The following is a 62,489-nucleotide window of genomic DNA, read 5'->3' on the forward strand; positions in this document are numbered from 1 at the left end:
CTGCCCCCTGCTATATGAATAGTATGGTTTCTATACCTTAAAAACAAACCTGACTCCCTTGAACCTAATGTACAACCCACAACTCTACTAATTCCCCAAATGTCTTCACCGCTAAACTTTGTCAAGAAGCAAAAAAAAAAAAAACGCTCATGACCACCACGTTGAATTTGGTGCTAGAAGCGGCTGCAACAAAACATAAGTTCCTTTCTCAGCAACGCTCAGAAAATTTTAGCCAAGCAATCATGAAGCGACAACTTCACCGTGCGTAACGTACTTAATTAACTCAACCTCAGATGCACCGAGCAAGATGCTGCTGCGGATTCCACCCAAGGTCATTTATGTTATTGTACAATTTTTTTCAACTTTTTGGATTTTATGCGAAAGGAAAAAAAATGATCCAAAACGTATAAGTCTCGTGCTGAAAGTGCGCTTTTTCTCGAGCAGTTTTTTTTTTTTTTTTACGATGCTTCCCCCACTGTAATTGCAGCAGTGGATATAACTATCAGCAAGCAGATCTAAGATTTGGCTCTGTCACAATCCCTCACCTTGGGGCAAAGAAGCACTCCCTCCTCTTTTTTTGTGTGCTCTACCCTAGCCTGTCTGACAGGAGCCCTGCTGTAAAGCCACTCCTCTCCGTCCAGCACTCGTGAAGCTTCTACCTGTGCAGCTGCCGTGTGTGGGACACGGTCTTTCAAACTCGATTCTGCTCAGGATAGATATGGAGCAGAAGATTTTGCTGCGCCCCAGGGGAGTCGGGCACCCTCAGTCTGAGACCACAAAGATTTAATTGATCGTAAGAAAAACATCTCCCTTACAAAAAAGGTAAGTTTGTGCATGTGTTCTGCTGGAGATAAAAATCCACCTTGTGGAAGAAGCTGGGACCTTTAGCAGTACTAGGGGCAGAGGAAGGAGAAGGTACAGTTGAGACATGAGGCGAGGTATGGACAAAGAAACAGGAACATTTGGGTAAAAAAGTAAGAGATGAAAATGAGGGACAAAATTCTAATGAACAAAGAGATAAGGGAAGGGGGCGAAAACAAAACAATCATTGCCAGAAGCCATTAGCAGGGGGGAAGTAAGGAGGACAATACAATGCTTTGGTGGTTATCTGTGCTGGTGGGGGACCTGCAGTGGTGGAGGGTGCTTGTCCTTGAAATGCTAACATAGCTAAAAAAGAAACTTAGCTAACAAGTTTAACCCATTAACATTTGAGATCTTCGAGATTTTTTGGACCTTGGCCTTAATAAATAAGGCTTCAAAATAGGCAGACTGGACAAGCTTAGGTTTTTTTTTTTTTTCTTCAATCGTCGTTTGATGTTCTTTAACTTAGACTTATGTGTCCCTTATTTTGTTTCTCATGAAATACTATGAACTTTACAAATGAAGTGTGCATTTTGTAACTTCTAAGATCCCGTCGGAGAAGATGCTAAGAAGCACTGGTCTTCCAGGCAAAGTTGTACTTTTTTTTAAAGTCAAAATGCCAATCTAGATAAGACTCTGGAATATAAAATCTAATATTACATGGAGTCATGTAAATAGCAAAAACCCACAAAAAGTTTTTTAAAAAAAGAACAAAAAAAACCTAAAATAAAGCAGCCTTAGTTGTAGAGCAGGTGATAGATGTGTGGTTTCAGAAAAGGAACAAGAGGTGGTATCTGGTAAGGAGAGTACTTACAAATGATTTAGAATTAAGGGGCGAGAACCTGACAGCTGGAACAGAGGACCATCTGGATTCGAGATCCCAAGGACAATCACAGCTAATCTTTGCCTCTTATTTCCTCATTCAACTTCCTAAATCTCCTTTCCACGAAACATTGTAAATACTAATTAAAGAAAAAAATAAGACTGGCCATGGATGACACAAGCATACTGTATCGAGGTAGTCATCAGACGTGCGCTGCTGTGGAATTTGTCTAGCGGAATATCTATCGGAATTAATTACAGAGGATAAAAAAAAAATAAAAAATAGGAATGTCCGAGCGTGCCCTTGGAAATTTGGAGCCATCCACATGAGCAAGCATTTCATGTCACGCCGAGAAACGTGCCTGTCATTCTGAAATATAATCAAAACGTCTGCCTAGAGTTTGAACGCTGTTATTGATATCGGTGTCAAGTTGTTGGTCTTAGATTTATAGGGTAAGTCAAAGAAGGGGGGGAAAAAGGCTAATGCAAAGCAAAAAGTGCTGTTGGAGAGGAAGCTATCAGAGAGGAGTTCATACAATTAATTGTGTGTCATAGTAAATATTGTAAGCCGCACCAGGAATTAAAGAGTTAAAACGGGGAACGTGATTTGGGTTCCAGTAAGTAGGTGTCCAACCCGGAATAGAGATCGGTTTTAACTACTTGTGTCGTGGGTTGCATTGTCGGTGATAAGCTGTCTGGCCGCTGTAGACTACAACTCCTATGATGCTCAGCCTGTAATGGGACTAGCCCAGGGTGGAGACCCTCGGGAGACGACTGAGCAATGGTCTAAAAGGCTGGAAAGACATGTTTAGAAGTTAACAGATCTGTAGATGATAAGTGACGTTTACGTTAAACTTACCTAATATTGTTCAGTGGATGCATTTAGTATCAAGTTCAGTTGTTCTTTGATCTATTAATCCTGTAGTAATGCTTTTGTGCATGTAGGCTTGTGCTTTTTTTTCCTTTTTTGTGTTTTATATCTTTGGAAATGTTTACTTTACTGAGAGGTCAGTAGATAAGTGGAACAGCCTCCAAGCAGAAGTGGTAGAGGCTAATACAGTGAGCGAAGTTAAGCATGCAAATGATTTTTTTAAGGACTCTGTCTCTGTCTGTAGATCAGTAGATAAATGTAGTATTTATTCTCCTAATCTGTTGCTATTCTTGTCAAGCTTTGTTGTATTTTTGGAGGAAAATAGCTGTCGTTCAAAAGTTTGGGGTCACTTCATGGGAAACAAGGAGATTTCTAGCTGTAACATAACTGCACAAGGGTTTTCTAACGATCAGTTAGCCTTTTAAACTTTAACTTGGATTAGCGAACACAACGTGCCATTGGAACACAGGAGTGATGGGAGTGATAAAGGAGTGATGGGAGTGATAAAGGAACTCTGCACGCCTATGAAGAGATTCCATTAAAAATCATCATTTCTGATCATTTTCATGTCATTTTAATGGCCAAAATCAGTTTTTCTTTCGAACACAAGTACATTTCTAAGTGACCCCAAACTTTCAAACTGTATTCTATATATAATCCTATATGCCTTTATATATGTGCCTTTAAAAGGGGAGATATATAAATCCTCACAAGGATGTGCCGTAGCCCTTTAACTTGACGTGAGGGAATGGCAGAGAAAATACCAATCGCTTACCTTGTGCATTTTGCATTTTATTAGCAGCGGCTCGATTAAGAGTGAAACGCGTAGTGATCTATTGACGTTTCTCCCGTCATACTTGTACTTCTTCGTTTTATTGCTTTGTGAATACAGATTTCTTCGTCCAATGCTTGACCTTGCTACTCATTCTGCGCGGCTCAAAGATTTTGCTGTATTGTATATAGCGTGAGATTTAAACAAAAAAAAAAAAAACTAGTCAATTTATTTGATAGGCAAAAGCTTGAAGAATATCAGGAATATCAATACCAAGAGCGTAAAAATATGCTGAAGCAAGAGGTTCAGACAAGTGTGTAGCCGGTAAAATTAATTACGGATCAGAGAAAGGACGTGGAAGATGTGACGCGTACAGACAGAACGGAACAGCAGTCCATGCTCTAGAACAGCAGTCCAAGCCATAAAAAAGAGTAAAAAAACACATATAGCAAGTGCAACCCTTCACAAAATTGGGCAAAAAAGGATTACTGTGGGTTTATAATGAAGAATAGTCAAATTTTACTTTTTTATGTTTTAAATAAAAAAAAAGTGATTAGAAAATAAATTAATACATATTAAAATGCAACAATCCCATATATTTATATATTTTCCAAAATTGTTATAATTATTACCCTCTTAATATATAAAAATTAATATATAAAAATATATATATAATGTTACATATATATATATATATATATATATGTATGTATGTATGTATGTATATATATTATAAACTAGCTTAAGACCTCACTAATAGACATATGCTTCATTGCCGTTGATCGCACGACACTGGTATAGGGACTACTAATGAAAAGTAACGCAATGCCCCTTAGGCAAGGTGTTATCAGAGCGAAGGATATTCACTGGAAAGCCGCCATCATCCATGTGCATTTTAGGCATTTCAGACATGGTGGATTAAATCTGCTGTAATGATGGATGGGTGTGTGTCGTTATTAAACCCGAGGGAGGTGACTTCTTGGTTTGGGCAGCCATAGACTAATGGTTTGATAAATATCTCAGTATGCCTGCAGATTCATAGATGGAGCCATAGATGGAGCAGGTGTCGTGGGAAGCACACATTTTATGATTGCAGATCATGTGGCATTATACTGTTCAGCATGTTTGATTTTAGTTTTCGTATATATTATGGAATTTCTGATGCTTTATGGTATAGCAAGACTAGCCTTAGGAAACCTGCATTATGTGAGCATGGAAAACTAAGAAGTTAAAGACAAGGCCCTCAAAGAAACCTAGGGATCTAGCGTGAAAAGCATATTAGGATTATTCTTGGGTAACTTTAGGAATCAACTAAATTTCACTTGGGTCCATCTCTCTTAGCTTCTGGGATCACCCAGAGCTCAATAGGGTGGTATTGTAAACCTGTACCTAGGAGGAACCTATCATTTTTGGGTAAAATCCTTGTGGTTTGATATTTGAAGGACATACCACTGTAAATTCTGCAGATCTGTTAATAGTTCTTTGATGCTAGCTTCATACTTGATCTCTATATAGAAGATCACATGCGTTGCCCTAGTTTGCCCTTAATTCCTCTAGCCCAAACGGCATCACTTGTTTCATTAGAATTGTGAGAACGTCACGTTTTGGTCGTGTTATCACAAGGATATCACTTAATGGTTCCATTAACATGGGATTATTTAGCTCACAATGTGAATGGCCACCCCACCCCCCACCCCCCACCTAAACACACCGACAGGGTGCAGAACACAAAGTTGGAGAAAGGGGTGTGAATATAGTCAATAAAAAAAAAAACCTGTGTATATTCAAGGAGAAAAGACCTGGAGCTTGTGGGGGTTGGGTTTTTTTAGTATACTGGGAACCGCCGAGGCTACAGCTTTGCCATTCTGCATGTACTGGGATCAGTCTGAACTCCTACCCCAGCTAATGTCAATACCACTCCACAGATAATCCTTCTCATTATGAATTGTTTTGTCTCCTCAACCGAAGCCCTCAAGAGTCTTCTTATCTGATGGTAGCTCAACTCTGCGGGTGCCTGCTCTCCAAAGCAAGTGGCAGCTCTCCTTGTTGTCAATAAATAAACAATACAAATGATATGGTAATGAGGCCAGCGTGAGACCTTTCATTGTCAGGTCCCGGGTGCATTCAGCTCAGCGACTTTAAAAACTCTTTCATTTGACAAGTCAATGGAAAGCCATGCTTTTAGTATAAAGTCTGTAGCTCGTGTAAAATCTGGGATAATGGGCAAAAAGCCATTTTTTTTATAGAAGTGTAGGGCATGCACCTCAGACGTCCTGTTTCAGTGGCTATAAAAATGGAAATGAAAAAAAGTATATTAAAAGACCCTTAAATTCCATTAAATACTATAATAAGAAAGGATTATGGAAGGATAGCCCCCAGCTACTTAAACAGCCTACTGGGGATTATTGGAGTTGTAGGCTAAAATACTTGGAATACCATGGGTTGCATATATATATATATATCTCTGAATATATAGACATCAAGTCTGACTGTACAGCCGTTTCACGGCTAATGGACTAATAGCAGGATAAGGAAATAAATAGGCGGCTTGACACCTGTTATTAGGAAGTCCCCATATCTGATGCATTTTAGCAATGGGCGGTTTACATGCCCGGATAATAACCCCATAGAAAAGCAGCCAAATCTAAAACTATGTATTTTTTAATGATTCTTAAAAAGTTACGTAGAAATCGAAATTGTATCCTGTAATTGGACTTTGAAAAAAAATAATCTATCAATATTAAAGAAAGTTTAAATGAACAAAAATAAACCAGATATATATATATATATATATATATATATATATATATATAAATTATATTTAAAATATATATATATATATATATATATATTATATATAATATATAGTATATATACTGTATATAGTAAATAGTAAATATATATATATATTTATATATATATATATAGCATATATATATATATATATATATATATATATTTATACTTATATATATAGTATATATATTTATATATATAGTATATGTGTAAGCAACTTAAATATGCCATTCTTCTCACTTTTGATATAATTGCTATATTATTCAAGTGCAGTAATCAATAAAATAAATTATTTGGTTAGAAATGTTATAACAACATATAACTATAAAAATACATTTTATGCCATTTAAAAAAAAATATATATATATAAAATATATTTTAGATTTAGTCTTTAGAAGGTTTCTGGGAAAGGTTTATGATGATTGCAAAAACAAAAAAGGTTATAGTTATGCACACAAAAAAATTACAGTTTCGGTGTTTGCAGTGTAATTCTTGACCTTTCTTGTTGCGTTTCCATCCCCATATCAGCGCTGATGCGAAAACCCATGGATGCTTTGACTAGGAAACCATAAACTATATTACAATTGAGTCATGATCTAAGGGCTTTGAAGTCAACCCAGCTAGTTTGTTTTTCATGATTTTTATCTTTGTTATGCCTTTGTTCCGTTATGCTGAATTGTACACATGTTTCACCCAAGAATGATTTCCTTTTTTTTTTTTTGGGACAATAATGTGGTTTTGAAGTCGAATATTACCACCTATTGCATTACTTCAAACGCAAATTCAATTGAATCCTTGAGATATGCAGGGTTGAGTTGCAGACGATTTGAAGGGAATCAGACAATTTGGGAATATTTGTTTTCTCTATTTATAGACTTATTTAGCACGCAGTTGAAACACACATCAAAAAATGATAGAACTTGTGAAAAGAAAACACATCTTAGCCATAAATTATGCAACTTTAAGGGCATATAACCCTCTAAATTTACATGATGTCCCCCAAATAACTGCATGAGGGAGCAGAATCCCCCTTTATATGCATTTGCTTATTTGTCCATTTCCTATATCAATTCTTTATATTTCGGCTCAATAGACTGAGGCATTATTACTTATGGCTTGAGAGCTCTATACACTATGTAGGATCTAGAGAGAAAACTCAGATAAAATAGTAATTTTAAATTCACGGCGATCAACAAAATAAGAAAAACTGTCATTTTTCAGGAGCCATGGTCACTTGTCCCCCGGATTTCCACATTCTTGTCAAAAAACATTTATTTTGCTATTTTGTGATTAATCTGTCCGTAATCACAATCTATTTATAATACCGATAAGATATCATATGCTTTGCTTTAAAATTTAATTTACCCAAACCCGGTTATGTAACTTTTCCAAGCTACTTGGTTATACTTTTTTTGTAAATAATATAATATTTGGACATTTTACTACATTTTAATATAAAAGACCTGCATTATCTGGACCTGTATCTGTGGATACAAATTTGGTGTTTAAAGTCACTTAAAAGGTATGCAAAATAATGGGAAACAGGATGAATATAATGTAACTGATATGAGGTAATTTGACTCACCCCTTTCTTGAAATCCCTCTGTTGGATTTTTTTAAATGGGTTTCCACTTAAAATGTCAATTTTGTGAACCCTTAGGGGGTTGACTTTTTTTATGCGGCAGAGAAGGTAATTCTAAATCTTACAGAACATAATTATAGCACCCAAATTAGGAAGACATTATCAGAGAGTAGAGGATCAAAGTAAAACCAAATATACTAACAGATAAGGTAAGCTTGGGTAGGTCTGGTTTCCAAACACACACCTGTGTGATTATCTGCAGACCTTGGTTAGGAGGTTGTATTGAACGTCGTACTATAAAAGCTAGGACTCTGTACCATGGTAGTCTCACACACCTCTTGTCTCGAGGATAGGGTCACCAAATTGGACAGTTAAAACTGGACTATATATATAGAAACCCTAGAATTTGATGGCAGATAAGACCTTTTGACCATCTTCTCTGCCCGTTTTCCATGATGTAAACAATCAGTCCTTGGTCTTGTCTTAGATTCAAGATTGCCTATCCCATGCTTGCTTAAACTATTAGTCTTTACCAGTTTTTCTAGGAAGTTGTTCCACTTACTACCACCTTCTCGTTAAGGTAAAACTTCCCAACATTACACCTAAGCCCCTAGTTTTAGATTACGGCCTCCGGTTTCTCCTCATTTGAAATAAACTCCCCTCCTATACGTTGTTAAATGCCTTAATGTGTTTTCATCACATCTTGGGTTACCTCCAAGTCAAAACTTGTGTGTGACGAGTGCTGCCTGTCCCATGGTTTGTAACATCCTAATACTGGTATAATTGAGTACATTTTATTTTTTAAATCATTTTAAATTGCGATCTGTATGAGTTTTGCTTTTGAACTACTTGCGGTCGAAAGTTGACGTTGATACCTTTAATTGAGTTTTTCGGGACCCCGGAGATCTCTTCCGCATATGCAAATGACTGAAGAAGAAACATTTTCAGCTATATACATATTTCTATTCAATGACTTGCGATAGATTCATCTCCACCATTGCATCCAGCCTGTTGACTGCTTAAAACATGATTCAGTAGAACTGCTGACTGCGGTAGTCTTGCTCAATAGGGTGCAAGCCAGTCTAACGAGGAGACACCCAAATTTATAAGTGATCTGAAGCCTGGTTTGATACCTGTATATCTGGCTACAAAAGGTAGATTGTGCATTCAGCTTGGCACGTAGGTACACAATTAAACAATTAATTTCCCTTAAGCGTGAGGCTCCCCCATGTTTAACGTCCCTCATCTTATGCAACACCTATATGCCCCATACATTGGACAACTGGTCCTATTTTATTTCACCAAGTCAGCAATGCAATATGAGAGGACTACCCTGGTTAGCAAGGACTATGAGAAGAGTTGAGTTGGCCATGTATAGTACATTACTAAAATAATATTCACTCATTTAATGAAGCAATAATTATGCAATATGGAGGACTTAGACACAGCAGACCATGTGGTTCTAGATAAAAGTGTATAAATAAGTCACCTAATGTAACATACACAGCCCGTCAGCAGATGACGTCGCATCCTCACAAACATAGATTGCAGTTCGGGATCCTTGGCTTGGGCTTTCTCAGCGGGTCACCATCATTCTAATAAGGAGCATTGAAATACTGGAACTAGAACACAGTTACTTTCCAAGAAGAAAACAATTAGTTGTCCTAACAATGTTGGGTACTAGGAAAACCGCATTTGCTTGCTTGCTTTCTTGTAACAAACCAACAAGACATTATGTATTTACGTATATTTATATCACAAAGGCTCACACAATGATGAAAGTAACCGGCACTAGAAAATCAAAACATAAAGTGAATAAATATAGGCAAATTATCTGCCCATAAGCAGTGAGTCACAATTTACTGTGAAGAACGGAAGGTAAGGTGGATAAGCATTTTGGTTTCATTTGAGAACAAAGTCACTTTAATGGAACTGAAACAATGACCCACCTTAAATACATTGTGACTCACTGCTTTAGATCCAGGAGTGCTCCTAATTTTGGTGTCATACTTTCCTTTTTTAGAGAAAGTGGTATTTTACCCAAAAACACTACTTGTTTGCGTAGTACCAGCACATTCTTTCCTACTGGTGTAGGATTGAGCTCGGCTGGCACTCATTCATTCACATTTTCACAAATAAGCGGTGTTGGGTAATATATTTTTTGGTGAGGAATTCTGGTATAAAAGTGTGTGCATGTCTAGCAGCACTATATAGGCAGCTGCCTAGGGCCTTAAGCTGGCGGAGGCACTGCCAACATGTTGACAGAAGGAGATATAGGTTATATCTATATCTAGACAAATCCACTTCTAGATTTTCTGCCTCTAGACAGAATTTAGATAACTTAAAGCTTTTATCTTACAAATGCCTTTCCAAAAACTTTTAATTCCTGCATTTCAATGTCAAGAAACACAAAGCTTCGCCGACACAGACGTTAAACTTTTATATGATCCTTTAAATCCTTCTTGCAGAAATGAGCTAAATTCGCTGTCTTTCTTATATGATGTCAGACAGGATTGGAATGCGTTGCAGGTCCTATCAGGAACCTATAGGATTTGATAGCAGCCGTTTCCAGCTTGCTTAAACTTCCCTAAACCAGATTGTGATTTTTTACAGCAATGTAACTGTCTGGAATGTTCCGTCGCAAGTTCGTCAAAAGACTCGGATACATACATAATAGTAACAATAGCACAAGAGTTTTTGAGAAGTTCGGAATTAATCATCTTATTCCAGTTACTGTAAAATCTCGGTATAATGCGTTTTCCCCCTATTTCGGGCACTTACAGAAGGTGATGTATTATGCATGTATACAAAATATATAAAATTCCTGCAATTTTTGTTCTAAATTAAGCATTTGTGTTATACATAAGTGCATATTATGCTCAAAATTCTACATCGCTTATTCCCTTAATGTCGATATAATCATTTATTACCGCAGTTTCGTACCGTCTTGTTTGACATTAATATGAGAAGCCCTTCTTGAAGGGCTCGGAACCTTTTCACCTCTACAATGCATGTTCTACTCCAAGGAATGATTATTAAGGAGTATCTGAAGGCTACACGTGCCACTACTGAATGAGCTTAACGTGTCAGAATCATCAAAGTAACCTGTTTAACCAAAACAGTCACCACCCAGCCCCCCAGTGCTTCAGCTGCCCTATAATAATGGTTGGGCCCTACCTGAAAATTCTTTAGCGACCCTGGGCAGAGTAAGTGCGATAAGTAGGCTTTGTAATGTGAGCATGCGCTCCAAGCGCTGCTGTCAGAAGACTCGGAGGCATGTGCTTACAGGTCTTTGTGGGGGAGCCTCCGGGAACGTGAGGTCTGGGTTGACTGATACGGCCACAATGCTGAGAACATGTACAGCTAAACGGAGCAACAAGGTCAAGATAGTCTGTTTCTTAAATATCTGGAGTGATGTACAACACAAATGTTGTAATCATTCATTCTTTTGTGCGATACTAACTGGGCGTAAAGTGTTCCTTGGGAGACATCAGTCACTTTTCATACCTGTGTGGAAAGTATTTTTTTATTGTACTTTCCTAAGGCAAACGAAGATCAAGTCAGGGCACCGTTCCATGGTTTCTGATAAATGATTTCCCTTAAAAGTAGAACTGTCCCCGCCATATATTTTAGCATAACTATTTTTTTTTTAATTAAAATTACTTTAGCTAACCCATTTTCGTTTTGTTTTTTTAATCAGGGCCATAGTAATAAATATATTTAGTTTCCATGTTTAGCGTGGCTGAATGTGGCACGACAAGCATGAGCTAATCACGTTCTACAGAAACATAGAACCTAATGGCAGATAAGGGAGATGTGACCCATCTAGCTTGCAAGAAACCTCAATGGCTTTGGCCTTCTCTTATGTTCCGGGTTACTTCATGAAAGTCATATGGATGCTTTCATTCTCTTAAATTATTTATCATCTACAACGCCTGCTTGAAAACTATTCCATATAATACCACCCTCAAAGCAAGCTTGTATTGATATCCCTGACCATCTAATCCTGGATTATGGCATCCAATCCACTTCTATATCTATGTCCTCCTTTAGTGTCTAACAATCCTTACACCATCATTTGGTCCCTCGTTGTAAAGAAAGAATGTGTATTTTAGAGACCAATTATACAGAAACATTACCAGATTTTGTTTGCAGCGGAATACCTCCTATAAAATGCAATTTATTTATTATTAGCCAGAACAGCTGTTGTAGGTAACAATGTCGAGCTTAAAACCTGGATCTTCTACAGGCTAGGTCAGGGGTGGCTGACCTACGTCTCTATCCAGATGCTTCTGCTGTACTACAGTTCCCAGTATCTTTTCCCACACGCAAAAAGTTAGCAGATTAAATAAAGTAATGAAATGTTGACATTTTCAGTGGGAAATGTGTGAAAGCCATATGTTGGCATTGAGTAGGTAAAGCGGCGGCCATCTTAACTTACTAGTCAATTATTGCATTCATTGAAGTTATTGTACTCTGAATGAAAGCTGATGTTCAGGGAGACTTTGTAATGGCGGGAGAATGGAGAAGAGGACAGAATATTAATCAGCTACACCTTTTAACCAAAACAATTACACTTATTGTCAAGAACATGCAAGCTATAGGTCGTTTTAATAATGAATTTTGGTAAAGGCTCTCGATGTGACAGTTCCTCGTTAAAGGGAATCTTTAGAATTAGATTAAATCCAAGTCATTTTTTAGACCTAGTTTGTTTGCATTCAACTATGGCATCTTCTTAAAATAATCCGCTAACTATTGTTTTGAATTACCATTGGTATTCTGTTTTTATTGGTGGATATTGTTTTAGCACAGCCAACATATGACAAACATATTTCAAATGCGTGCTATCATACATCAGCTCCCTAAAGGTTAAACAAACAAGCTCTGACCTCTCGAGGTTTGGAATGTCAAAGTTTGGGGTGAACGATTTTATCAGGTGGCGCACGTGGCACTTCTTACGTGAGGGTACTAGCGTGCATTTGGGTTTCAAAACCTAATGCAGTAGAACAAAGGTAGGTACAGGAACCCAAGAACATCAGTATGAATATGACCAATCTCCTTAACATTAGGTTCCCAGAAAAAAATGGTAGTTTAACTCATATGATCATGCTTGACAGGGACAAAACTGTCATGGGTGGGTATTTAGAAATATCCTTTTGTAATACCTTCTTTTCATAGCGTTGACAATCACTCCCCAATTACCCATTGATGCAGAGGCAGAAAAATTAGACTATTAGACCAACTCACCTTAATCCATAAAGTGATGCAAAAATTACACTTCTTTTGAACTATGAATTCATGGATCCAGTCATATAATTGTGCTTGGACAGGTGTTGTTGGTTAAATAAAACTTTAGTAGCTATGGTATCTATATGGCTACTCAGAGCAAGGGTTACTAAATTCCTTTTATAAATATAGACACCAGACGGACAACACCTTGTTTGCTGAGGAGCCCGGGAATATGGACATCCATAGACATCTAAATAATTTGAAAAGTTGGGTCCTAGAAGTCTTTGGAGACTTTACTGTCTGGCTCTTGAGGTCCTTCAAACCCGGGGGGGCTTCTTCTTCATATTACATTGATGATTTTCAAGGCATCTCACCACATTATATAGGTCCAGCTCTGCGATTCTTGCACAACAACCTCACAGAGTGAAATCGGGAAACTGAAATGCGCACCTTTCCAGCAAAACTCCAAGGTTAGAGAATATACTCCTAGGAGTTCATCAGTTATCAGTAACAAAGCTCCTTAGCTGAGAGGAACAAAGGAAAGAAAGCTTATCCTGGGATATAGAATATTTTATTTTTATAAAAACTATTATTTATGGAATTTTTTTATGGATGAATAATATAGGCAGCTAAACAAATTAGAGAAGCAACATAGAATGAAATTTGTTTTTTCACATGTATAATCTAGGCCACTGCGCGTGAGGCAGCAAACTAGACTAACCAGTCATGTCTTTATCTTACCCAGTTAAGGAATGTAGAATGAGATAAAAATGCTTATTCTGCATATTATTTCCAACAAAGACAGTTGCTATGTTGACGTATGATAACATCACATAAGGAAGGAAGTTAAAATTATGATTATATCACGCCTCCTGAGGTATGTGAAATTATTATTCTCTTTTATTTATATAGCACCAGCACTTTATGCAGGGCTTCTTACAGTACATATATTCAAGGGGTATGACATATCTAGACTGCGTAAAACAAACCGATACATTAGGTGAAGAGGACCCTCTTGCAGTCCTTCAGAATTTTCAAGTGGCTACACTCTGTGTTCCACATTCAGTCATATGGCTAAGGAAATGAGACATATCTTTCCGAATGCTCCTTTGTGGCCCTTTTTTGATAAAGAATGCAGTGACCACATATAGGTTCATTTGTATGTGCAGTGTCCCTTGGAGGGACGCAACTTCTGTGGGGCAAGAGGCACCTCGAGATGACCACACTTGAGCCATGCAGCAGCGATGTCCCTGGAAATCCTTGTGTTTTCTTCTCCATTAGAAACGGTTTCATTTTCAGACTAAAAGCACTATATCGACATGGGGTACGGGCAAATCGAACACCTTTCCTCATGTATGATGATTGAAGTGTGAGATAAGCAGGTGATAAGCCTTTCCTAAGCTCTCAAATGCACATGATAATGGCACAAGGCCGTGCCCTGTTTTACAATGTGAAAGTAACAAGCATTCTATAAACTGGATAAAGAGATCAGCCTGATCATTGAGTCATTGAACAGGCTGAAACACGCAGGTCCCGTGTTCTGCAATGCCTCTTTTCTGACACTGTGACCTCTATAGTGCAGACAGAGCCGTCTCGCGTATAACATAGGGGTAAAGCCAGGGGTGAAGACAGCAAAGACTATGGAGTCTTCCTGAAATTCTTCCATCTTGATAAGTCAACGTTAGGACGTCTAATCACCATGATGAAAGAGAAACATAAAAAGATGGCCACATGGAACACGTTGTCACGTACACAAGACAGGCTGTTCAGAAGTTTTTTAGAATCACATAGGGGTCTATTCAATTGGAGTTTTAGTTAGCTAACCAATTATTTAAATTGAACAAAAACCCCCCACATAATTTACCATGATAAAAAAATGAAGGAATGGTTTTAATCTGTTTTAAGATGCGTAGAAGGCAGACAATTTAATTGGTAAAGGTGATCAGCTTCTTGAGAAAGAAATCTACAGTTTTGTCACATTACCAAATTATAGTGGGTGCCACCCTGTTAAAAATGAGTCAAGAGAAAAATGCACACTCAGGGAATCAGTACAAAGCATGAGTGAAGTATCTAGTCTTTTAAGTGTGATGCAGTGACAGATAGTGATACATAATTGCATGATACTGGACACTGGATTTTCAGTGATGTGACATCATCCACATCTCCTGTATATTCTGTGACATTTATGGGCATCCTAACATTCAAACTGACAATTACATGTTAATTAACATACAGTTACAATTTGATGTCCATATATATATATATATATATGTATATATACACACATACATTCATAGTGGTAGTAGGGACCAGATCGACAAGCAGGTAGTGGCCAATCAACCCAGCATCGTTGGTGGTAGACAAGGACCAGAAGACAGTGATGATAGATGTAGGTGCCAAGTGACAGCAACATTAGGAACAAAGAGTATGAGAAGCTGGATAAGTACCAGGCCCTGAAAGAAGAACTAGAGAAGATGTAGAGCGTGAAGGCCAAGTGGTCATAGGAGCACTCGGGTTGTGACTCCTAAGGTGGGAGAGAGGCTCCAACAGATTCCCGGAACAACATCAGAACATTCTGTCCGGAAGAGTGCAGTGCTAGAAACAGCTAAGATTCTGCGCAGAACCTCTTAAATTCCCGGGGGTTGAGGAAGACACATACCACCGTAGGGGTGAGAAAGGAAACAGTTCCATAATCAAGCCGGTCAGTCAATTTACAAAGGCCCCCCATTTCTAGTATCTATGTATACTGATTGTGGTTAATGGGAAGTTGTCTTAAAAAGAAGAGACCAGACCACTGCAATAATCTAGATAGATAAGAATCAGAACCCAAGATGGCAAGAGTCAGTTAGCAGTGGGTCGGACATCTACAAGGCTTAATATGTTGTTTAACCAGTGTCCACAACTAATACGAAGCCACAGCAAATACTGTTTGATAAATACATGGGAGGAGAATTAAACCATTAACAGTATTAGGATGTGTTGGAAAAAAAACAAGTAGTTCTTGTCTGGGTTGGGTGTGCGCCAGGTACATTTTGTGAAAGTCCAATTTCCAGCTAAGACATATAAAGAGAAACCGAAGCTATGGGCTTATATTTCATAATGAGAAGGATGTGATAGGGACACAATGAACACAATGGAAAGACCCCCCCCCCAAAATATTAGTATATTAATATATAATTGGTATGTCATTCACAGCTAAGCGTAAAACCATTATTAGAGGAACAGTAATAATATGTGGATATCTTCACCACACACAACAGACTGGGTTTAAACTGGGATTTAATGACCCTGAGAAACTGGGTGCCCTCCAAAAATGTAAATGAACTTAAGAACTATATAATTAACAAGTCAGATTCTCAGAAGATTAAAGTGTGTTAGAAAACACAGGACAGTTGCTTGTCGTTATAACACAGACTGGTTAATGTGTATTTTTTGTGATAACTAAATTCATTCGTTAAAGCCACCTATCAAATTGAATGAGGAGAACAACTTGTATCTGTTTGAAGGTTTTGGGTGAAAGAACTATGAATGATGCTCCTAAAGCTATATTTAGCGGGTCCAGCAGTTGGCCTTTCTGGTGGTCCAGCTTGTAAGTTCTTTGTAGCAGTTTTCAATGAGCGTATGAGCAATTTTTTTTGAAAATAAACTACATTAAGGATATTCTTGGCAGTTTTGGTTTAATTACTGTATATTTGCTGTCCCACTATGTTTTGCTTTGTTATTTTCCATTGTGGTTTATGCAGGTAATGTTACATGATTTGTTTTTAATACCATCTAGGGAGAAGGCGACAATGGTCAGCTTTACTTACCTGGAAATTCTCAGCCTTACCCTATTTGTGGCGCATTACACGGCTGCACAAGGAAATCCAAGCCATGACAACGCTCCATTGCTCAACTTTACCCAAAACGTATACCACACGACTATTTATGAAAACTCTGCTCCGAAAACCTATGTTGTGAGTAGAGAGAAGATGGGTATTTACTTGAAGGACCCTGAATGGTCAATAAAGTATAGAATCATATCAGGAGACAGCACGGGTCTCTTTAAGACGGAAGAGTTGGTGGTTGGCGACTTTTGCTTCCTACGTATAAGAATGCGAAGTGGTAATACAGCTCTTCTGAACAGAGAGGTCAAAGACAATTATCAGCTGATCATTCGTGCATCTGAAAAGTCACTGCAGCATGAAGTACAAACTAAAGTCATAATTCAAATTTTGGACATGAATGACTTAAGGCCGCTTTTTTCAACAACGTCTTACAGATTTACAGTAAACGAAGAAGCTCCCCTCAAAACCGTTATTGGTAAAATAAGTGCTACAGATGCCGATTTGGGACAAAATGCCATGTTCTATTATACATTTAACACCAAGTCCCCATTCTTCTCTATTCATCCAACAAGTGGTTTGGTAATGTTGGTTCAACGACTGAATGCAACAGAAATTGCTGTCCATAGGCTCCAGATTTTAGCAGTTGACCGCATGAAAAAGATTTCAGAGGGGAATGGGTTTGGCAATGTGGCATCGTTAGAGGTTCTAGTACAGCCAGCACTTAAGAAACCTCCTCTCATATCTTCAGTAACAACAGCAATACCTGACTCATCAGATCAGCTGCTTTATGCCACAGTGTCGATGGACCTGGCAGATCCGGGATGCAGTATAGATTCTGTGGACATTGTGGCTGGAGATCCATTAGGCTATTTCAAAGTTGCACGGTCCTATGTGGGGAAAAATGAATTTACAGTAGTGTCTACAGCTCAGATTAATTGGTTGGAAAACCCACAAGGGTTTAATCTCAGTCTTCGTGCTAAAGACAAGAGCAAACCACCAGTATATTCTCCTGTGCAAACAATCCATATCCCCCCTTGGAGGTATGCACAAGCAAGATTTGAGCAAGATGTCTATAAGGTACAGCTAAATGAATGCTCTCCTCCTGGGACCTACGTTACTCTGGTAAAAACCGTCCCAGTTGTTCCCACAGGTGGTTACCACTTCAGAATTCCTACAGACAAATTTAAAATCATCACTCAAACGGGATTAATCATCACCAGCAGGCAGATGGATATAAAGGACCAATCTCAGTTCCAGTTGGAGGTCACTGCACTTAATGGACACATTTTTACAACTGTTCTTGTTGACCTTGTAGATTGTAATAATCATGCCCCAGTTTTCACACGATCTTCATTTCACGGCTCCTTCAATGAAAATAGCCCTATAGGAACAAAAGTCTTACAAGTAAGTGCCACTGATGCTGACCTGGAAGATAATGGTAAGGTGACTTACACATTGGTTAGTCCAAAAAATGCCCCATTTAGTATAGATAAATTCTCTGGTGTTATTACAAGCAATAGAATTCTTGACTATGAGTTAACTCAAAGGATGTATCGCCTGCGAGTTTGGGCATCTGACTGGGGATCACCTTTTCAGAAACAAAGTGAAGTTTACGTCTCCATAATCCTTAACAATCTGAATGACAATTCACCAATGTTTGAAAAAGTGAACTGCAACATCAGCATTCCAAGAGACCTTCCAATTGGGGAAAAAGTGGTAGCTCTCTCAGCAGTAGACATAGATGAGCTTCAAAATATCCAATATGAGATCATATCCGGAAATGACCTACAAAAATTCAAAATAGAGCCTACCTCTGGAATAATTACAGTAAGGGGGGAATTTTATGGTCCTCAACATCCAAAGCTTTCATTTTACTCACTTGCTGTCACTGCCAGAGATGGGGAAAATGATGCAGAACCGACTATAGTTAATATCACCATTTCAAACGAGGGTTCTCCAGTCTCAGTGCAGTGTGAAGACACTGGAGTACTAAACAAAATAGCTGCAAACATGATAGATTCCTTCCAATTCCATTCTGAGGACCAAGACCTGGAGGAAGACACACCTTTTAACATCCACATAATAAATAGTCACACTCCGTTATTTGATGACAGCTTCCCAATATCTATTGATGTGCTCGAAAATACTCCTGTCGACTCTTCAATTGTTCAGCTCACTGCCATTGACCTTGACACTGGTCTCAATGGCCAACTGGTCTACGTAATTTCTGAGGGAAATGAGGATGGATGCTTTTCTATGAACATGGAAAACGGGAATTTGATTGTCTCCTCACCTCTAGACCGAGAAACTACCAGTTCCTACATTCTCAACATTACAGTCTATGATCTTGGCATCCCTCAAAGGTCCTCTTGGAAAATTTTAGCTGTTAATTTGTTAGATGTTAATGATAATGCCCCATATTTCCCACCACCTGGCTACTGTGTTACAATACTTGAGGATACTAAAGTAGGTAGTCTTGTCCTCAAAGTGAAAGCAGATGATCATGATATGGACGACAACGGGAGAGTAACGTATACTCTTTTAACAGCCACAGATAAGTTTACAGTTGACAGTATGACCGGGGAATTAACCGTCAAGGGCCTACTGGACAGAGAGTTAATGCCAAAGTATAAGCTCAAAATAGAAGCCAGAGATCAGCCTAAAGGTGATCATCAGTTAATTTCCACGACAGATGTGCTTGTTACATTGGAAGATGTCAATGACAATGCTCCATATTGCAGGCCTGTTACTGCTAATGTCAAAATTCCAGAAGATATTCCTTTAGGAACTGTTGTTTATTTTGTGGATGCAACAGACCCTGATGTTGGCCAAAATGGAGAAGTGTCGTACACTCTTATCAGTGACGAGCAAGGCATATTCAGAGTCGAAAAATTAACAGGGGCTTTGATCATAGAGAAAGAACTTGATTATGAGAAAAGGTCATTCTATAATTTGACGATAAGAGCTACTGATGCTGGCCTACCGTTCCCCCATTCCTCAGTGTGCCATGTGGAGGTTGATGTTCTAGATGTCAATGAGAACCTACAGGCACCAAACTTTCAATCCTTTGTATTCCATGGATCCCTTCCAGAAAGCTCTCCACCAGGAACTCCGGTCCTTTCAATTACAGCTCAAGATGGAGATAAAGGAAAAGATGGGGATATACGTTATTCAATCAGGGATGGAACAGACCTCTCAGTCTTCAGCATTGATGAAGAAACAGGTAAAGTGTTTCTTGGGTTTGACATACAAATGTGTCCAACTTACCAATGATTTTTTATATATTTTTTTTTTTTATAGAAAAGTTATAGTATGTTTTTAAATGTATTTGCATCACATTTCTTGGGAGATATTTATTGGGGAAATATATGTAACTGTCATGTAAAATCAACAAACAAAAATAAATAAATCACCCTAGCCATTTATAACTTTTAGGTACAATCCGCACTGAAGCTCCTCTGGATCGGGAATCTGTTTCCAGTTACTGGTTAACCATTTATGCTACAGATTTGGGTTCCGTTCCTCTTTTCTCTGTTGCTGAAGTTTACATTGAAGTTATTGACGTCAACGACAACATCCCTCAAATGTCAAAGGCTGTTTTCTATGCATCTGTCATGGAGAATTCTCCATCAAATGTTTCTGTTCTTCAACTGGAAGCCTCAGATGCTGATTCGGCAGGAAAACTTTATTTCTTCTTTTCCAATGGAAATAACCAAGGATTCTTCATGCTGAACCCATACACAGGTGAGCAAAACTGCTGAAAATGCAGCTCATTTTTACCATTTAACAACAGTTTTGAACTTTTTAATGAAACGTGTTATCGAATTCCCAGTCGTGTTCGTAAATATAGTTATTTCAAATAAAAATTTAGTTTTTTTTGCTACGATTTGTGCAATTCATGGGCTGGTAAATTAATGGTTAATAATATTCCTATGTGAAGGAACAGAAAATAAAAATATATTCTTATAATGAAGATATTTTAAGTATAGCTGGCATATTTCATAATATGATAGGTAAGAAGGTATTATGAGAATTTGGCTTTATATGAGCGCTCCATGACTCCACCTTGACTAATCCATCTGATACCCACAATCCTTACCCAAACCACAAACTGATCCGGTGTGTATGGTGAAACAGATTAGCACAGTAACTGCTGAAAATTCTCTTTCTGCTTTCAGTGTTGCCCTAAATTACAGTTTAATGCTTTTGCGCCAATCTTTTTTTCATGAGAGCATAATTGCGGAACAAAAGGCTTCTTTAATAATGTATCCGAGGATTTAACTTTTCCATAATAGAGCTGCATTTTCTAGGAATTAAACACAAGACGTGTGGGGGCAGGCACCCACCGTACATGCTATATAAAGTATTAGCCAGGCCACTGTATTCATTACCATCTCATACTATTGTTAGAAGAAATATTTAATGCACAGACCCTACAGGGAACATTGGTTCCAAGTCCAACATTTTACAGGTCTATACACTAAATAATTGTAGGCAGTGGTGCTTACAGATTTAAATAAGCAATATGGATGTATTAAAACCTCATCTCAATGTTCTGTTCTGTCAATTTGTATGCTTATTACTCAACACTAAGTGATCTCTATCTCCTGTTTTTGCTGATTGCTGTTGATTGGTTCTGGCAGCCTTTATACGGGTGGGGTCAGGACATTTATTGGATATGCTAGTTCTGGCACACATGGACATGGCTTCAAAACTGGTTAAAACAAAAATAAAACTGGTAGTTTTAAGAAATGGATGTGATCGGCCCTGGACTGGACACCTGGCACGCCAGGCAAATGCCCTGTGGGCCACTGGCCAACCGCACCCAATACTCACCCAATCTGCCACTGCACTCACTCTACTTGAGTATCAAAATGTAATGTGTCTGGTCCGCCATCACCAGTCTGGCCCTGGATTATGGTCAAAGCTATTGATGGGAAGATTCATTATTAAGAGTTAGTGGTTCCCTCTTATCTACATTCATTTAATAATAAATCTGGTGTCAATAAACTATAATAGGAAAGGCATAAATGCATTTTGGATAAGATATCTCAAGCGTCTCTTTTCCCTAGTAACTGACCAGACAGCAGAGAATAACTTTTATGGTCAACCCTAGTGTCTTTAGATAAAGTGGACCTGGCATTCAAATTCTGCTCAGCACCTCTGGAACGAAGGTGCAATAATCTTTTGAGAATCCACTATGGGAAGGCCAGTTATATTTTCTGTTTAAACATTTAGTTCGTTTTGAGAAATGATGTGTCTTGTGTATAATGGCGCACTAAAGATATACATCATGGCGTGTCATAATTGATTACTCTCCTAACGCTATTTCACGTATTTTGTGTCCTTGCTTCAAAGTATACGGACACGGTTCTTTTGTAACCTATAAATGTAGAACACAAGACCCAGCCTGTTGCTGCATTTGCCTCCCTACATAAATCCTTCTGGCTTTTGTTCCCAAAACACACATTGAAACTTCTCAGCATACCCTGTGCACTCCCTGGATTATCTTTGAGAACAAGCAGGAGGAGAGAGGACAAGCGCTTTCAAAGAGAGTCGCAAAAAAATATCATGTCAGACTGGCAAGCATTGTAAGGGATTAAGACGCAGGCATTATTTACATAGGGTTACCAGCTTTTCTGGAACAAAATACCAGTCTAGTTTTTTTTTTCTGATGGGGCTTTTTTTACTGGCCTATGTATTGACTGCCACGGAGATCATTTCTAGCAGACATATTTTTATAAGAAAATAAGATTTAGTATTTAGTAATTGTCAATCAAATGTTGTGTGCCAGAACCAGTGCGTTGCAACAGTTCACAACTGGATCAAAGTGTCTTCGAAAGAAAAATGGAGTCTTTGTTTTGGTGGTACATGGCAAAAATCACCAACTGTCTGAACGATAAATGCTATCTATAGATTTTCTATTCAATCTAAATGCTGACCAAAGTACACGTGCAGTCTAAACATGGACAGGATTAGGTGTTCACACAATAGGTTCGTAAACAGACAAAAACCATAGCACAATGTCCATGGAAATCACCACAAACACCAATTTTCCTCTGCTGTGTAAGGGAAAATGGTATATAGCGTCTTAAGGGGCTGGCGCTGGCCCTAAAAGTAAGCCTGGGCCCAGGATAGTTGCCCCTTTTGCCACGCAAGATGGTCCTGGTCCTGAAGCAGAAGGCAGTACTTAATGTTGAGTGATGTATTCTCTATAAAGGCATGATAGCACTTTTACTATTATTGTGGGAACTAAGTGGGTGTGGCATAGTCTCAGCCCCACCCACTCATCTGTAATGTATCAGTTTTGGCCTATACTCCACCGACTTCAAATACATTTATACATATATGACCTCCTTCTAGTTTTATTCATTGGTGGGAAATGCATCGGTAATCATTGTAGTAAGGTATATCAACAAAAGGAGATCTAGGAAAGAGCATTGGTTAATCATGCCCCCCTGAACCACACAGTTTGCACAATTACACTTCCTTGAAGAGTTTTTAAGCCAATAATATACTCATTATTTCAGTGAGCAGACAGAGGGTTTTGTAACATGGAATTCTGGAATTTTCCTGTGTGAAGGTAGTGGGTAACGTGTATCCTAACCCGACCAAATAACGCCCACGCCAACCTTCCCCAAATAACAAACACACAACAGTTTGGTGAAAAACAGGCCACAGCATTTATTAGAATATATAATCTCAAAAACTCGGAATTCTGGAATTTTCCTTGTCACTGTTGTGACCACCTTCCAAACTCTACACCAACGTCCATATTTTGTACATACATGGGAACAACCTTGGTTATAAAAGGAATCAGGAAGTCAATGACCAATTCTACAAGTCTTTTAAATTTGTTTAAAGCCACGACAAAACAATGGACTCTACATCATGAGCCCACATGCATCGTATGATTTAAAAATAACCTATTGGGGGGGGTGACTACAAAGTTTTCTCCATTTCCCTCTACACCATGCCTATAGACCTATAGACACACTTCTTAAATCTGAATGCTATGGTAAATAATATGCCAGTGGGGGAAATTACTTAAAAAGAAAAAAAAAAGCTGGCAATCAAGACCCCCCCCCTCCCTACCTGAAACAGGTTAGGCCCAAAAAATTCCTGCCTTTCTTTTACAGGGGGGGGGAGCTCAACAACCTGTGGTGAAAGGCTCTGCTTAACAAGGAACAATGCACAGCTGATGCTTGGACCTGTTCCGACACGAGTGCCGGCCTAGCGCTGATGAGTGGTTATTCACTCTTGCTGTAGGCAGAATGCTCCCCTCCCACACAGCTGTGTCCTTTCAAGACTCCATGTGTAATTTGTATGCGAATAGCGCTGGCTGCGTATCATGTTTGTATATGAATGCCACTTCCCGCAACAGCTCTATAGAAAAGCCTGTGGCAAAAAAGCAGGAAAAGGGCCACTAGAATTTCCAACCTGACATAAAAGGTGGCCCGACGTATCGTTTATCTGGGTCTGTTTATGTTGTTTGTTTGTTTGTTCGTGCTACAGAGCTGCTTTATAATCACTTCCTGGGTTGTGGATTCTTTTATGAGGGTCCCTTGTTAAAGCATACACTTGGTGATTTAAGGAGGAACTAACTGTTCAACTCACCTACTTCACTATGCATTATGAAGGACCAACCCTAATGAGCTTCTCTTGCATGAAGAACAGAGTTGGCCCAGTAAAATGCATAATTTAATTGCTCAAATTAATTTGAAGCTACTGAGAGTATTTGTATCACTGTAGCCAGAACTACTATTAAGCGCTGTTCATTTTGTCTCCAATAATACTCAAAAACAGAGCCCCCTAGATAACACGCCTATAGGAAATTCAGCCTCATTCCTTGGTAGGAGGTGGGCTGAACGTTGGCAAATAATACCTCTATGTGGATCATCCATGTAACCCAGCATGATCTTTTGATCTATCAATCAATCAATTAGAGCAATCTAGATGCTTCAACATATTACATTTACTATCAACGTAAAAAAAATTACAGTAACATTAACAACCATTAAGACATACTAAAACAGAAGAGAAGATGGCTGCAAAAAGTTTCTTGTTTATCTCCTCTTGGTTTGGCACCAAGGATCATTTAACCCATGTGTAATGTGTTTAATTATCTAGGTTTGATCACAACCACAGCTCAACAGTTGGATCGAGAAAGTAAGGAAGAGCACATCCTTGAAGTGAGTAAATTCGTGTTGCTTTGGTTGAGAAGACACATTTTCAGTAGGACTGGTCCTTTGAAATATATTCTTTCTATGTTATAATAGTCAAAATGAAGGGTGACCAAGTGGCAATTTTGCCTTCCCTGGGATAGAAATAGTTTGGAAGGGGGCCTTAGCATTTTAAGAGCCCTTTGGGTCTATTCATCAAAGGGAGAGTTCACAGGGTGTTGTGCTTTTAACTCCATAATTTATGAAGGACCAACCTCAGTGAGCTTCTGCTGCAGGACTTGGCTGGCCCTGTACAATGCGTACTTAAATCAGTGAGATTTATTCAAAGTCTACTTACACAATGAACACAGTAAGTGTTGGCCCTTCATAATGAATAGAGGTCTGAGAGAGTTAAAACTGCAACTCCCCTACGCTCATTACTCCAGAAAAAGCTTTGCTTATACTAATGCTTAGAACCATTACCAACAGTTAAAACCACTGGTTATGAGACTCATCTTTATTAATATTATTATCTATTTTTTTATTGGTGGCATCGTATTTCGCAAAGTTTAACAATAAGCAAACAGGACATAACACATAACATGGTGCACATCAAACAATAACTTGGACTTATAGAAACAAATAAGTTAGGAAGGTTCTGCTCAAACAAGCCTACAGTCTGGAACTTTACAAACACCAGAACTGCTTTTTTATATGTATTGATTTTTTTCATTTTTATGTTCCAATCAATTTTACATCTAAAATTAAATATTGCAATGCAGGCTTCCCTTGAACTGGTACATTAACCTTCCTCTTAGAAAAACCTCTACACCTTAACAGAGTGTGGCCTGAAAGGACCAAACGTGTGACAGTAGTCAACATGCAGTTGTGTTCAAGGCCTTTCTAAACATACATACTGTTCCTTTTTCCTACTAAGGCTTAACATTGGGCCCACACAGTGTCTCCTCAGCTTACTAGAATGTTTAGTGTGTTGTGTTGTATCCTACAGGTCACAGTGTCTGATAATGGAACCCCACCGCTGCAGTCCATCTCTCGTGTAGTCATCCAAGTGCTCGACGTAAATGACAACCCTCCTACCTTCTCTCAGAAGCTATTTACTATTCAGCTTCCAGAACGTGAATCCTCAGAGGAGCCTGTTTCAATCTACAGACTGATCGCTATGGACAGGGACAAAGGAATTAATAGTCAAGTGACATACAGTATTACTGAATCTACAGGAGACATGTTCTCCATTCACCCCTCCACTGGTGTCATCTCTTCTAAGGCATCTTTTCCAGCGGGAGAGTACACTATATTGACAGTAAGTAAATTGGTTGAGCGCAAGGACAATAATAAAAGTTGGAGAGCTGGAAAAACATTAATGTATCCTATAGAACGATATCTCAAATAACTCCCCCCTATATTAACATTTCAATTTAAATGTCAACTACAGGTTAAAGCATCAGACAGTGGCAGCCCATCTCGATCCTCCACAGTAAGACTTCACGTACAGTGGATACAAACGCCAGAACCCTCAGATGAGCCGCTGGTGTTCGATGAACCCCATTTTTCTTTTCAAGTAATGGAAACGGATCCTGTTAATCACATGGTGGGGTTAATCAGCACGGAGTTCATCAGCAGTGAAATTTGGTTCCAAATTACAGGTGAGGTCCTTTTTATGACTATATTCTGGGGATCTCTGACGGAACAATCTCAAAAGTATGGCTGGGGATTGTTTAAACAAGATTGCAATGTTTCTTACATTCCACCATGAATATGAAAACAGTTCTGGGGTGCTTCTTCACATAATTGGTAACTGACGCCATCAAGGTCTAAATTGTAAGAGTCCCTCATTTGCAAAACCGTTGTTACAGTTTTGTCCAATTTGGTTTAGTTTATTGTGCTCTGTCCTCAGGGAATGTCCTTAGACTGTCCATACTAGTTATGCCGGTTCAGTTAGTATTGTCCATGTGTTTTTTTTCCTTAGAGTAGGTATGAGCCTTTGTATTTTATTTGTTTAGTAGTCTAGTGCTTTTCTTTCTCCCTTATTGACATTAAATCCCTTTCCTTCTTGTGAAACACAATCACTGACAGCCTTAAGTGACACCCTGATGGTCAGTCCCCAGACCATAGTCGGCTGCTATGGTAGTTTAGCACTGTTAGACAAAACAGATATAGCCATGTTGGTTCAAGAGAAGATCAAGTCTTTAGTGAGGGTTTTAATTGTGTCAACATAGAAAAAACATAGAGTCGCATTTTTAAAACATCTAACTTCAACTAAAGTCTCCATATGATCAATGATGACCATGAATTTATCTCACAACAAGCAGAAAGTATCCATAAGTGGCAAGCAAGGCATAATCTTTACCAAACTTTACTGACAATGTGTGATAGACTTTGGGTCTGTCAGGTATGGCTCCATAAGTATTCTGGTTTATTCCCAACAAAGCTTCAAGGCAAAACGCGTTGGTCTGTAGAGTCTAAGAATATGTGAGGCATGGACCACTGATCACTTTAGAGGGTTTTACAGAATTTCTGTTCCCATCTTGGAGGAGTTTTTCGTTAAAAGTTGAAGAATACAACGTTATTTAGATGCCCGCTCACTTCTAATGGTTCCTTTTTGATATCTGTAAATTTTAGATAGACTAAGATGTTTAGTATCCATCTCACATTTGTACCAGAAAAACACTGTAACCACGTACTGTGAGCGTGTCTTCTGACATACATATTTGGTGTTATAGTGTTAATTACTATTTAATGGTGTATAAATACTGTATGAACTTGTATGTCTCTATTTAAGGTGGCGATGAGGACCTGGAGTTTGACATAGATAAAAGCACCGGGGGTCTGGTTATTGCTCGACCATTACAAGCAAGCAAGAAGCCAGCGTACACCCTCACTGTACAGGTCACAGACGGCACTAATACTGTCAGCACCCAGGTAATTTGATGTTTGCTGGATTCACGTTCACAGAAGGAGCAAAGAAAGAGGGCAAAATTCACTAAGAGATTTTTTTTTCTTCCCCTCACTTTCTTCCAATACTTATGGGATCTTTAGATGTAAAAGTGAAGGAATGAGTTGAATGAGAGTTGTGTTTGTGTTTTAATGGCCTTTTAAAAAATGTATTCCAGATATTGTATCACAAGTGTAATCCTGCTGGGGGCCTACAAAAGAACAAAAACTGTACCGTTGTATTATTTTATATATAAAATACAAGCACAACACAGGATTACATCTGAGTAAAAGGTAGAACTCACATGGGTGTAATTTAAGGACTCTGCCCTCTTTAGAAACATAGAATAACCTCTTGCTGTTATAACTTAATGAAGAGAAAGTAATACTCTGAAATTTTGGGTCAATGTTTATGTAACCTTAACGCGCATACGTAAGACTTGGCCGTGCATGTGATGTTGGAGGGATTAGCCAGCCACATTAATGTTCCAAGAATCCAAATCAAAGCCAAATATTGCAAGTGTGTGTGCACATTCTCCATGCTCCATTAAATCATTATACATTGACTACTTTGGTTAAACAAAGAGTCAATGCAAAACATTTATTTCAAGCCTAAATTTGCTCTCTACATGCCATTAACATAGATTTTCCCCTTTTAGATTTTTCCTACGTGTTGATGTGCTTTTGACTTTTGTAACACTCTTTTTTTTTAAACTCACTCCTGTTTCTCATGCTTTTATTGGCCAGTTTCACATTGCGTGAATTTTTTATTGTGTGCTTTTTTTCGCCTACTATAAGACACTCATTCTATTCTTTATTATTCATTCGTTTTTGCATGTTCTCGGATGTCCTTTACTTCTTCCAGACATTCTTACTTCATAAGTCCCACCTTTGGTACCTTCTTTTTTTTAACACTCCAGTCATTTTGTTTCGTAGAAATAACAAACTTACAAGAATATACAATTTCATGCCAGATAAGAACCAAGATTCAACCCATATTGTGTGCTCAGTTTTCCTACTGACTCAAACCTTAATCAGTCCTTGGTCTTAGATTCACAATAGCTTTATGCCTTTTCCATGCATGTTTAAATCACTGCATTTACTTCTACCCCATAGGCTCGGAGTCTGTTCCACGTATCCACCATCTCCCCTTTTTTCTTATACCGTTCATTATCTTTTTTTTTCTTTCCTGACTCTTTTATTCTTTCATTGAATGGTAACCCTTCTTTCTGACTTATTTTTAGATGTGTTTATTTCTTTCCTTTGATCTCTTAATTTTATCCATCCCTCCCTTGCGTCTCACCCTCGTTAATCGTGTTCTATTCCTTCCTTCCAACCATGTTCTTTGCTAATTAATAATAGATCCTTTCTCTCTTCTCTTTTGCAACCAAATCCTTCACCGTTTTCATTCAGTCACATCAAAGAGCCAATATGACTCCATCATCAAGAACCTTATTATCACTATTAACATCATTATCATAAAATTATTTCACGTAATGTTTATAAGTCACCAAATATCAAAACAGGAGGTGTTTGCTTAATAGTTATGATAACAAGTGCTTCCTTTATAAAAGTATATGAGCCATTCATTCTAAAGGCGGAATCTCTGATTTAAATGATGACTGCTCTCCAAAATATGGTTTGGTTTATTGGAAGAAACCTCTCAAGAGCCTCCTTTTACCCTCACAGGTTCACATCTCTGTCGTTCCATTAAACCGACACCGTCCAGAATTTTTACAAAGCCACTATGAGATTGAAGTCTCAGAGGATATGCAGCTCGGAGTGGAGGTGCTTAAAATCAGTGCGACGGACAAAGACAGTGGAAGCAGACTAATTTACACCATCAAAGGTAGTGCTGACCCACGGAGTTCTAAAATGTTTCGTCTCGACCCAAGTACCGGCATCCTCTATACAACAGAGACTTTGGATTATGAGTCAATGCCACTTCACATCTTGACTGTGATGGTATGTTTATTACCAAAGAATTCATTTTCATTCAGGCCTTCATTCTTCTACCTATTCATACATTCCACTACCCCACTACAGAAAACTACACCTTAAAAGTTTATAAAATAAGAGGTTTTGAAGTTATATTGGAAAAGTCAATGGAACAGAATGGTTGGGAAGGGCTATCATTACATATTAGAATCTTAACACCCACCCACACAAAAATAAAGACAATCTATACATACATAATGAAATGCTCTGGCTCCTACTTCTCTGCAACAATCATTATGTCCTTTGTTTCTGTTTTAGGTACGGGACCAGGATGTTCCAATCAAACGGAATTTTGCCCGGGTCACCATCCGTGTGCAAGACAGTAATGACCACTCGCCTCATTTTATACGTTCATTATATGAAGTAAACCTACCAGATTCTTCACCTGCTGGTAAAGAAGTGGTGCAGGTCCGAGCCACAGATAAAGACCAAGGGGACAATGCGAAAATTGAATACTTCATTCATTCAGGTGAGGTGAACAAAAATGCACCGACTGTTAAACATTGTTTTCCAGCCATTATAGCTAGTAGTCACAATTTTCTATGTGTTCTCCTTTTGTGTTCTCCATCCAGCAAAGTCATTACAGTGTAGAACCTCTTAAATGGATGCAGAACTATTATATATATTTTTTTTTTTTTATTTTTATTTTTTATTTTTTTTTTCTTAATCTTACTCATAAAACTGATAATACTTGGTTAGAGATCAGTTCATAGCTAAGTGCATCAAGAGCAACAGAAAGGAGTTTGTCAGGCTTGGTCCACAGGTCTTGAATGCCAATTGGCTCTTTAATTACCTTAGGCTTCAAAGACAGATATTGATTGATGTACTTATGTACTGATCTATGTATGCTCATTTAATGAGTTCCTGATATCAGAGACTTTTTTTGGATTTTAGATGTATTTAAAAAATTCTACAAATTCTTACATACCAAACCTTGCACAATATCTTCGTTATCCTTACCAGTTGTTGTTTTATCCACCAGGTAACACTGAAGGATATTTTGCCGTTGACAAATCCTCTGGTGTAATTACCCTAAGGAAACCGATGGAACAACCATCAAAGAATCGCTTCTCAATGATAATCACTGCCACAGACCAGGGCACACCAGAACTTCAGGACATGGCTACCGTCAACGTTCATGTTAGGTCTTCTGACACTTCGCCTCCCAAATTTACATCTTTGGAATATGTTGTTGAACTCAGTGAATCAGTACCCATAGGTACTTACGTGACCTTGGTGTCTTCAAACAGCTGGTCTTCTATAAATTATGAAATCAGGGAAGGAAACACGGATGATGCCTTTTATATTAACTGCTATTCGGGTATTATATCCACCCAAAAGAAATTGGATTTTGAGACAATGTCATCTTATCAGCTTAAAGTGCGTGGTAACAGTTCCCTGGGCCATGCAAGTGAAACAACGGTATTTATTTATATTATTGATGAGAATGACAATCCTCCCATCTTCTCTCAGCCTCTGTATGTGGGGCAAATCAGTGAAGATGCAATAATAGGTAGCATGGTTACTCACCTAGACCTTAATCCACTGGTTATTCAAGCAACTGACAATGATACAGAAGCGAATGCCATACTGACCTATCAGATTCTTGACCCAGAGGTCCTCAAATACTTTAAGATCAACCCAAGTACAGGAACCATCTCAACAGTGGCTGAACTTGACTATGAACTGTACACAACTTACCATTTCCGCGTGTATGTACATGATGGAGGCTCACCAAGTTTATTTGCCTCCAAACCTGCCAAAGTCTCCATTCAGGTGACTGATGTCAATGACTCCACTCCTAAATTTTTAAAAGACACTTATGAGTTCAATATTTATCTGCCTGCATACAAGGGCATGGAGATTCTGACAGTGACAGCCAAGGATCAAGATTCAGAAGTGAGCTACAGCATTTCAGAAGGTAACATGGACAATGTCTTCTCTGTTGATCAGATCAGTGGAGTTGTGACTGTGAATAATGCTTCAGCTCTGCAGACACCTAGAGTTCTGTCTATAAAAGCTTGGGATGGATTCTACTACGACACTACTACGGTGAAAATAAATGTTACCAAAACACAAGAGACCAGCTTAAAATGCGGTACAAAGGACTACACAGCAGAGGTGATTGAAAACGATACTAGTGTCAAGTTTTTGGAAATGGTGGATGTATTTGGAGTTCAGCTTAATGAACCAGTTTCCTTCGCCATTCTTACATATATGGACCTTTTTCAAATAGGTAGTTCTTCTGGAGTGCTGCAAACAAAAGGTTTGCCATTTGATCGAGAGGAACAAAACAAATATGAAGTGATAATTGAAATAAGAGACAGTCGAAAGCCACCCCGCATTGCACAGTGTAAAGTTGAAGTCTATGTGGAAGATATCAATGATAATGCACCAGAGTTCATAAATACACCATATTATACTCCTGTAGAGGATGGTTTAGAACCTGGGGATGTCATATTCCAAGTTTCTGCTATTGACAAAGATGCTGGAAGGAACAGTGCTATACAATACTGGCTGATGGAAGATTATAAGTATTTTAGGATTGACCCAAAACTGGGAGATATTATTCTGAAACAACCCTTTGATTATGAAGCACTGAATCAGTATGTTCTAAGAGTAGGGGCCAAAGACAACGGATTGCCATTTTTGCAGGTGGAACAAGAAGTAGTGGTAATTGTAAGAAATAAGTCTCACCCGACATTCCAAAGCCTTTACTACACCGTCACAGTGCCAGAAGATGTACCAATTTACACTCCAATTTTGCACATTCAGGCCCGAAGCCCCGAGGGTTTCCGTGTAATTTACAATATTGTGGAGAATGAGGCTCTCGTTTTGTTTAGCATTGACTTTAAGACAGGGGCCCTGAGCACAGCTGGGCAACTGGATTATGAATCTAAAGCAAAACATACCTTAACGGTAAGAGCCACCGATACAGCTCTCGGATTCTATTCTGAAGCAAGGGTTTTAATTAATGTGGAAGACGTTAATGATCATCCACCAACTTTCTCGAAGATGGTCTATTTCAGCAATGTAATCGAAAAACTACCCCCTTACAAAAAAGTAATTCAAGTACAGGCTTCTGATCAAGACTCAGGTAAAAACCAAGAAGTGTCTTATTACATTGTAGGAAATAGCACCAACGGCACTCACGACTTCTTCCATATTGACTCTAAAACTGGAGAAATAACCACAACACAAGAGCTTGATTACGAGCTAAGGAATCAATTCCAGTTCAAAGTTAGGGCAATTGATAACGGATTGCCACCTTTGCATACAGATGCTTTGGTAATTATTAATGTCTCAGATGTGAATGACAATCCACCCGAATTTAGGCAACTGCAGTACAAAACCAATGTAAGTGAACTGGCCAACTGTGGACACATTGTTATAAAGGTCCAGGCAGTTGACAAAGACAGCATAGATGCTGGGAAGCTGAATTATTTTATTCTCTCTGGTAACAATCACCGTCATTTTACCATCAACAAAACATCTGGAATCATCTCGCTCTCGAACCTTTGTAGGAACAGTTTTGACTTGTCGTACCACCTTCAGGTCTCAGCTTCAGATGGGGTCTACAGGGCCACAGTACCTGTTTATATCAACATTACCCATGCAAATAAACATAGCCCATCTTTTCAGCAGGACATGTATGAGGTGGAGCTAGCTGAAAATGCAGAAATTGGTACAAAAGTAATAGAGGTACTAGCACTCGATCCTGACGATGGCCCTTATGGAACTGTAAATTACACTATAATTAACAGGTTGGCGTCTGATAAGTTTTCAATTGATGATAAAGGGCATATTACCACACTCATGAAACTTGATCGTGAGAATGCAACTGAGAGGGTTATAGCAATCAAGGTCATGGGCCAAGATGGTGGAGGTAGGGCAGCTTTTTGCACCATAAAGATCATCTTGACAGATGAAAATGATAACCCTCCTCAATTTACAGCCACGCAGTACACATTGTCTGTCCAGTCTAACCTAAGCAAAGGAACCCCTATCATCCAAGTTGTTGCATATGATCCCGATGAAGGACCTAATGCAGATGTCACATACTCTGTTGAAACATCTGATGATGATCTTGTTCACATAAATCCTTCTAATGGGGTTATCATGGCCAAGGACAGTCTTTTAGGGTTAGAGAACCAGGTCATTGCTTTCACAGTTATAGCCAAGGACAGTGCACCTCCTCATTGGAGCTCTATTGTCCCTGTCCATCTCCAAATTGTGCCAACGGAAACCCCTTTGCCGAGATTTTCAGAGCCGCTCTATAGTTTCACTGCACCTGAAGATCTGCCTACGGGCTCAGAGATAGGATTGGTCAAAGCAATGGCAGTCGAGCCAGTCATCTATAGCTTGGTAGAAGGAACCACTCCTGAAAGCAACAAAGATGGCGTATTTACCTTAGATAAGCACACAGGAGCCTTAACTGTTAAAAAAGGTGTAGATCATGAAAAAACAAAGTGGTACCTAATTGACGTGCAGGCTAATTGTCCTCATTTGGGGAAAGAGCTGGTGTCCCTGGTGTCTGTAAGCATTCATGTCAAGGACATTAATGACAATAAGCCAGTTTTTGAGGCAGATGTATATCGAACCACACTTACAGAGAATATGCCTGCTGGAACCACGGTGATACAAGTCACTGCTAATGACCAAGACACTGGAAACGATGGCATGGTGACATATAGCTTGAAAGCAGAAACCGGTGAGATCCACCAGTTATTCACCATTGACAGTGAGAATGGATGGATTTCAACACTCAGAGAGCTGGACTGTGAGAAACAAAACGTCTATCAGTTTTATGTAGTGGCCTCTGACCAAGGCAGGAAGATCCGTTTGTCTTCAGAAGTCCTGGTAGAAGTGACAGTGACTGATGAGAATGATAACCCTCCCTGCTTCACCTCTCATGTCTACAAAGGCTCCGTGGCAGAAAACAACCCCGCGGGGCAAATCATAGCTACTCTGAGAACATGGGACAATGACATATCTGAAAGCAACAGAAAAGTCACATGCTACATCACAGGTAAGAGCTTCTTACCTTCCGATTCATACTTAAAGTGAGAATTAAAACTCTTTTGTACTTTTAAATGTAAAAGAAGTATTACACTATATAGTAATACATTTTTTAGGATAACATTTCATGTCATTTTAAGCTTTTCGCATAAAATGGGAAGGTCCATACTCTCAAAAACCTTGTAGTATAGATATATTTTAGTACTACATGCTAAAATTATATTTTTTTGTATTTATGACACAAAACTAATAACATTACCCTCAAGAATGCACTATTAAACATAACACAGCTACACAAAACAGGCATTTTAAATAATTGTAATGATTTGATATTCTTGTAGCCACAGTCCTATTTAAACATTAAATTGGACTATCTAATATTTGATAATCAAACCAGACTTGAGTGCCGCCTAATAATGTCCCTAGCTGAGCTAGTGAAGGACATTATTAGGCATTATGTGAAAGAACCTAGTATTGTATTTGAACAATGATGAATGTGGGCCTGACACCTCCCAAACAATTGCTTTAATTGTCAAAACATTCTTGTTGGATGAATGGTTTGTCAAGGTTTAAGATTTATTTAATTATACATTTGCACCAAACCTTTCCGTTCTTTTGCTTAGAATTCAGCTGTTACTTATTTTCATAATTGTTCATTTCTAAACACTGTTACCACCAGAATATTAAGGTAAATGCAATTTAATATATATATTTATGTCCATGTTCTAGATGGAGACCCTTTAGGCCAGTTCAGTATTAATGAAGTTGGGGATCAATGGATTATCTCCTCAAAAAAGCCCTTGGATAGAGAAGAAACGGAGAAACACCTTCTGAAGGTGACAGCATCTGATGGCAAATTTCAGGCCACATCGGAAGTTGAAATTACAGTTCTTGACATTAATGACAACAGCCCACAGTGTCAACAGGTACATGAATTCTAGAACACTACTACTTGATACCAGTTAGCTCATGGCATGAAACGTGGCTTCTCAGCCCAATATAAAGACAGTAATCCTTTGAGCCAGTGTCTGTAGGAGCAAAAGATGTAGAAGATGCAGAATCATAATTCAGAGTTCTGATTCCAAATAGGTTCCACAGTACAACTTCAGTTTGCTTATTTGTTCTGTGTAGTCACCAACATGTTATTTAGTTAATATTTCTCCAGTAGAACATGGAGGTTGACCAATTATCTAAGAAGGCTTCATTTATAAGAAAAAAAGGCTATCGTGGTTAGCAGACATTATCTACGTATGTTTTTTCAGTGTTGTGTCTGATGTGGTTCCACCAGCAGGCAGAAAACTAGTGCAATTTATTATCTCCATCTCTCAGATAAGGATCAGACGGCTACTTTCATGTTTGTTTTCATGAAGTACGGTTACGGTTGTGCTCCTTTTCTTAGCATGGAAGAGACAGACAATTTTGTTAAAGACCATCCAAAAATAGAACCAGCGTTGCTAAAACAGTGATCATTCAGCTTGGTTGGGATCTCACATTCTTGCTATGGTTAAATGGTTAGAAATGCAAGATGCTAAAATAAACTTTCTCTTATCAGATTCGCTACACAGCAACCGTTTCAGAAGATGCCCTTCCTGGCCTCTTTATCCTTAAAATATCAGCTAAGGACCCTGACGTTGGCAATAATGCTCAGATATTGTACACTCTTCATGGTCTTGGGGACAACCAATTCCGACTGGATCCTCATACAGGTGAGATTATATGTTATCCAATCCAATCATAGTTCATTGGATATTTATGTTTATATTTAGTTTGATCATTCATATCTGTTTATGTTCTTGGATAAATAAGTCTTAAATGCCCTTGGTCACCATTACCTCTGCTTGTGTTCGCTCTGTTAATCCAAACATCATCTTGGGACCCCTTGTTTGTTACGCAGGTGAGCTCACAACACTGGCTCCGTTAGATCGAGAGGAGAAAGCGTCTTACAACCTGGTTGCAAAGGCTACTGATGGAGGAGGACTCTCGTGCCAAGTGGATATAACCCTAAATCTTGAAGATGTCAATGATAATGGTCCTGTATTCTCCATGACACACTATGCTGTGACTGTTTTTGATAACACCACTGTGAAAACACCCATAGCAGTCATTTTTGCTAGAGATCCTGATGAAGGTAGAGTATTACATCTACAACAATATTCAATGTTCTGTCAATAAGTAACATATTTAAAAATTAATTGAGCCAATTTGTTTAGGACCAATTAATATATATGTATATTTCTGTTTCACTTTTCAGGATCAAATTCTGAAGTCTTGTATTCCCTTTCAAATTCTGCCAATGGGCTTTTCTCAATCGAAGAAACCACTGGAGTTACTCGTCTGGAGAAGCCATTAGAAGACATAGAAGACACGGTCATTGATTTGACCACCTGTGCAACAGATAGAGGTTCCCCGCGTCCACTTTCAACATGCACGACCATTACAGTATCTGTGGTGGCTCTTAGTTACTACCGTTCTGTGTTTGGAAGTCCTGAAAAGGTCATAGTGGTGCCAGAAGACAAAGCTGTTGGGTCCATATTGATGGACTTGCTTGAACTTATCGAGGACAACGATGACAACCTAATGCTGAAATACGAAATATTGAACGGAAATGAAGATGGGATCTTCCGCCTCACTCCTGATACAGGTAAACACATTTCCAGGTTCAAAGCACAATTAGGTTTCAGTTTAAAGTGAAGGTAATGCTTAAGAACTTCAACTTATTTGTCAGTGATTGGAGTTCTCTGAATAAGTAAAAAAAATCATATTAGGAACCATAACCATAAAATACTGGAATGGAATCTTCATGTCTTATGGTTTAGCCCCATTGGTTCATGGGAAACAGAAATCATGGATACATCATTATATGCTATTTACAGTAGCAGAAGGTTCTTGTCTGGGCTCAGTAAAATACTCTTCAAAAATACCTCTCGGATTAGAAATAAATAATTTTCCCTTGTATTTTATACATAAAAAAAATGGGACACGTTAATTGAAAAAATGACAAGACTCAAAAATAGCCATTTGGCAAATGCATGGTGGGTAAGTGTAAAAGTTCTCAAAAAATATAGTTAAAAAGTAAGAGTGGGTCAGTGTAATATGTGACACTTTATAAATGTACAATGTGTTTTTCCTTTTAAAGGGATATTGTCCTTGAATGGAAATCTGGATTATGAAGTACATCAGCAGTACTTCCTGTCGGTAGAAGGTACCAGGAGCAGTTTTCCTCCCCTCAGCGATGTCACTGTTGTTGTCATCAATGTCACAGATGTCAATGACAATGAGCCTATCTTCAACCAGGAAGGATATGAAGCTGAGATTAGTGAAGACTCTGTGGTTGGAGACCTTGTTCTTGTGGTAAGTTAAGGGTTGTTTGATGTTCAATTCAACCAGTTCCTTCAAATGCTACTGGGTTACAACTCCAGAGGCTGTATTTTGGGTGCTCAGAGTTGTCCATCAAAATGTCTGTGATGGATAGTTTAATAATGTTCTTTCTGATTGCATCTTCAAGGTTTCGGCTGTTGATCAAGATGGCCCCAGCAACAATAAGGTCACATACACTATAGTTAAAGGAGATCCACTTGGTCATTTTTCGATACACCCAGAACGAGGAGAAATTCGCGTTTTGAGCATCCTGGATAGAGAAAAGGTGAGTTTCACAAGTTTTTGACCATTCCTATCACCCCAGCAACCCAGTACAGTACAATAACTTTATATAATGGACACCGGAAAAGTTAAGCCAGAAAAGCCATTCCACGCATGTCATAAATATGAAATGATGTTCAAATAAGTATCTTTTAAATCGTTTCACAGCATTACATAAGGCTGTGTATGAACATGGTCATTAATTTTGGATATATTATTGAGTGCATGTTATTACACACCATTCTATACCTTCTTCAACATCATGTTTTTTAGACATCTGCCTACTCTGTAGTAGTTCGCGCTACAGACAATGGTGTGCCAGCTCATATCACTGAAGTGACAGCCAGAATCCAGGTGTCCGATGTGAATGACAACAAACCCATTTTCCTGCAATCGAACTATACCCTCGTAGTTCAGGTATGCTGCGCATAATGTTTAACCGGCGGCTTATTTCTCATTATTACTGCCGATGGATATTTGTAAAAATCAGCTTATTCTTTAACGCAGGATGGATCACCTATTGGAACCAGTCTGACGAAATTCATAGTGACAGATAGGGATTCTCCCAGACATGGTCCTCCGTTCCGTTTCCAAATTTTGTCGGGAAATGACAGGGAAATTTTCCATGTAAGTTCGGATGGTCTTCTGTCTACCACCTCCGTCCTAAGCAGAAGTCTAAAGGAGAAGTATCAACTACAGGTCCAGGTAATTCAGGAATATTTCGGGGCACCTAACGTAACTTGTGGGTGTAACTTTCTGCAAATAAATGTATAAAAAAAATTATTCTTTATCATCCCTAGGTTTCGGACAGTGGCATTCCACATCTCTCTTCTACCACCTTTGCCACCATTCAAGTGATTGACAGGAGCCGATACGCTCCTTCTGTCGTTCCTTTGGAGATTTATATCACCACTAGCGAGGCTGCTTTCCAAGGGAGCGTATTAGGCAAGCTCCATGCTACAGACAGAGATCCCCACGATACGCTTATGTATAGCTTGGCTGAGGAGGAACTGAAAAGAGGTCTTTTTTCGGTGGGAATTTCAGATGGCAAAGTGATTGCACTCGAAAGTCTTCGCCAAGGAGATTACTATTTTAATGTCACTGTCAGCGATGGAACGTTTTCATCCACAGCACCGGTCCATATTTATGTGTGGTGTTTTAGTGAAGAGGAGCTTGAGAAGTCACTTGTCTTGAGGTTCCTGAATGTTGCCCCTGAGGAATTCATCGGTGATCACTGGCGTAGCTTGCAAAGATTCCTTGGGAACCTTCTTAAAGTGGACAGACAGCAAATTCAAATGGCCAGTCTACAAAATGATGAGGAATCCTCTGCTTTGGACATTCTTTTGGTGGCAGGAACAGCTAAGACCTCACTCTACAGTCCCCAGGATCTGGCAGATAGAATCGCTGGATCTTCGCATGAACTTGGACAGTCGGTGGGATTACAGATTAAGAAAATGTTTCATCTGCCCTGCCAGGGCCTGCAATGCAAAAGCCGCACGTGCAAGGAAATCATAGAGCTAGACTCCTCTGTATTATCATCATATAGCACTGCCAGGATCAGCGTTATTACTCCACGACACACACTGCAACAAGTATGCACCTGCAACAGTAAGTTTATTTTTTAATACATTGATGATGCACGCTAACCAAGAATGGAGAATATCGTACTTATATTGTAACTGATTAAATAAATACTTATTTATTGAATGCACAGTGCGGTTCTTTAGAGATTTTCCTGATCGCCTCTTCTTTTTCCCACCTAGATTCTGCGATGAGGTTTGATGGGCAAAGCTTCTTGCAGTACCACCATGATGGAGACAGCAACGTGAAGGTTCAGTTTCGTCTGAAGACACACCAGTCTCACTCCGTTTTGGCATTCAGCAACGGAACAGCAACCACTATGCTTGAGGTAACCCCGGTGGAGCGGGATTTACTTGAATAGATGCATTCAATTTTGTGTTGAGGGGAAATTAATTCGATTAGGTATTTAAGACGTGGGAGATTGGAAATCCAGAAGGAAATTACTCTTCTATTATGCTCCTTGATTTGATAAATCACAGTAATAGCAGACACTGTGTAATTTCGAGTGTTGCCGAGTTGACAATGTGCCCATCAGAGGATTAGCCAATTTGCAGATTTTTTAAGTACTATTCAGGTTCAAATATTCCTTTTATACATTCGGCATTGTGATCTGTTGGGTTGATAGTGGCATTAACTAACACTGGCATCCTGAATGTCCAGTCGTGTGGCCATTATCCCTTTCATCTTCTTTCAGGGGGCACGAGACCCTGCTATTACTCTAACACTAGCTTTCTTAAGTCGATACAACTTAATTCTAAATCAGTAGAAGACGCTAAGTACCCTTTGAGAGCCGAAAGCTGGCAGTTTTGCCCTAATGCCTATTCATTTCTTACTTGCTGCCGTTGGTAAGACACGCTGAGCAGAGACACTTGGAAATTAATTCCGTAACGTAATACCGAGTCGCTCCTTCACCCCGCTGCTTGATCTTTCTCTTCCTGCCAAATTCCTCTTTAAAAGCAGCTGCCAAGTTTACTGAATTCACCTAGTTTTATCTATTTCTTACCTCCGGTTGCACTTGGATGGGGATTTTGTTCAAGGCTTTACCGTTTGTGCACCGATATCTGACTTTGTGGGTAAAGGGTGGGGAATTAATAAAAAATGAATAACATATAAAAAATACTATAAGAAACCATGGACTGCTAAAAAAAAAGTAATTAAATCTAACTTCAAGATATAATCCTCTGCAGTGTATTATGTGCAAATTCATTTGGAGTCCTTTGTCTTGTATTCAACGACCCTTTATGCAAATGAATGCATGTTGCATTTCACACAGCTACCTCATTACCATATCTAAAGAGCATATAATTAACCCTGGGCCAACTTTTAGGTCCCTTCTGCAAGCCTGGGCTAAACATTTGTTTGGCTGACAAAATCAATTTAACCCTCAAAGTACCTGGGGTTGTCCACTGTATTTAAAAAACAAAGCAATGCTTTGCTCACACCGCTGGTGATAAGGGGGGGGATGTGCAGGAATCATACAATTGTTGGGAGGTTCCCGTAGCCCCTTGGAGGCTTCAGTGGGTCCACCTTGTAGGCTTTGGTCATGGAGGTAAGGAAGGAGCTGCGTATCCCACCGTCGGGAGTGCAACCCCAGGATGAGAAGATTGGGGACCTACTAGACACTGTGGCCTTATACGTTGAAGCACCCTGATCATCCTTTTTTCATTGGTGACCAGAAAGCACGAGGCACCTCAGAAAAGATGTTGTACCATAGATCCTTCGCTCCTCCCCGGTCCTACATTTTATAGTTGTATACACTAGATAAACTTGTCTAATGCTGTTTACAAAACTAGCGAGAAGTCAACTTCACTTCCCCCCCATTAAGATACATCTCTCCTTTTGCTAAGCACCCTTGTAGGGATGGGTTGAGGAGACCAGGGGTATCTTCAGGATAGGAAATGTATTAGATAATTATCGATTGATTGATAATTCTAGAGGTTCTATATTATCACATACAATTAAGCCCCCCACCCAAGATAATAGTCCCTCCAAAGCACTTATACTGACAATAAGAACCCATAGCGATAGGTAGTTTTAATAAATGAATTTAGCTTTGACTAAAGCTGTGACGGTGACCATTCCCTTTAAAGCGTAGCACTGTAATGTAAATAATTGTCCACCTTTAAGGGGACAATAGCAAGTCGTCTACTAACCCATTATCTGCATTACAATATAGCACACTTTGAACTTTCTTCAACATGGCCAAAGATTTCTTCTTTTTTTACTCATTAACCTGTCGCTTAAACACACTCTATTCTCCTCTTATTTACAGAAGGGCATTATGTTACACTGTGTTCTGTCTGTCAGGAAATACAGCATTATACAAACACACTGGCAACTATTACAGACAAAAAAGGTACATTAGTAAGAGCTTTTCTTAGAGGCAGGGCTGATTTTTTTTTAAAAAAACAAAAGGGTGCCAAGTCACACAATTTTTGGCCGTCAGTCAGGTGTAGAGTTAGGTTCCAGGGGGAAAAAAAAGTAATGTTTTCACAACGGCACTCATTAATTAAAACTATTTATAGCTTGTGTTTAATGATATTTAGTTTAATCATTAGCTACATGGTAAATCGGTGGCAGAACTTTTATTAGTCCTCTACAGATTTCCACGCTGGTGAAACCCAGGGCCGGACTGACAATGACGGGGCAGCACTGGCTCTTTGAGTTGTCTGGCGCTGTCGGCCACCGGGGAAATGCTCGGTGTGCCAGACGGCTAGGCCGGGCCTGAATAATCCTCAAGCATTTCATGGTAAACCTTTGGCACCAGATCCTTTGTATACATTTTTAGGACTTTTTGAGGGTTGACTACTTTATTTCCAGCATGAAGAGACCCGTGCGTCTCTGGACAGGGTCAATACGATCAAAGCTTTTGTGAACGATCCTTCTTCATGGTGGCAATGAACAGGTTACCTGCCTCTCAATAGGCAGTTGTCTTGTTTTACGGAGTAAGGGTTTATGGGGCTGCGAGGGTGCTTGTAGCTCTCTAAACTCTCATTAACGTGAAGGTAGTGCACACATGGCTCTTCAGGCGGAAGCAGAGAGAGATGCTTGAGGGCGTCTGACTACGTTGTAACGTGCCTCTGTAGTTTAATCAGCGTTGGTGTAAATTGCTCAGAATAAGTCTGCACTTTTGATTGTTTAACAGGAAACAAGGTTTTTCGAGGATGTCGGCACATATCTGTCCTTTCGGGCAGGATGTTGTACTCATGTACAGTCATAGCCTCGCATAATATAAATACAGAAGGGAATGTATGGATGCCAGCCAACCCTGTGGAGGAGATGTATAAATAATGGTGCAGCTTCTACCTGACTCCCTCGATTGTTTGTATGTTGTATATAAAGATGCCTCAACTGGTTTTATACGTTATTTATTGTTATCAGGGTCACAACAATTTGTGGTCCCGGTTCCTTAAAAGCAGATCTGTTTCCAAATTGCTAATACTTATTGTTTTTTACACTTAATATAACCATAAGCCAGGATTTGGAGAACCTTCCCCCACACAGCAGGTAATGTCACTCTTGACACAGGGATCGCCTTTCATGGCCTCCCCTTGCCTAAAGAGCAAAGAGGAGCTCCTTTCTTCCTCAACATTCTCTCTGAATCTGTTGCTCCAGGCAGGTTAAATGTCCATCACCTGCACCCGGTACAGGCTTCACCAAACCTGGACTGGACTTCCAAATCTAGTGTGGACCAGGAGTTTGTAGCAGAGGTTTCCACCCCAGGGATCTCCCATGCCTGATCTGTGCATCACTTGTGCCTCTAAAGTCATATGGTCTGAACCAGGGCTGAGTAACAGCTGTCCTGTGGCCATCCTAGGACCCATGATCCACCAGCCTTTGGGTGTTGTAGTCCAGGTGTATAAGACCCATCCATTAATGTGTTTTTCTTCAGTAGATGGAATTTAGACTTAATTTGTCTAAATTTGCACGGGAATCGTAATAAAATAAATGTGTTGTAATTATACAATTATTCTGAATGTGGAGCAATCACCATGAAAACCAATAGAATGTTCCAGGTGACGCAAACAAATTTGGATCTTGTGTTTTGTAAATCTGGCCCATATTTGAGGGGTTTTTTTATCCCTGGGGTCTCTGCTTTTCAAAATATACCTACTAACATTTCAGCTAGGCTAGGACATCATCCAAGGATGAGCTATTAATCTTCTGTTTAAACCACTGCGCGCCTACAATCCGTTTGAGATCGTATCCTACCTCTGTATTATGGGTGAGGAAAGCAGTAGTAGTATTTATTTTGGGATGTGACGTGAACTGTACATAAAAATGAAGATTATTGCCAGATACCAGTATATTGGTGCTGTTATTTGATGAGCTAATGAGAAAAAAGTCATACCTCTTTTAAAAATAAACATTGTGGTATAAGAAACAAGGATTCAAGACTTGAAAATTAAAAATATCAATATGTGGAAATGCCTAAATAATAATAAAAAAAAATCCAGTATGTATTTTACAGCACATTCCATTCTCTTTTTCTTACAGCTTGTAAATGGATCTCTGCGCTTTAAATATCAATGCAAAGACACCATTGTCCAGGAAATTGTTTCAGACGTCCCAGTAAACAATGGTGATTGGCACAACATTCTACTGGAGTGGACTGGTTCTTCTGCCCAGTTACACGTCAACGGAGTGGCAACTGAGAAACCTATCCAACCCTGTGCTGCTCAATTATCGCAACAGAGCATGTTCATTGGAGTGTTAATGTCTGAATCAGAGCATATGTCCCAAGGATTCCAAGGCTGTCTCGATGACATCAGGATAAATGGGCAAGCTTCATCAAGTTTAGGACATTTGTTGAAAGAAAAGGGTATAACGCAGTGCTGCGAACAGAGACAGGCATGCAGCCAGGAACCCTGCCATGGTGGCAGCTTCTGTGCAGAGATCCAGAATGGAGGTAAGGCCATAGCTCACACATTTTCCATTGCTCTAATCAATCATCAACTCTCTAGATTTCAGCAATTCAAAATTCCCATCATTCCCACTTTTAATTTGCATTTTCAGGTTACTCGTGCTTCTGCCGTTCTCCGTTCCCTGGGCCTGCCTGTGATATGGGAGCAAACCCTTGTGCATCTTCCCCTTGCCTCCATGGTAGGATTTGTACACCAACTTCCAATGGATACACGTGTAGCTGCCCCCCTGTATATGAAGGAGACAGGTAAATAATGAATTTCCTTGTATTATACATCTATTCTGGTGGGGCTGTCATAAACTGTACTATACTGTATTGCATATATACTATACACACTGTGAGTTTTAATATATGTGGTGGAAACCATGCAAACGTTCCTACTTTCTGAGATGACAACACAATGAATGGTAACAATGGTTACCAGTTGGGGGGAAATTATTGCTCCATTTTTTAAGAAAATGTTTCTACTTCAGTAAATATTCCTGTATCTCCTTTTTTGCAGATGCCAGGGTGCCATGATACATTGCATAGATGGTTCTTGTCCGTGTGTTCCTACTGGTACATGTAACTGCAGCGATGTACATGGTGGACGGCAGTGTGCAGGGCTGGTAACTCCTGAGAGGAATAACAAATCCTTCTTGGTTTCTGGAACTCAAGAAATAGTAGAGATTCTTGGTGGAGTTCTTGCAGTCCTGTTCCTAGTTGGCTTGTTTGTGGCCTTCAGAAAACGCGTGTGCCGAGGCTTTGGAAGCCACAAGCCAGCTCCCCAGGAGGACCCTGACATAAAACCCTATTTGTCTAGGGATATAGGGGTCGGGACCCAAGTTCCACCCATGGAACTCAACATCCTTAGTCCCTCAGCACGAGCTCAACTAGATGCGGAAGGCCAGGCAAGGAGAAATCAAGTTCCAGAGCTTCTGACTTTCTGCAAGCCTCAAGGTCATAGGGGACCTGCCATCTGTAGCGTGGCTCCAAACTTACCTCCTGCTCCCCCGTCCAACTCCGACAATGAATCAATTGCCAAGAACAATTGGGAATGTGAAGAAAGCAGTACGTATCTCTGACTGTAATTTTTAACATGTTAAAAACTAAAATATTCAAGTTTCAAATAATAATAATAATTATTATTATTATTTGCATTAAAGGTGCTGTTCCACCTACTTAGAGGAAGTTATAGGTTGCTGCCTAAAAACTAAAAAAAGTTTCTGTGTGGTTTCTATGTGGTTGAACCTTCGTATGGGAAAAAAAAAAAAGAAAATATTTATTTGCTTAACATAATGAAGGGGCAATTAACCTGGAACAACACCTTTAAAAACACATAGGGATGTGTTTAGTTGATGCTACATCAAGTCAAATGACACAGGTCTGAGCTGAGACTCTTCACTGTATACCTAATTTACCATAAGTCTTGTTGGCTCCAAATAAAAATGCCTCGAATTTGAAAAAATTTATGTAGTAGCTAACCCTCTAGGACTAACATGTTTCCTTAGCAAATAAGGTCCCTTAAGTCCGCACATTCGCTGAATAAAATGTAAAGGCCAAGCATGGAATTTTAATCCGGCTCTCTGATAAGAGATACTACTAAATAGCTACACGTGCCAAGTTCGGAAGTTATAATGAAACGACCAACTGTTGTGTGACTTGCTTTCCTAACACACCTGTATAGGGTTAACACATTAAATTTGCCATACACTGTGCTGCCACCTAGTGGCTTCTGACAAGAAACACCTGGGTGCTGCACTTCGTTTTAACTTGTTTGAATAATGTTGGAATTTGTTTGAAGTGTGCCTGCATGTTTTTGATTGACGTCCCTTCTGTCTCTAAGCGTTTGGAATGTAAGGGGCGAAATTTGTTAGCCTTTTCTGGGAGTGCAAAATCCTCTAATTATCAAGAAAAATATTGAACTTTTGTTTCTCGTGCACTAAGAAAGCTGGAATCCGTCTCTTATATATTTATTAGGAGAAATATTATATGCACAGGGGGCATTACTGACAAAAAAAATAACTTCATAGAAACATAGATTTCAGGTTCCCATATAGTCTACTATTCCATATTTTAAAAAATCCAACTTAAATATATATGTATATCTACTAAATTGTATCAAGAACTAATTTTATATATTTTTTAATTTGCTATATGTATTGTTGTGAATGTTAATGCTATAATGTCATACCCCTGTGTAAGAAGTCAGCTTTGGTGTCGAAGTGAAGTGTAATCAAGCAGAGAGGGTTATTGAAGTAAGGACTCTTTGAGATAGGCACATAACCTGGTCATTTCCAGGGTTGGCTGCCCAGAGCTCACCAGTCTTGCAAGTTCCCAAGTATTACAAACACCGTCATCTAAAGAAATCCCCCAAACCATTGTAGTTAACTTGATTCTTCTAATAATCAGAAAAGCACTCAGAGAAAGTAAATAAATGACTGTAACTAAATGGCAGTTCTGATTATTGTCTCTTTCTTGTGTTGCAGTGTTTACAGGAGACGGTACATATTGGTCTTCTAGCTATATCCCTGCGGAACTCCAAGGATACCCACCTTACGAGCCCGTCCACAACGCAGAGCGTTTAGCTCCACCTGTCCCCCCTCTACCCAAGGAACCTGAAGAAGAACGTTTATTCGGAGGGTTCCCATTTCCCTTGGAGCCAAGCAACAAGAGAGCCCCTCTTCCCCCATGTTACAACAACAGAAACTTGGACGATTTTCTCCCTCCACCTTCCCACTGCCAAGACCAGTACACAGCAATTAGCTACTACCCAGCACAGCTCATACAGCCGGAGGGACTGTCCTACCAGCAGGACGAGGGCTACAGGCGTCTCAATGTCCGTCTGAGCGTGGCACAGCCTTCTTATGCTGATTGTGGTCCACTGCCAATGCCAAATTCAAATTATCAAGCACCCGAGTTGGCAGAAAGTGACTATGGTAGCTGTGAAGAAGTGATGTTCTAAGAGGCGCCAAAAAGAGTATTTTGCTAGTTAAAAAAGCGGGAATTGAAAGAAGGTTTTTTTTAGTTCCGACACAAAGAAGATGGAGTCCAAATGAAAGTCAAAATGGAAGAGGTCCTTTTTGGCATCTTTGGTACCAAGAATGTGCAAAATGGAAAGGATTTATATGTGAAGGCTTGCTGGAGATGTTTTATTCTCTTTGCAAATGTATGTTGGACAGGCAGGGAGAGAATTGTTCTGCAAATCCAGTTTCTCTGATTAACCCCTTAATGACAAAGCCCGTACATGTACGGGCTCAAAATGCATTGTTTTCAATGGGTTTAGGGACCGCCCATTGTCCTTAAGGGGTTAAAGAAGCGTTTGTGGGCAGAGGCACCTTATGTGGTGGGAGACGATATGGGACTTTGTGGGTCACAACATGCTGTGTGTTATACAAAAACCTTTTAACGTTCACTTTAAAGAGCCCTGACTTATACAGTATTACCTCTGAGAGGGAATGTGGATGCCAGCTGTCAGTATCAGCTGTGTCCTTACCATTTGTAGTACAACATAATAAGCAATCACAGCCATTTGCATGCTAACACTGGAGCGTTCACGGAACGAGCATACTATATAAACACTGGCTATGTTACTGTGCACTAATTATGAAATTCAGATATGCAATGAATCGGTTCCTGCCGATATAACTGGGTGCCATTGAATAATAGGAGGTTCAGGGTCTTGGGGTGGCCACCTTGGCCAACTGCCTCCTACACTTGAACATATTTTCACTGCCAGTGGGACATGGAACTGACCACATACACCATGCTCGTAATGGGTATTTGATGTGTCCAGCTGCCAAATGCTACTAAAAAAAAACACCTGTTCCCTTTATAAAGTGTTTAAGATTGTCCTTCTTTGTAAATATTGCTGTATTTTTATGAGCAATAAAATATAATTTTTATAGATATCTGTTACTGTTTGGAATGAAATACTTTGGGGCTGTGCTCTGTATTACAAATACATAGTCCGGAGGAGTTCTGTTTCTACAGCACCTTCTGTGCCAGTCAGGGCTGGACTGGTGATCATGAGGTGGCCCTGGCCTTCTAAGTCCAGCAACCACCTGATAGTTGTGGCTGACAGGTGGATATGACATGAAATTTGGCTGGGCATATCCAGCTGATGCTCGCACACTGCGGCACCCAATTCTGTGCTATTGGCCAGTGGCCTACTGGGTGACCATTAGTTAGTGAACCGCATGGAAACATGTATATCAAAATATATATCAGTTGTAGCTCACACGATATACATACCATTATGCTTTAAAGTTTAATTTTAATGTATAACAACTTTCACCAGGGCTCCATAGTCTATTGCTTCATCTCACTATAAGGATGACATTTTTATCTAATGCAACAAATACGTTCTTCGTCCAATTTAGAAGATTGAGTACTTCATTACCCAGTGTAGAAAAGGCATTTCAAAATACAACCCTACTAACTGCTACAGTAAAGACCCTCTTGTAGATAATACAGTATGTTTCAGGCCATTCATTGAACAAGTGGGGGCTACAAAGGGAAACGAGCAACGCTGGTGACCCCAATTCCATTTATCTTGGAATAAGGAGGGACCAAACCGCAATTACCTAATGATTGCATTCAACTATGGCAGTGATGACCAGGTTATTCCTGAGACCACTTGAAAATTCACTAATTCTTGCATTTTCAGTTAATTATATGTTTTGAAGGGCTTGGATTTACAGACAGGCACATAATAATAGTACAGCTTCTTGAAATATACTCAGGTGTTATGGGCCATGGGAAAACAGTATGCGATAATTATGGTTCCATATAATACAGAGCCATCAAGCTTATCAAGCTTAGCAGATCCGTCATTACATTCACTCCTTGTAAAGTTTAAGCACATAAAAAGCTATGTTTAGTCTCAATTATTATTATTATCTTTTATTTATATAGCGCCATCAGTTTACGCAGCGCTTAATACAATACATATATATAAGGGATATGACAAGAATTGACAGACTAAGACAAACCGATACATTTGGTGGAGAGAGCCCTGCCCGCAAGCTTACAATCTTAATAGCAACAGGCTATTAGTGCTTGCTTCTGTGTCACATGTCAAGCATTCCCTGAAAAATTATAACATTGTCATTGCATTATTTGCGGGATGGGGTTGGTCTTTAACCAGAACTAGAAGGGATGTTTCTAATACTGCCTTTAGTTATAAAAGTATAACATTTATTACAGTAGGTGGGACAGAACCTTTATTTTTTTTTCCATCTACCTTATTTTAGCCACTTCTTCATTCTTTCACATCGACATAAATGTATCCACTGTCCAACTTCACACATGTCCTCTTTAGTTGTGTACTCTGTCTCATTCATCACTTATGGTTATTGCTCCTTTCTAGAAGAAAGAGGTTTCACCAGCTGAGTAAAACTCTAAATTGCCCGTCTGCTCACCCCAAACATCTCACAGCTCACCCACTCTTTAGCAATCCATAGTTCCTACTGACATGATACAACCAATTCTAACAAAACCCATACACAGAACGTTTTACACTGGTTAATATATGTTTCCTAAAACTTTAATGGTTAGTTGATGAATGTCAAGGCTGACCAAAGCTTCAATCTCAGCTTTTAGTTTTATACGGTTAATGTTGCTGAACATTAAGGAAAAGATGTATGGGCAAGAATGTATCTACAAAAACTGCAGCGTGTATTTGTTGTACCATTTTATGGCCAATATATTCAGAGAACAAGATGTATGGGAAGCTTTAAAGACCTCAGGTATCTGGTGACACTGGTAGACACCTCTGAAGAATACCACTGATGACCCCTGAATCTGTATCATCATCACAGATTTTACATCTGAAGTTACCTCTTGGATCAATCTACCGTATTGGCTCGAATATAGGCCGCACTTTCCCCCCCACTTTAAGTCTTTAAAGTGGGGGTGCGGCCTATATTCGGGGTCTAGCTCCAGGGTTAGGATACAGATCCCCCGCAGCCGCACCTAACGTTTAGGGTGCGGCCTATATTAGGGTGCGGCCTATATGCGAGCCAATACCGCATATGTTTTAATATGGTCTTCTTGTTGGTCCACCAGAAAGTATCACCAACCTTTAAAGGCTCTAGAGTACAAAGTCAAAAGCTTGAATAACCTGCTTTTCATCAAGTAACCTTCTCACATGTGTTCGTGACAAGATACTAAAGGTATTTATTGCTGCTTAAAGTCATTCGTCTGATGTCTTGATTCCAACCTATTAATTGATTTACTCTTAGGTACCATTTGAAGTAGGAAATTGACAGCATAGGTCATCAGACAGGCTGCCTATAATTATCAGATAATTTGGTTTTGTGAAATTAGCATTCATTGACACCAGCAAAAAAAGATCAGAAAAATGCTTTTCTGATGATGACACTAAACGGAAACAAATGAGGAGAAGAATCTTGACAATTAAAGGGACGGTACCGGTAAAACCACAATGGTCACAAGTAATATTGTGTTTTAAAGGAAACATTTACAACCTGTGTGCAAATACAGATCCTTAATAAGGCCTTAATGTTTAATAAAGTGTGTGCATTGTAACATTATATGTGGTGACTGTATGCAAGTCCTGCCAAAGCAGGTAGACACAAGTCACTGTGGCCTTCAGAAACGTGCGCGGCACCCGCTGGGCGAGACGTTGCTGCCTTTTCGTTACATATTGATTTATAAACTGGTTTGGTATCTAATTAATATATAATAATAGGCGGTAGTTATAGTAGAGATGTAGCTGGATACCGGTGGCAGCATGTACAGAGTGGACGATGGTCAATAGAGGCAGAGGAGATTGAACTATGGGATATGAGTTGACAACTCAGGAGGTTAGCAGGGGAGGAAAACGTTAGGGAGGTCTGAAGGAGATTAGTATTCTGTAACAAAATTCTCTGCCAGAGACAACTAAAGTCAAATATCCAGGCAAGTATGAATCTTTGAATTAAAATGTAATTTGGATGATGCTTCCTGCTACCCTGCCTTGTTGGTATCACTTTTGTCTCAGCATCTCCTCATCTACCAGGCCACCAGATGACCACCAATGAGGGGTTTGTTCTTCAGCAAGGAGTCTTTATTAGATACCTTTTAAACACCAGAAGAACAGACTTCTGAGGTCCTGAAAGCTTATGTGACTCTTTTTTCAATGTTGGCCCAATAAAAGGTATCACCTTCAACTAAATACTCCATCTTCTCTTGGACCAACACGTCTATATCAGTTTTCTTTCTTTTCGAGGGGTACCATCTACTGCTATCAGACTCTACATCTTAACTTATATGTGACACAACTTTAAAAGCTGAGAGGAAAAGAGACTCCAGGATCAGTGAGTTAGGTTATATGGAGAATTTGTGCCGTGTTGTATTGAACAAAACATTGAAATCAAATATCTTAAAAGACTAAAGCATAAACTGTGTGTTATTTTGATAAATGAGTTAATGATCCGGTGTAGAATCTGGCTTCCACTTTAAAATAAAGATACACAGTAAAGAGAGAAAGACAAACGATAACATTAACTTATCATTCCACCAAATGAATTCCAAGGTCCAACAGATTATCCAATATTTTCTATGGCCGCAACTTGAAATACTTGTAGAGTATGTTAACCCCTAGCAGCGCACAAGGGGTGCATATTATTAATAACCAACCATCAAAGCAGGATCTCACAATTCGATAGAATGGAGTTAGTTTGTCCATCATCACTCTGATCATTCTCGGAAGACATCGTCCTAGAGTAGATTGCAGTATTAATACGATGACCCAGAAAACAATTGACAACTGATAATCTGCATCCAGACACGACAAGCACTTGTGTTTAAAAGGATTGTGGGAAGTGATGAGAATGAACAAAAGAAAATCGAACGTTCTCAGTTCCTCTTCCTAGCCACACTTTGATACAACCGATAAAGTATATGAATGGAATATAGAACAGGCAAATCCCACCCATACGTTGCAGGGAAGGGGGAGAGGAGTTCCAGCTTGTCATACAGATGTTGCACTAGAGCATTCCTTGCTTCCTAACTGATGCTATCTTGGAAGAGAGCATTTGATTCATCCTTCTGAGAAAATGTCTTGATAGTGGCATTTTTTTCTTTAGATCCTCATAGACGTAGAATTAACAAGAGGTGCCACAGAGCATGAACTGTGGTTACTGCAATGGAACAAAGGGCAAGCCAGGAAAATATCCATGAAGATTTGGAAGATCAAGAAGGGGAATATCCAACATGGGTAGTCAGCACCCTCACCACAGTCCTGGTTGTCACCATCAGTGGTGATATCGTGGGCAACCTCCTGGTAATCACTTCCGTCTTCAGGAACAAGAAACTTCGGAAATCAGGTAAGGGAATTACCTCCCGTAGATGAGTTTTGAGAAATATTCATGCTACTTTATGGGATTTTAATTAGCTTTGCCAAGAAAACCAAAATAATATTTTTAATTGTTGTGTGGGTAAGAAACCCAAAACTTTAAGGTCTAAAAATTCTGATTCTGATCTTTTAACACAATTCACAATACAGAGCCAAATAGGTTTATAGTAGAGCAGGTGCTGCACATTATTTCGTTTTAGATTATCAAAAGCTAACACATAGTCTCTAAATTTTAAGTTTTTGTTTCTAGAAAGATGAGCTAAAAGTAACAGGAGAAATTCTTTCTAACTTTGGCTTTGAGCGTAGTCAGAGAAGACTGTGAAGAAGCAAACTGAGAGATGTTTCTATGCTGGCAGCTAAGGGGTTACTGCGAACCTTTCCTTTTGAGTAAAACCTTTAGCGGAAAAAACAAGTCAAATACATAAACGTGGCTTTTAGTAAAATATAAGGTCGGCCAAGCCGTCTCAGGGGTCTCTGAGAGTAGAATTGGTGGTGCTCCTTCTAGTAATTAGAATTACCACCGGCACACGACATGTTCCAGGTCAACGCTTCCGACAAACATGCGTGACCTCAGTAATTAAGAGCAAATTCCCACTTATTTTCTCCTGCTCATGCTGGTTGTTTAATATATTATGTGAAAAATGAGAAAAAGGCTTATTCATCATACTGCTTTTGTATAATTTGCATCCAAAGCGTTGACGATCGTCTGTGTTGGAGTTTCGTAACCTTATGGAAGTGCTTCTCATTAACGTGATTCTCATTAGACCTCCTGGGACTCTTGCGCAGGCTTCAGCTGGCTTGGGGTGAGGATGGCACGCATGCATTAGCAAGCTTCAGATTAAAATGAAGCATGATGTATGTAGTGGGAGTATAAAAGCAGCCACATGTACCCGGCTGGTAGTCACACGCTACACTTATACTCTCTCATAGCCTGTGACCACATGTACCCGGCTGGTAGTCACACACTACACTTATAAACTCTCATAGCCTGTGACCACATGTACCCGGCTGGTAGTCACACGCTACACTTATATACTCTCATAGCCTGTGACCACATGTATCCGGCTGGTAGTCACACACTACACTTATAAACTCTCATAGTGTGTGGCCACATGTATCCGGCTGGTAGTCAGACGCTACACTCTCATAGCCTGTGACCACATGTATCCGGCTGGTCGTCACACGCTACACTCTCATAGCCTGTGGCCACATGTATCCGGCTGGTAGTCACACGCTACACTTATAAACTCTCATAGCGTGTGGCCACATGTATCCGGCTGGTAGTCACACGCTACACTCTCATAGCCTGTGACCACATGTATCCAACTATCAGTCACACGCTACACTTATACTCTCTCATGCTCTCGGTTTGCCAGATGGCCGGCTAAAGAGGTGCATTCTGTAGAACATCTCCTGCATGTTTAGAAGCTGTGGGGTGCAAAAACAGGCAAATGCACCTCTCCAAGTCTCCATACATTTACAAGAGCCCACTCAGTTATCACATGCATTAAAGTGCACATGATAGCTGGAGTGTCATATTAAGAGTAAAGAGTTTATTCACTAAGCTGCACGTTTGTACAATAAATAGTTGAAGAAGACAATTGAAGATGAAACCTACCATGCATTACTAGGGGCCATCCTTATCTCCACTTCTCCAAGGGCTGAATTGGCCGTGTATAATGCATGGCTAGATCGGTTCTTGAGTGTCTTGTTGCAGCATTAACTATGATACATCTTAGAGAAGCTCACTGGGAGGACCCTTTATAATGCAAAAGATACCATAACTTCCCTGTAAACTAGTAAACAACAAATTATATATATATATATATATATATATAAATGTAATTTGGGCATATATATACATATATATATATATATAAATATACACAAAAGACTAAATGAAATGTAACTTGCATAATTGTACGTCTGAACCCACAGTGGCACACAAATTCATCAGATTAGACTTTCTGTGATGTTGCAATCGATCGCTAATTGTCTAGGAGTGTATGCAGACCATAAGCCAAAGTTTTAATTAGGCTTCAAAGGAGAGGGATTTGGTACAGTTCAAAGAAATCTGCCATTAACATATTACACAACTAGTAAAGTGCAGAAAAATTCTTAGTATAAATTAATTTTGATATAAAAAAATTATATAAATATAAATATGTAAAAAGTATATGTAAAAAATACCCTTTGTGCTCAATGCATTTTTTTTCTTCTTAAAGGGTTATTTTTTTCTGCAGACACAGCATTCACATGGGGAGGGGGGGCACTGCCACAGAAATGATTTATCAGATTAAGAGTGAGATTCAATAAAATATGTTAAAGATTTTCAATGGAGATTGTGAAGCCAGACCTTCTTGCCCAGCATCAGGGTCTGACCTCACAAATGGTGAATGAATGAAAGGGCGAAATATCCACAGAAACCAAATCCAAATCCATCAAACTTTTCTGTCTTTTCATAATGAAGAATCATTATACTGCTTGTAACTTGGCATCCAGAATCAAACTAAACCCCCCCCCGCTGACTGATCAATTCCATCCTAAACCGAGCATTAACAATCTCTTGTTTTTCTTTTCACGCAGGTAACGCTTTCGTAGTTAGCCTGGCTGTAGCCGACTTGTTGGTTGCCTTTTACCCGTACCCACTGGTCCTGCTGGCTATTTTCAACCAAGGCTGGAAAATGGGCTACGTACACTGCCAGATGAGTGGATTTTTCATGGGACTCAGTGTAATAAGCTCTGTCTTTAACATCACAGGGATCGCCGTCAACCGATATTGCTACATCTGCCACAGCGTCTGGTATCCCCGTCTATTCTCTAACACCAGCACCGTCTGCTACGTGGGCCTGGTCTGGACTTTGTCTTTGGCAGCCATCTTGCCGAATCTCTTTCTGGAATCTTTACGTTATGACCCCCGGGTGTTTTCCTGTACATTTGCCCAGTCCGTCAGCTCCTTGTACACCATCGTCATTGTGGTCTTCCATTTCTTTTTACCCATAGGGGTGGTGAGTTACTGTTATTTACGCATTTGGGTACTGGTCCTTAACACCCGCCACAGGGTCAGGCCTGGTAGACATCTTCAAGCTCAGACATGGCCTTACAATCTACATGGTTTTATCACAATGTTTGCTGTCTTTGTGCTTTTCGCAGTATGTTGGGGACCCCTAAACATCATTGGACTCACTGTAGCCATTTACCCATCATTGGGAGGTTCCATTCCACATTGGCTCTTCGTAGCCAGCTACTTTATGGCATATTTCAACAGCTGCCTCAATGCTGTCGTTTATGGAGCTCTAAATAAGAATTTCCGGAGAGAGTACAAAAGGATTGTGTTAAAAATATTCCAGTTGGCTTGAACCATTCTAAAGAACTTTAGTCTTATACCTGTCATTGCACAATATGTGCACAATATGTATAAAATGCATATTTAATTAAATGAAAACATACAAAATAAATACTTGGGTTTATAGTTATTCATTTTCTTGTTTACATCTTTGCTTTAGATGCTTCTTCAGAATGCTGAATATAAAATAATCATTCAATCTTTTTTTTTTTTAAGTCTAATAAGCCATGGATCTTCTCTTTAAAACGGATTCAATCCAATCGTTTTGTGTTTCTGAACATAATTTATACTAAAGCCAAGCTCACTCTCTTTTACATATAAAATAGGTTCATAATTTAGTATCTATTAAACAGCGATAGATGAGCGGATAACATACAGCTATCCTGAATCCAAGAAAAGAAAAGACTTAATGAAGTTTGAGGTTTTTAACAGCAGGGGGGAAAACAGCAGAATAGATAAGCCGAATTGTTCTTATTCTGCATCTGCTACGACAGCATTTGAACTTCAAAGTACTATTTTTTCCACAATTCTTCCACATCAGACAAGAATATTGAACCATTTACCGGTTCAAAAAGACACTTTTGCAAACCATTTAAAAGCACCATTTGATCCTTCTTTTTAAATATACAACTTCAGAAGAAAACAATATTTTGTAGCTAAAAAGCTATTTTAACAGCCTGGGGTGGGTTCAGAGGGTCCCATTTATGCCTTTACTCGCTGCACTTATTAATTGAAAATTTTCAATTTTCATTCCCTTTAAATTTGCTGTGTCGCAAAAATCGAATGCTACTCATTACTAGTCATGAAACCGTTTTGTAGTTTAACGTTAATCTGGATAAATGCAATTTTTTTCAATCTGATAAGAGGGGACATCAGAGAGGGGACATAGGTTAGCCGTACATGATGCAAATATAAGATGCATATCATGAGCTAGGTATATATTTCATTACAGCTATATCAAAGTGCGCAAATAGATAGCTCTAAATGATTTTTTTTTTTTTAATTAGGGTATTGGTTCATGGAAGCCATAGGTCCACCTGAATAGCACTCCTGATCTGTACCAAGTCATTATGGCCTATTCACTCACAGCAGCTTCTGAGATGGGATCTGTGTTGAGTTGAAATCCAAATAAGATTTTTTTTTTTATTTTTTTCTTATTAGGACGACACCCAAAAACAATCTTAATCTTTCTTAAATGGAAGCCTAAAAACTACTGGTATGTATGGCAAAATTGTCTAACTTTTAATACAGAGCACTGTAGGTAGGGTGCTAGAACCTGTTAGATCATCAATATAATGCAACTCATAAACACTATTTTAATACAGGCTTTGGCTACATCTGAGCTTCAAGTAGGAGAATCTGGGTTTTCACAAAAATGTACCTTTTTTCAAAAATTGGATCAATCTGGCAAGATTTGATCCTTTCATATACAGCGGGTAAAGCATCAAACCTTGTCCTAAGCACACACTATTGTTAGGCGAAACTTCTACTAATAGTCATACCTAAGTCGTGCTACCCAAAGCATGCCATCTTTTTTTATGGCAGTGGCATTGAGGCGTGGGGCTAATCATACGTGGAGGCCTTAATCAGGTTGGAGGTAGGATGAGAAGTGGGCAGGTAGTTGGGGTGACCAAATGCCATTTCTTTAGCTGGAAAATCAGGGAAATGGCCAGGAGAAGCAGCACTTCAAATGGATACTCAATCAGGAGAGTTCTCAGATGTACTAATAGGCTGTTAACATAGGGATTGTACTTTACCCCCTTAACGACAAGACTGTTTATTTGCAGTACACACACACAAATTGTTTGTTTTTTTCAGGAAAGGGTCACCCCATAGATAGCATTATTTTGATTATACAGATCTAATTTATGATTACCAAGAAAATAATAAAATGGTAAAAAACATGTTTTATGTTTTTATTAGAAAAATATTTTACTCATCTTCAAAAGCTAATGAAAAGGCCTGCTACATAGATTCTCATATTTGTCCTGAGTTATGAAATACCAAATGTTACAAGTAGCATATTGCTATTTCAAAACCTTTTTTTATTCTGGTCATCCTGCCCCATGTCCTATCTGGGACATCCTTGAGGCTGACCAATTCAGTTATCAACCCATATATCTTTAAAGACTAGTATTTCAAAATCTAGTAAATTTACTCTTTCCATGCACTATTTCTACTACCAGCCATTGTCAAAGTCTGTGGTAGTAATTTTTTTCTGTTATTACTTAAGTTTGTACTTTAGGTGGGAATGTTCAGTTCATGGTATATGTCACTACGCAATATGTGTTCAGCAACACATCTCATAAGAACAGTGATACCACCAATGCATTGGTTTGTAGGGTTGTTTGGGCCTAAAGGGCCACATTTATTAAAAGATTGTTGTGGTTGAATACTATAAATGAGACAAGCAGAGGAATGCCAGTTACAATCTTTTTTTTATTTCATAATTAGTACATGATGAACCCCAAATTATACACATTTACAACAGAATATACATAACATTAGACATTATACCTGTATATATGGCAAGTAAGACCTCCATGGAGAAATAGATGGAATTGATAACAAAACTAAAAATGCCCTCAAAATTGTCCCCAATATTGTTACATAAATAGTGAAGAAAAAAAACTCAATATCCTAGTAATTTTTGATAAATCCACTAGTGTTAATGCAAGGACAAAACACCTGTCACGTGACCCACATCTTACTGATTACAGAGGAACAACACTGAAAATCCATGGTGTTATCAATAAAATATAGAACAAGACCTTAAAAAGGCCCTTAACCTACCTGAGCACTACTTTTTGAGTACAATCTTTAGCTGAATAAATGCTTTGCCACATAAACAAGAAATTACCCGGAAAAAAAATATCAAATGCCTTTCAAATAGGTACATTCTTCCGAGATTTTTAACCTTTTGAATGTATGTCCAAGATGCGGCGTTCTTGCATTACAGAGCACTAGGAATAAAAGATCAGCGACGCAAAAGGTAAAAGGAAAAATAGTACCAGCAATTACAATATCACCTTAACCATTTACTATCCACCTAACTTAAACATGTAAACAATCTGAAGTAAACATCAGAGATGTTAACCCCTTAAGGACAATGGGCGGTCCCAAAACCCATTGAAAACAATGCATTTTGAGCCCGTATATGTACGGTCTTTGTCATTAAGGGGTTAAAGAAACACCACTTTATACATAACCTTTGTTTAGGTTAAGAAAATGTACTATATATATGGAGATATCGAAATCTACTCTTCAGATACAAAAAAAGGTGGATTTCTAAGGTTGATTTGTGGGAGAGCCGCAAGATGAACCCTGAGCCTTGACAAACCTGACAATCGCAAAACTGAGGTAAAACCAGGGAGGTGATGAAAGATAGGAAGGAGGGGAAAGTTACCCAGCACACATGCAGGGGCTGCATGGGTGGGAGAAGTGTGAGCAAGATTCCTACTTGGAATCCAAGATATTTAATCTAACAGAGCATCTGGCAACACTGAGAGACATTAATAATACAAAGAAAATAAAAAGAGAAGCCTTCTCCTTAATGATTAAGCACTGGCTGGGATCAGTGCTGGTGAGGAGGTGGAATCTAGAGCACAGAGCTGGGTAAGAGGGAAAGTGGGGGCAATAGGTTTATGGAGGGTAGCTCTGGACTTGCTGGTTGAGTGGCAGGAGGCAGAAGGTTGTAGTTAATGGCGTGTATTCAGAGGAAGGACTTGTTACTAGTAGGGTATCTCAGAGATCAGAATTGGGACCCACACTTTTACAGGAGATCTTAAAGGTAAGGTATGTCTTTTTGCAGATGATACAAAGGTCTGCAACAGGGCAGACAAACCAGGTGGAACAACTGAAATGACAAATGATTTAAGCTGCAGTTTAATGTTAATAAATGTAAAATAATGCAGTTGGGATCTTAAAATCCCAATGGAGAATATGGGGGCACTGTTCTGTCAGTGACGACAGAAGAGAGAGATTTGGGCCTAATTATTTCTGATGACTTAAAAGGTAAGCAGACAATGCAGTAAAGTAAGCAGAGTGCTTGGTTGTTTCTTTTAGTGTTTAGTGGCATTAGTAGCAGGAAGAGGGAGGTGGCTCTGCCAGTTTACAGATCTCTGTTCAGGCCTCACCTAGAGTAATATGTACGGTTCTGGAGACTCCATTGAAAAAAGGAAACTGTACCTTCTAATCAAAGCCTTATTGCAGTCTTCACAAAATCAAACATTCCTCACCACGGTAACTTAGAATACCTACTCCTCTTAAGCAACTCACATAAACCTACAAATCTACAAAACTAAACAGGCTCTTCCCATTGGACATGCCACGTGACATAAAAGTTACAGTACTCTCCTAGTTTGGATGATTTCAAAGTGTGTTCGTGCGCATGATAAATACACCTAAATTTATCAAGTGTGGAAATGTTCTGTAAACCAAAATTTACCATAGCTGCCACCAGTCCACACTACATTACAAGGACTGCTTCTGTACTATACGTGCCAAAAAAAACCCAAACCAGCGACAGGACGTCCACATCACATTAACATGTGAGTGACATCATTCTCCATCGGTGGATAATGATACTTGAATATTGCTAAAAAGCATAATAAGCATTCCTCATATAAAACCATAATTGCATTCAATATCTGACATTAAATTATTCAGGTTTTTGCAAATCACGCTTTGATTTGTTTGATTATTTCAACTAATGACAATGCTATTCAATCAAGAGGACCGTAGATCAAATTTAGTATTACGTATGGGTATGTTCAATCAAGACGTCCTGGACGTCCATTACAGCTCGAGGAACAATCACGGTGAAGATTGTCTTGCAGAACACGGCTTCGCTAAATCACAAGCTCTAAGCATACAGGCCACGTTCCCCGCACAATGGCTGATGTAGATCTCTCTTTGCTGGTAGAAGGGCTAAAGCATTTTCAATAAGAACAGCAGTTTAAACACAATTTCACATATTCAATTTGTATGAAAGTTCTTGGAATCCCAGACTATACTCAAAGGTCAACCAGACGTAATTGGAACGTTTTCAACAGAAAATGGATAAGCATGTAAACTCCATAAATTCATACAGAAACCAAAGATTTTATTATGGGGAACCATTAAATCGTTATGTATATTACAGACGGCGGTAATGCCTCCATTATGACGTGCGTAGATGGAAATATGACTTTTAGGATAAAAACCAAGCACGGATCCTAAATTAATACTTTGGAAGGATATCAGCTTTCATCACAAATGCTTACATTTCAGGATAAACAGAAAATATCAGAATGGTGGGTTTTTTTTGTCCATTGTATAGAAATACCAACATACAGATTTCTTTGTTTCATGTAAAACTATTAGAGTTTTACAAAAAAAAAAAAGCACCAGAATACATTCTTTTGACAAATGAGTGTAATATAGCACTGATAATTCTGTATTGTGTAAACCAAAGTATTTGTTTAGTAATGGAACAGAGAACATACGGTGCACAACACGCTCCGCGTCTACCAGTGTGCAAATTTCTTCTATTACAGCATAAAAAGGTGAAAAAGCACAAACATTTTCGGTCTACTGACACCTACAAACGTAATATACAGCTACCAAATACACAATTCTTTAGGTTAAAAAAATATATATATATATTTTTTAACCTAAAATAAAATATTTTCACAATTCTAACTTGGCGGTTACAGCAGGAAGAACATCTTTCAATAGCAGCTCTCCCCTGCACCTTGAATCATATAGATGGGGTTGCAGTTTCCAG

At 39.0% G+C, this 62,489-nt stretch overlaps 2 protein-coding genes across 2 annotated transcripts; both read left to right on the plus strand.

The window, feature by feature from the left end:
- Nucleotides 1-16,724: 16,724 nt before the first annotated feature.
- On the plus strand, nt 16,725-48,232 carry FAT2 (FAT atypical cadherin 2). The gene is made up of 23 exons (XM_053464442.1): nt 16,725-19,983; nt 20,196-20,504; nt 24,891-24,952; nt 25,932-26,243; nt 26,376-26,586; nt 27,723-27,862; nt 29,564-29,839; nt 30,131-30,341; nt 30,855-34,901; nt 35,621-35,817; nt 36,444-36,597; nt 36,786-37,019; nt 37,143-37,532; nt 38,028-38,242; nt 38,397-38,534; nt 38,804-38,947; nt 39,038-39,235; nt 39,331-40,138; nt 40,294-40,439; nt 44,609-45,020; nt 45,128-45,281; nt 45,538-46,085; nt 47,504-48,232. The coding sequence occupies exons 1-23, from the start codon at nt 16,725-16,727 to the stop codon at nt 47,977-47,979; spliced, it is 13,041 nt and encodes a 4,346-aa protein (XP_053320417.1). The 3' UTR covers nt 47,980-48,232.
- Nucleotides 48,233-53,166: 4,934 nt separating this feature from the next.
- On the plus strand, nt 53,167-56,809 carry LOC128490350 (melatonin receptor type 1A-like). The gene is made up of 2 exons (XM_053462200.1): nt 53,167-53,347; nt 55,963-56,809. Exons 1-2 carry the CDS (start codon nt 53,167-53,169, stop codon nt 56,733-56,735), a joined length of 954 nt encoding a protein of 317 aa, XP_053318175.1. The 3' UTR covers nt 56,736-56,809.
- Nucleotides 56,810-62,489: the final 5,680 nt, after the last annotated feature.

Source organism: Spea bombifrons, chromosome 4 (assembly GCF_027358695.1).
Source record: "Spea bombifrons isolate aSpeBom1 chromosome 4, aSpeBom1.2.pri, whole genome shotgun sequence".
Lineage (NCBI taxonomy): Eukaryota > Metazoa > Chordata > Amphibia > Anura > Pelobatidae > Spea > Spea bombifrons.

Coding starts and splice junctions, on each gene's coding strand:
- FAT2 (XM_053464442.1), top strand. CDS start 16,725: ATGGTCAGCTTTACTTACCTGGAAATTCTCAGCCTTACCCTATTTGTG. Junction 24,953..25,931: donor AGGAAGAGCACATCCTTGAA/GTGAGTAAATTC, acceptor TGTATCCTACAG/GTCACAGTGTCTGATAATGG. Junction 34,902..35,620: donor AGTCACATGCTACATCACAG/GTAAGAGCTTCT, acceptor TCCATGTTCTAG/ATGGAGACCCTTTAGGCCAG.
- LOC128490350 (XM_053462200.1), top strand. CDS start 53,167: ATGGAACAAAGGGCAAGCCAGGAAAATATCCATGAAGATTTGGAAGAT. Junction 53,348..55,962: donor CAAGAAACTTCGGAAATCAG/GTAAGGGAATTA, acceptor CTTTTCACGCAG/GTAACGCTTTCGTAGTTAGC.